Source organism: Glycine soja, chromosome 15 (assembly GCF_004193775.1).
Source record: "Glycine soja cultivar W05 chromosome 15, ASM419377v2, whole genome shotgun sequence".
In the NCBI taxonomy this organism is placed as follows: Eukaryota; Viridiplantae; Streptophyta; class Magnoliopsida; order Fabales; family Fabaceae; genus Glycine; species Glycine soja.
The window spans coordinates 8234143-8296097 of record NC_041016.1 but is presented as its reverse complement, the minus strand read 5'-3'; the positions used below and the strand labels follow the sequence as shown (position 1 = coordinate 8296097).

Genomic DNA, 61955 nt, shown 5'->3' with positions numbered 1-61955 from the left:
CATTACCCACTATATGCGTCCTATTGACATGGCTCCTAGACTTATTTCTGAAGGTAACCACATGACCTGGAGTGATTAGCTAAGAAAGATTGTTCTAGAAGTAGCTAGATAGTAATAGTTAGGTGTGCTTTCAATGTTTGAATGACTGTCTTTAGCAGCTTGCAGGAGAAGCCAAGACCAGGCCTCATGGTATTGGTGGCTCATAAGCTTAACTTTAGATTTGGCTGATAGTCAATATTCCACTTCTTGAAAGGAATAATAGGAGGCAAAGTGTTGCTCTTGAGAATAATGTATTCGTTTTACACTACTTGATGGAAATTGAGATATCATGTACTTTTCAACCATATACTTTGGTTAGGTGCATTACCAAATATGGAAATTAGTTACTTAATGTTAATGAACATATATGATCGTATGTTCTTTGACTGAGTATAATTTGAATGGTTTAGACTAGCCTAGTGTACTACAGCAGCATGATGTGTCCATGGATGAGGCATTTGTATCAAAAGTTAACTTTTGAAACAGTTGTTTGCTATGTGACTTGGGTTAAAAGTTTCCAAAAAAGGGGTTTTGTTTTGTGGATTCAACCCAGTAGGTTGATTGACTGCAGATTTTATCAAGGGATGGCATCTGTGTCAACTTGAGGTCCTGGAATGCAGAAAGGTTCCCTGGCCAGCTACTGCTATACAAGACAAGTATTGTATTGAAGACTGTGGGTGGCCTTCTCAAGATTATGCATATGAGTGCAAAATCAACCTTCTTACTGGTAAAACACATCAGGTCTGCCAGCTGTCATTTTATGTTTTCTTTCAACCACTTAAATGTTGGATTCTATTATATGAATGGTGAACCAGCTAGTGGCCATTTGGCAGTGTTTCAAAGGGTATAATTATATTGAACAAGGTTATGTTTGGATAAACTTCTCTTAAGTATTTATAGGAGAAGAGAATAAGAAATAAATTTCTCCCATAAACTAAAATTAGCTTATGAATAAGTTAATTGCAACTTAATGGAGAAACTTATTTCTTTTTTCCTTCTTATTTTCTTCTCTTACAAGGGTTTATAGAGAAACTTATCAAAACAGGGCCTAAATAAAGAAAATCTTGTTATTTCTTTTATTTGATTATCTTTTAGGAAAAAGGAAACTCTGTTTTGTACCTGAATAGTAACTTCAATTTTAATGCAGATTCGAGCTCAATTTGCTGCCTATAAGGCACCATTAATTGGTGATTCTATGTATATGCCAGCTGCAATTGCGAATATGAGTAATCCTGGACTTAATCCGTTTGGAAAATACAAGAAAGATTTCAGTAGTGAGAGTGAAAAAGAAACAGCGGTTGTAAATTGGATTGCACAACATGGAAAAGAGCCGAGTGTTGCAATTGGCCTTCAAGCATGTCAAATTTCATGGGATGATGATGAACACTTTTACGAAGCTAGTTCACCTTGGTGGAGGTGTTAAAATGCTTGAAATGATGTGTGCTTGGGTTGAGGATATGGATCACCTTTATAGCTATGTTTTCATCTTGCCTCAGTTTTAAGTGAGTATACTATCATTCAAATTGAAAACATCCTGATTCAGTTGTGCGGCTGATTTGTTTGCCTGAAAAACAAAGAAATGTTTTTGAATGCAGATGCAGATATTCAGAAGGTGGAAGAGTGGTCACGGATCACTGTATGCTGGTTTCTCCTTCTGTGGCATAGGAATGCAATATTTTCTTGCTGTAGAGGGGAGGGCAATGAAAATATTGCTGGTTTGAAAAGAGAAACCCAAATAAATGGAAAAGAAGAGGAGCTTCATATAGGGATTTAAATCGTGCATGCTGTCATATACTGGTGACTGGTGAGCCTTGTACCACCCTTTCTAGCAGAATCAAGTCTGAACAGGTAAACCAGATGTTTGGATCTTCACGGATAAAGAAGTCTTTTTGAAAAGAGAGTTTAATTCATGTATTTTACTAGGAGATTGAAAGAACTAAGAAAATGTTGTAACTTATTGGAAACATCTGATCAGGCTGTGTTATTAATGCCTTAAGCTCGCATCAACCTCAAATTGTTTGTACTGGCATTTCCCATTCTCTGTCGTGTTTTGGCAAGGGAGCCTTGTTTATGCTTGGCAATCAATTGCTTGTACTAACTTGGTAGTGGTTTTGGAATTCTTTTCAAACAGTTTTAATCTTATAGTAATATCTCAGTTGTAATGCCACGCGAGGACCAAGCAAGCAACGCATCCCTTAACATTTTATTCTTTATAATAATTTTGAATTTTAATAAAATATTTTAATTATAGTTTATCTTGAAGTTTAATTCAGATGATTGAATAATGTACATGAGTCGTTGTGAATCCTTCAATACTTAATATAAGATTTTTTTTAAAAAAAACAAAACTTGTCATTCCTTAACATTTAAATTTATCACTTTTAATTAACTTCACCTTCATTAAACTTATTCATTTTTAAAAATTTAAATAATAAAAAGCTTCAAAAACCTAAATTGAAGCCTTTTTTTTTTAACAAATCAAGCTACATCTTTAAATTTAACTTGTTAAATAAATGATTAAAGTTTATTGACATAATTATTTTCGTGTTGCAAAACTTGAGCTTATAAAAGTGTTTGATTTTCTCCACTTGGTTACACCCTTGTGCATCATTTGGAAATTGGAATGAGTGAAAGGAGAAGGAATGAAGGGACAAGGGAGGAAAAATCGTAAGATTTACTACCATTTACTTATTTGGTAGTGTTTTTTAAAAGGAAGGTATGATAAATAGTTTAAGGATGTCTATAATTCGTTAAAAATTATGGTATTAGACAAAATAAATATTTTTGTTTTTATGTTTGATTTGAAAAAAATTAGGAGATAACACAAATCAAATATATGAGGACACAACAAAATCTCTAATTTTTGTTACTTAAAAAATCATGAGACAACTTTTTGTAATCTAATGATAATGAAAATCTTTCGTATTATTTTATATATTATTCTAGAATAGAATTCTATTTCTATTAGAAAGAAAAACGAATATTAAAACAAAAACAAAGAAAAATAACTTTGTTATTTCAATTGTTATTTCAATTTCTTTAATTTTGAATTAATATAGAATAAAATAGAAAAAATATCTTCAACAACCACAAAAAGTATATTTATAGATTTGGCATCTAATTGAATTCTAGAAATATAAAATCTCCTTTATGAATTCTAAGAAACCAATTTACCATATTCCGATTTTAATTGATACTTAGTTTTTAGTCCGAAACTAATAATGTGAAATGTGAAGAACCTTCATTTTATACTATTACTATAAAAATGTACTATCAAAAAATTTTCTATCGGATTTTTGAATACATCGAGACAATCAATGAAGAAAGAAGAAAGAACTTATCTAGTCCTAGATTTCAATTGTGAAATTTCATTGCTCAAGTACAAATTATTAAAAAGACACATATATCTCTTTTCATATTTTTTTAATAACTGAAAAAAGTAGCAACTAACCAACATAATCATTTAAAAAATGAAACACCAAATTTTTTTATTCTCATCTCTTTTTTATTTATATATTTTGGTAAACTCTTTAAATTTGATATCTATTAGGATAATTAATATTAGGTATTTTAGTAAATTTTATATTATTTTATTTGTATTGTTTATTATTTGTCAAACAATACATAAGATAAAAAATTATCTTCTAACTTATGTTTTTGTCTTGACTTATTCTTCTTGTCCTATTCTTTTTATCCAGTTCAATACTATAATTTTAACAAATCAAATAAACTCTAAGTGGGATTCAATTTTTACAATCTTTTCAAAAGAGATGAAAGTTGCTATATATAAAATAACACATTTTAACATACTTTATTTTTTTATTAAAGATATTTATATCATTATACATATATTTTTTCTCTTCTCTTTCATTTTTTTCACAACCAAACTAGGAAAAAGAAATACGGTAATAACTTATATAATCAACTCACTTTCTATTCTTTTTTTTTTCTTTCTATTTTTTCCCTTTCACTTTCTTTCCTAAACTAAACATGCCATTAAAGAAAATGACTGCTTATTTTCTTCCTTGAAAGTAAACTATATATCATTCCATTGTTCGTCACTCTTGAGTATGCTGAGGTCTTGTGCCTGCACGAGGGGCATGAAGAGCAATGAAGTTTTTGTACCAAAATGCAGACATTCTTGGGGTTCTGTTGAGAGTTGCATAGTCCACATGATGAAGTCCAAACCTTATAGAGTATCCATCAGTCCACTCAAAGTTGTCAAGCAAGGACCACACAAAGTACCCTCTCACGTCTGCTCCTTTCCTGTAATTCATGTACAATTGAAGTAACAATTTCTTAACCAAAAGGGGTGATCTTGATCAAGGTATATATGGCTTTCTAATTAGTTATTTGCTAATATTTAAGACAAAAAATATGTGGAAGTTTGGTATGCATGTTTTGCAAACTAAGATGGGTATGACAACAACCTTATTGCTGTTGCCAAGGAATCCAAGTAACCACGCAAGTATTCCACTCTTTCGACATCATTGATGATTTCTTTAGTGGCATGGTTGGAATTCTCCCTCATCCCAATTCCTATATATGCAGGACAATACAATTAAAACCAATGAAGGGAGATTATAGAATAAATTATTATATGGTTTGAGAGCATCAAATTCAAATACATATGATTTTAGTCAATTTCCAGGTGACATGTAAAAGTCTTATTAACTATTTCTATTAAATTTAAAAACTCAACTAATTAAGTATCACATGGAGATTACTAACATGTAATAATAGAGTCGAGAGCTATTTTTACTCACCATTTTCGGTAATGAACATTGGTATGTTGTTGTACCTGTGCTTTAAGTAAGTCAGTATCTTCTCCATGCCTTGTGGGTGGACATACAACCAGTCAAGTGCAGTCTACATGCAATAACTCCCTATAGTTAAAATTATTTTCCAAATTGAACGTGCATGGTCCTCAATAATGAAAAGCTATATAAAGAGTTTCGTACCGGTTCTCCAATGCTGATACCATTCATTTGTGGCGATCTTAGAGTAAAACCTTCAGTCCTTGAAGACCCTCGTCCTTGTTCACACGCAGAGAAGATGCAGTCTTTGGCAAAGGCACTGGTGTAGTGGTTTACTCCAATGAAATCTAACCCGGACTTGAGTTTTTCCACGTCGTATCTTGAAAATGTTGGGAGGTCTTGTCCTAATATTTCATGCATTTCTGCTGGATACTCCCCTATGATAATTGGGTCCAAAAACCTGCATATATGTCACGGTCTTAGAAATTCTTTGAGAGGCCATCAACAACTCATCATCCAATAGCAAGAACTAATTAAAAGACTTAATTTACCAATTCATATAAAATGATTGAGCTCGCTCAGCAGCTAACTTGTCTTTCCAGGAGTTGCTGACAGGTTCAAACCATATAGCATTCATCACAACTCCAATTTTCCCTCCCTGTTTTTTCTGATATTCAAGTATAGTGCATTAATTAATATATAGTAGCACACCTTTCTCATAATATTGCAATTTTATTTTCTGTTTTTACTTTCTATTTACAAAGTTACAGCACTATTCTGAATCTGTTTGTGTTTTCAAAAATATATGTACCGGAAGAAAACCAAAAGAAAAGTTGTTTTCACTGTTTCTATATAAATAAATCTTTAAAAACATCAAATAGATTAAAAAATAATGTGACAACTTTGTAATAAAAAAAGTGGAAATAGAAAATAAAAACACAAATAAACACCTTCTAAACAATTTAAATACTTTATTTTTAAAGACAATTAATGTATTAATAACTAAACAAATTAAGTATACCATGAAACTATCTAACTATCTATTTCTCTCTCCCTCCCTCTATATTAGATATCAATTACTTTCAATTCTCTTATCCCTTGAGTGGTTTCTAAAAATAAAATATCATTCTCTTAACAACTTACATTCATCACATCAAATATAACATCTATATCTTTTTTCTTGATTTTCCTCCACCCTATAACACCAAAATGAGAGCGACCTCTATAATTTTTTCTTTTCAACGGATCAGCATAATGCACATCCTAAGAGCCCACTTGGCTGCAGTCAACTCAACCACGTAGGCTTAACCCCACAAAAAAGGTAAACCCAGCAGCATAGGTCCACTTTACCAAAAATGTGCAACCGCCAACCAACGCTGTCACAATTGATTCTTTTCCGTTTACTATCCATGGATTTTCCTTTCTTTTTTATATTTCTAGTTTTTAGTCTTGTATTTAGTATCAATGTATTTTAAATGTTTACTTTGTATAATAGGTTTATACTGTCTTCTAATAATAAATTATTGTTCGAATTACTTTAAAATAATTATTTTAAAAGTTAATTAATTTATTATATATATGATAAATGTGTAAAATTAAATAAAATTATTTTCAATAATTAAAACGTTCCGAAGGTATGAGAAAATAGTTGTTGGAAAAAATAAATTGATCGTTGGAAATCACTTTAATATACTAATTTATAATTTTCTCGATGTGTTTGTTTAAATTTTTATATAAGAAAAATATCTTTTAATTTATTCTTACATTATAAAAGTAAGACTGTTGCGCTCCTCACTATATTTTAGCTTATTTTGAAGTGTATTTCACACACTATTTTTACAATTAGCAAAACAAATTTCTTTCAATCATCTCAACTAGCCAAAAAAATGATCTGGAAGATTAATAATGATACTCTTATACAATTTTTTTTATATAATACTTAGTTTAAAATTTATATCCAAAATAATTTTGAATTAATTAATTAATTAAGTTACAATTGATCAAAGTATATCGATGTTTAATTAAGTTTGATAACAAAATTCATATCTTACCTGATATTTGGTTCGATATAGGTCAACGGCAACCGCATGGGATAAGAGAAGGTTAGAAGCTGCAATGAAAGGTTCCCTCTCTGAGTCCCCACCATAGCTGCAATTACCAAATGAACCAGAGCAACGAGAAGGTGGCCACATCCCTGTTCTATAACCACGAATAGTTGCAACGTTTGGTTCATTAAAGGTGACCCAGTATTTGACTCTGTCTCCAAAATTCTTGAAGCATATGTTTGCATAATACTTGAAATCCTCCCTAAAGATAAGAAAACTTTACATTTACCAAAATATTTGCGACCTTACTCTTAAATTATTGTATATTGTCATTGATATGGTGTACTTACTGGATTTCAGGACTTAGCCAACCTCCATATCTTTCCTCAAGTTCCAGAGGAATGTCATAATGTGACATTGTGACAAAAGGTTCTATTTCTGAAACCAAATCAGAAAAAAGAAGAAAAAAATGTAAAGTAAAATTATTCACACTAGTCAAGAGCCCGTTTGTTTAAACTAAAAAAAGATAATTATTTTTTAAAAAACATTTTTTTAAGAAACAAATATAGTTTATTACTTAAAAAATAAATTTATTTTTTTATGAAAATAAATTTAAACAAACATATTTAAAAGTGAAGAATTATTTATTTTTTTTAAAGATTTTTTTAATAAATAAGTTTAAGCAATTAAGGAGATGCAAAGCTGGGTTACACAAAATGACCTTTAGAGACAATTGTGTCAACTAGCTGGTTATAATAATCAATGCCAGCCCAGTTCACCTTGCCGAATCTACCCTCTGGATAATAAAATTTAAAACGTAAGAGTTAGACATAATAAAAGTAAATGCACTTTGTTATTTTCAAGGCTTTAATTTCACGATCAGTGTATCAGGTACTCTTTAATTTTGATCTTTTAATTCAATTGGATGAATTAAGTCCTCCACATACTATAATGTGTAATTTTGATCCTCTATTAATTATTGAATATATGATATATTTTTCTAATAAAACACTAAATGTTAATGTGTCAATTCACATAATAATTAATCTAATCTAATGTGACATAATCATATTTTTAATTTTTTTAAATCACAACAATAAAAAATAAAAAAATATAATTAAGTCATATCAATATCTGTTTTTTTATGCGACACTAATATGTGTTAATTAACAACACAATAATTGTTGTGTCATTATCATTACGAAAAAAATTCTATTAAATATTAAATAAAAGACCTATGCTAAAATCAAAATTATATAACCGTAATATTTAAAAGATGCCATTGGAATCAAGAGAGTAAAATTATAATATTGAATATCCAGTAATCAAACCAAATTTTTTAATAAGAAAACTTACTGGGCAAAATTCTGGCCCATGATAAAGAAAAGCGATAACTGTTGACTCCAATGTAATCCATAAGATCCACGTCCTCCTGTTTTTCGATTTGAATATCAATGAAATATAATTAGCTATATGACTAAAATTAAGACTAATCACACATTTAGATACCATTTGAATATCAATTTGAATTGTAAAACCAATAAGCACATATATTTCGACCAGACACGTTTCAAAACAGTTGCGGTTGAGATGTGTGTTCTTTGTCTTTGTCTATGCTGTCTTAATTATTTTTGGTGAATTATTGTCTACCCTGTGTTTATAATTATTATTACTGGTTTTGCAAATTGCAATGAATATTTTTTACGTGTTTATATACGTTTTCATTCATGATAATACGACGTTTCTTAAATTGTTATTTCGGGTCTATTTTATAAAAATTCTTTTGAATACTTTTCTATTTATTTATATAAAAACACTCTTAAGTAAGGATGTATTAATTAATTAAGTGAAAAAAATTAAAAAACTCAATAACTTTAAGAATTATTTTAAAAATATATAAATTATTGACAATTCTAATAGCATAAACTAAATTAACACACACACATATATATATATATATATATATATATATATATATATATATATATATATATATATATATATATATATAAAATTTAGACATTGATAGTTACTGAAAACGATAAAATTCTGGTTTAATTAATTTTTGGTAAGAAAATTTTAAAAAAATATAATTTTTTATCGAATATAATTTTTATCTAATAAAACTTAAAATATTCATAAACATTATGAATTTATATACTTAAACCATTAACAGAATAAGAATTTAATTTAAACATATTAACGATAGAGATATGTTACACGCATTTACTGTAATAATAAATTAATGAAAAAACTGTAGCTGTTGACTCCAAGGTCATCCATACGATCCGCATCTTCCTGTTTTTCAAGCTTAATCAGATGTTAAAAATTGAATCAAATGATTTCAAAACTGTCAAATCAATAAAAAAAATCGAAAATTGCTAAAACTAAAAATTTAAAAAATCATATATTTTTTTTTGGTTTGGTTGGATTTTAAGATGTTATTATAAAAAAAATAAATCAAATTTAATAAATCACATATTATAATTATATTATTTTTATTGTAGTAATTAGTATTAATTTTTATTAAATAATTAATTAATTTTTTTATTTTATAATTAAGATACATATTTTATTTTCATATATTAAAAAAAATATTAATAGTGTTAAATAAAGTGAGGTATAAATTATTGTTACCTTAAAAAAGATTGATAACATCATTTTATATTAATGTTAAATAGAAATAAAAATAATTGTTTTCAATTAAAACATATTAAAAAAATTCATAATTTTTTTAAAAATAATATAATATAATAATTATGTAAATTTAATCGATAAATTTTAAATTATAATAATATATTTAAAAAATAAAAACCATCCAATCGAACAAAATTAAACTATAAAAAAATTGTTTAATTTAATTCAGATAATAATTTAACACAAATCAAATTTTATGACATATTTATTTTATTTTATGTTTGATTTGAATGAATTTTTTTTATCTAAAAATTAAATCAAACTATCCAATAAACATCCTTAAATTTAATATCAATAGCTGTATTGCATCTGTATGACTAAAAGGTAAGACTAATTGAATTGAATTGTATAAATATGATAAAATTGTATTTTTTGTCTTTTTAATTTGTTTTTAATTTTGATTTTGGTCTCATTGATAAATTTTGTCCTCCTATTTTATACAATCATGCAATCTTCTTGCACTAGGAGACCAAGATTGTGTGATTGTAATTGAATTGAATTGTATAAATATGGTAAAATTGTATTTTTTGTTCTTTCAATTTGTTTTTAATTTTGATTTTGGTCTCCTTTTAAAATTATTGACAAATTTTGTCCTCCTATTTTATTAAATCATGCAATCTTGGTCTTCAGGATTAACGTCCAATTTTGCATTACGGGACCAAGATTGTGTGATTGTATAAAATAGGAGGACAAAATTTGTCAATAATTTTAAAAGGGAACCAAAATTAAAATTAAAGACAAATTAAAGGACCAAATTTATAATTTTACCTATATATTATAATCACATTTATTTCATATAATAGAAGTAATGTAAAAAATATTTTTAATGTATTTTATACAATAATTTAGTTTTAAAATATAAATTCTGTGACAGCACAGAAGACAATCATTGCAATCAGAGACAATGTTTCAAGATAGGTGCGAGTGGGGTACTGTTTTATTGGTCTTCATTAAGCTTTAGACGGTTTTCTTTCTGTCTTTTATAATCATTGGTTTTACACCTACTTCTTTCTAAAGTTTTTTTTTTCTTAACCCAACAATTTAAAAGAAATTGTGATTAATTTAAAGTTTAAAAAAAGTGAGTAAAATCTCACAAAAAAATTATTTTTGTCTTGAACTCAAATAATAAAAAAATATTAAACAACATTTTTTTGGTGTATAACATGATGAGTTTTCCTTAAAAAAAAACATTATGAGTTTACAAAGCTGAAATTGTTAATAGAATAAGAATTTGTTATATTTTACAAATTCTTCGACCCTGCCAAGCTATTCCCCAAGAACCCAAACTATTATTCTCACAAATGTACATATTCAAGGACATTAACAATGAAAACCGCTGAGGTTTAAGGGACTTGCAATTATTTTCAACCAGCTACATTGTTTAGCAAGAAAAATATAGACACAAAATATCATATGCATTTGTCTCTTTAATTTATTGGATAGTGCAACTGTTCAGAGTCTTAAGGAAATTTGGAGAAGCCTAATATGTAGGGCCCGAAGCTACTAAAAAAGCCATCTCCTATGTGTGTATGCGTTGTTATTGTTACAAGATAGGAAATATGATTAGAATTTGATATTTATCTTGTAATATATAAAAGACATGAATCTAAAGGCTAAACTAATCTTCTATACTTATCTAATGCAATTATTAGAGTAGAGTTAAGTATATACACATATATATAGCTAGATCACCCTAACTTTAGTAGCTTGTTTAGGTATGGTTCAAATTGAAATAAATTTAACATGCCAACATTGTCAAGTCAACCCGATATACAATAAAAAAGAAGGGGACTTTATTTTCTTAGTCTGTATCTGTCGTACATAACACAAAATTCAACTATGAACCTAGAATAAAAAAGTAAAATCAACTAAAAAATCGAATTTTAATAATTAATTATAAATTTCATAATATTTTCTCCCTTACAAAAAATATTAAATTTCCTAATATAATAAATCTATTAATAAAGTACACAAATAAAAAAGAAATAGAAGTTTGTCGGTTGACACGTAATCGCATGTCAACTTTGTTAATTAATCCGTATGTCATGTGAACTTGGTTGAAAAAAATTCACATTTAAGTAGATTGTGTATTTTAAGGCTTGCGGCTTGAGAAAAATTATGCAAGCAAATATCTGATTGTAAATTCATTAAAATTATATATTATCACAATTACGATGTATGAGTTGTGTGAAAAAAGGTGGGTTGAACTAACTATGCATCTATTTATTTAAATTTAAAATAAAAATTAATTTTACGAAGTTTGTATTACAAAATTATGTTTTAAAATTGTGAAAATATTTTAAAACTATATAATTATTATAAGTTTTTAAACACGTCCTTCCAAATGTGATTGAAAAGTACTATTTTTCTTTAATAAAGCGCTATCTTGATTTCCCTATCGAATCTTTTCCTACAGAAACAAGATGGGCTTGTTTAATTTGGCAGAAATAGAATTCATACCTGATAACGATGGTAATGATCAACAGCTACATCACCGTTAGTTCCATCCATTATAGTGCCTGAAATGTAAACGCACATGGTGAACCATAGCAACGAACTTTTTCTGAGGAAATAACAATCAGTATATTCATATATCAACTTCCTTTCTTTCTTTTTCTATCACGTTGCTTATTACCTTCATCAAATTTTTTTCTTCTATTTTTCTCCTCCCTACTCCTATTCACCACCATTTTTCTTAAGAAAATTATGGAGCACTATAAAGTAACATAGATGAATAAGAATCTGCACCTGGCTTATGAGTGAAAACATCCCAGTTATTTAGTCCCTTACCATCAGTCAAGTAAGCTCCTTCAAACTGCAAAACCATTCATGATTTGGCAAAGTAAGTACTTAATAACGAATATATGACTAGAAAAGAAGAAGAAGAAGAGAGAGAGAGAGAGAGAAATATAATCTTAATTTGATATTTAGTCATTGAAAATATAGTCTCGTATTATAGAGAAAAAGGTGCAAATAAGAACCTGATATGAAGAAGATGCAGTTCCAAAAAGAAAGTTGCTAGGAAATGGAGATGAACTTGAATTCTTTTTCACGGATAGAAAATCATCATCACACGATGCCAAGAAAATTGAGATGCAAAAGCTTAGTGCAAAGAGTGCATGATGTGCTAGGAGTGGAAGCTCCATGTTTTGTTTTGTGTGTGTTTGAGGGAGTCTTGGTAAAGTACTAGTTATATGTAAAAAAATTCATTATAGAAACAAAAATCAATACATTTGATAAGAAATAAATTTATATTTCATAATAATATAAATTTAATTTTAATTGATAATGTAAAAATCTTGTTAGTAAATTAATAATTTGTAAATACTTCTGAAAAACCTTTTAAATTTTGTGGTCTTTCTGAAACTCATCCTGGCCAGCTTTTTGAAATTCGATTCAACTATTTTTTTTTCATAAAAAAAACCATTATTAACAAATAGAAGATGTCCATGCATAGCCATAAAGTGAAATTGACACTTGATACTGACGAGAATCACTGGCCTTTTTAGTTAGGTGCTTTGATTTTATATCAATTAGGAGATGTGTAGACATTCTACTTTTTTTTTTTTTTCCGTAAATACTTTTTTTTTCTCTTATTTTTTTTAATCTATACTACTTTATAATTTAATTTCCAATATATATTATTTGTGATTTTCTCTCTCCTTTTTGTTTTTCTTTAATTTAAAATATTATAAAATATAAATATTATATTATATAATTTTTTAATTGGTTTAAAATTATTTATTTATTAAACTAAATTTTATAATTTTGTTTTTTAATTTTTTAAATAAAATGATATTATTAAATATAATTATTTTTATTTTTTTATTTAATTTACTTAACATATTTTTTAGGTGAATATTTTTATTTAAAATTTGAATTTTTTAATATAATTATTTTTAATATAATTATATTACTAAATATAATTAATTTATTTATGTCATTAGATTTAATTAAAAATGAGAAGACTTTTTATTTAACAACTTACTTATGAAAGAACATTATATATTTATCAATAAAATACAATTACACTTGACTAAGAAGAAAAAATTTAAGATGAAAATATGTTAGGACAATTGTTTGTTATGACCATGTTGTCGGCAAGTTTCACCTTTTGTTCTACTTCACTGTTCATTTTATTCTTCGTCCATGTAAGTAGAAATGCAGGTTAAATTAAATAATAAATAAGTAATTTTAAAATAAATTAAAAAAATTATATAATATAATATTTATATTTTATAATATTTTAAATTAAAAAAATAAAAAGGAGAGAGAAAGTCTCAAATAGTGTATATTAGGAATTAAATTATAAAGTAGTGTAAATTGAGAAAAAATAAGAAAGAGAAGATGTATTTACGAAAAAAACCGACATTCTACCCTTAAATTATTACTTAGTTTCCTTAAAAAAATTATTAATTAGTGGGTTGCTAGTGTTTTATTTTCTCAATAATTTTTAATATTTTTTTGTTTGAAACCAATTAATGAAAATATATGGAGGGATAAATTGATGAAAACCAATATATGAAGGAAAGAAAAAGGTAACTATTTTAATATTTCCATGGTTTACACTATTCCTTCCATTTATATATGTTTTTTTATTAGGGATATTTTATATTTATGTCATTATATATATATATATATATATATATATATATATATATATATATATATATATATATATATGTAAAACTAAAACTAAGATATATTTTATCGTATCTTTTAAATAAAAATAGTATAATATTTCAAAGAGCATAAGACACTGAAACTTAACTTAGGATTGAAATACACTGTCTATTAAAACTTAAAACAACCCTTCAAAATTAGTTTTTGGCCAAGACCAGTGGAACAAGAAAGTTATGATTTTCCGTCAGAAAATATAAAAGACAAGTTATATGAAAACCTCTAATCAAGGACTAATTTTTTAAAAAAGTTTTTTTTTAACTAACGAGAAGACCAATAACATGACAATTTTATTGGTTAAAAACTAACAACATCAAAATCAAAATCCCGTAAAATTTAAAGGTACCGTAGAAACTCTCATTTTATTTTTTCACTTAATGGAAACTAATTTCCATAATATGAAAAAGCTACCTTTCATAAACTGGTTTCGGCAATGTAATTTATATTTTATATAAAAACTAGTTTATTGTAAAAAAAAAAAAAACTAAGCTATGTAAACTAATTTCTGTGAAGGTATTTTTGAAAAAAAATTACAAGTCAGAAAATAGACAATGCAAAAAATAAAGGTGAGTTTGTTTAAACTTTTTCTTTTAAAATAAGTACTTTTTATATAAGTGTTTATTAAGAAACACATAGGATTTTCTTCTTAAAATAAGTAAAAAATATTTTTTAAGTAAAAATAATTTAGACAAATACACTAAAAAAAAAATCTATTTATTTTATTAAAAGAAACGTTTATTTTAATAAATAAATTTAAATAAACTCATCCTAAAAAAGATTGTGAATAGCATCACCTTTAACGAATAGTCAGTTAGTCACGATATTGGTCTAATTGAACATTGACCAAAGTCACCAAACAATGTTGGACTGTCTAATAATCAATATTGAGCTTTCAAGTTAGTCTGCACAATAATAAGTAACAAACCAATAAAATAATAAGTACTGATTTACATGACTTTACAACGATTTTTTTTTTCGAGAATTGATATACCTACATCCTAAAGATCAAGTACGGCTTAGTGCATTCCATTCTTCTAAAGCTAATTTACACAGATCGAAACGTGATTAGAAATGCTCCTGCTATGGCCCAAAAGAAATAAACTTAAATTCCTATTGACAACAAAACTAGCTAATTAATGCCGTAGTCCTCATTAGTGACACTTTGAGCTCCAGCCATGAGTCATTGTTCGCGTGTGTTACTTAACAGCTTCAAAATTATCACCTTACTGTTTAGCCTGTTCACACAATCAATGGAAATTTGTCAGTTGTGTTCTATCTATATATATGATTATGTGTCATGTATTCATGTATCACTAATTGAGTAGTGTTTTAATAATAGAAAACCGTAGAAAAAAAACTAAACATTTATAATACGGCCACTCACACTTTGCAAACCATTAGTTGTGATTTCTGTTGTTCATGGATACAATTTAAAATTTTCTTTGGAATATTCAAGAGAGAAAAACACAATATTACAACTTGTGAGTTTTCTTTGGGTCTGTAAAAATGTAACAATGCCTAATTTATGTGAAGAGGTACATTCAACAAATTGAACTATATTAGGGGCTGTTGCACGCCTTAGTATGACTTATTTGACTTTGTTTGCACTGATTAAATGCTTCAAAATCCAGCACTTTTTAAAGAATAGTGTATATGGAGGTTCTATAATCCTTTCTCTTAATGTACTTGATATAAATATAGATATAGATAGAAAAAGCAAACAAAAAACAATAATTTCTGTGCACAAAGCTTGTTGTCCCTTAGGATTCTCACTTAGGAATCTCGGAGTACAAAAAACAAACTCAATTTAGAAGGAGACGACAATGCACCTGTGAATAGAGGAAGGTGCCAAGAATTGCAATGGCAGCACCAAGAGCATTGATGGGCTGAACAGGCGTGTGAAAGATAAGGATGGAAGAGACAATGACCGAAATCCTCTTCATTGTGTTTCCAATGCTGAATGTTAAGGGAGAAATCTGATCAAGAGACATGTATGAGACTTGATTGTACAAGTGGTAGAAGACACTCTGGGCAGCTACCCACCTGTAAACATCAAAATCCATTAGTTAACAACATTTTATAAAGGGAGACATAAGGTTGGGTGGGTGGTTAAGGAAGAAGGAAAAGAAAAAAAGACTGAATTTACTCCTCCCTGTTAATGAAAATTAACAAAACTAACATCTCACATCTGCCAATAAAAAAAATTCATAAAGAGGATACACGAAGTTAATTTGGCCAGCAACATGAAATAAAAAGTACAAAAATAAGAAATCATGTTGAACTAATTCAAAAACTAACAGCAAAAAATTACAAATACAAATACAAATTGTGCTTACCATACAAAATTGGGACCAATCTGAGACACAGCTGTTTGCCAGCCTGCAATCCAAACCTTGGGGCCCTCAACAGCAATGGCAAAAGGTGTGAGAATTAGTAGTGACATTATGGAAAGACAAGCATAGTAGTTCATTCCACTAACAGACATTCCCTTCATCCCTTTCTTTGAGAATATATTGCGGAAGACGAATGCCAAATTTGATATCATAGCCCCCATAAAGCCTGAAACATCAAGTGTTCTCTCTATTTAGAATATTGAACCACCAAAAATATATATACACAAATGATAAATTCTACATCGTATTAAAAATGTCTACAGTATGAGAAATCTCATCTAAACCTTGTTTTTTTTTTTTTCAGCAAATAGTCTTACCAATCATATTGAAATTGAGCTCAGTCACTGCAGCTAATGCACAACCACCAATAATTGGCAGCAGTGACAGATATACCGGCATTGGGAATGCTTCTCCGAGCAAGAACCTTGACACAAGAACACTGAAAGCTGGCTCTCCACTCTTGATGATGTGAGTGAATGAAACAGCAACCTTGGACATGCTCACAGTTGCAGCAACATGCCCAATTGTGTGTGCCACCGCAACCTGCACAATAAAATTTGAAATTTCTCAAGTGAGTACTACTCAATCAACCTTTCCTTACTTCAAACTCACTCACACCATTTGACCACCATAAATGCATTGCTTTATTGAATTCTCTCAAGTAATTTTCCTATCTCTATTTTCATATAAACCTTTCCAAAATTTATGTATGACGATCAAGGCTTCGAAAAACGGTCTGCAACTACAACATCATGAAGAAATTATTGTATGATTCAAGTCCACCACTTATCTATAGTTCTAACCGATCACCATGTGATACATAGTTGAGTTTTTCAATTTACAAGAAAGAGTTAATAAAACTCGGTTAAGTATCACATGGAGATTTGCGGATCACATTGCGACCAAATCTGCTGCCACATCAGCTGTATTTGTCTTGTTTGCAACTTTTCATAATATCAAGAATTGCAACGAAACTACAATTACAATGATGGCAATTTAAAACCCTGATTCATTCATGACATTAATTAGGAAAACGACAAAAATACAAAAAAAAGAAGAAAGGAATTTCTTACAGGAAACAAGGCCTTCCAGAAGTCCAAGTTAACTTTTGGGACCTCAGCAACCCTGGTGGCCCAGGAGACTAACATCATGAGGGAGCCAGCAGCAAGGGACAAAGTGGAGGTGAGCCATGGGTAAGGAAAAGCATTCAAAACCTTCTTGTTGTAAATGTTGAACACCACATTCAAAGCCCACCATGTAGCAAAATACAGCCCAATCTTGAACCTCTGCGCCGCCTCTTCGCCCGGCAGCTCAATGTTAATCTCCAGAGGCCGTGACCTATCGGCTTCATAGGCCTGGCACTCAGTCTCCCTCCTTCTCTTCACCAATGCCAAGTTCTCAGTGGATGAAAGGTAGAGCGGTTTCTGTGAACACAACTGAGAGAGACCCGTGTTTTGTTCAACGTTGTTAATGGTTGGTAACGTGACAAGTTGTGGCCTTGCAATGGGAATCTTTCTGTTTGAGAAAGCGGAACATGTGAGAGATGAGGCTGTGCACTTCATTGAAGAGATCATGGTGGCTTCTTGGCTTATTATTTGAACGTGTAACAAAATGGAGCTGAATTTGTGGGAGAAAAGAAAGATGGGTGCTATAAATTGAGGTGTGTTTGTGTTGTCTACTTAGAGAATATCAGACTTCACAATGTAGAAGAGATTAACGATTGTTTTGAGGAAGAGAGTGGAGGGTTGGTGGGAAAATGGTAGAGTTGGAAACGGTTTTTCCTAGGTGAGGAAGAGATGCTAGACTTGGACATTATATATAGGACAAGGAGGATATGCTTTGTAACAACTAATTAACCACGTAGATTAGCACACCCAAAAAAAAAAACAACAAAATAACCGCGTAGATTTTAACTGAAGAAAAATCTTATAAGAGTGTTTTTCTTTTTTTGTTGCAAGATTTTTTAGTAGCATATTCTCTACGATAACTAGTTGGTTTTTAACGGCTTTTTTCTCTAAACTAGGTAGGTTTTGAAAATAAATTATAAAGAAGGTAGTTATAAGTATACTTAATGCAAAAATATTTTTTTTTATATTAATTATATATATAGATGATGTAAAAAGTTAAAAAATGACTAAAACTTAGGAGTGTCACTCAAAAGTAATTCGTCGCCATGCTATAAAATAAATGGGCATAACAAACAACCCTACCATGTAAATTGTTCTCACATTAAACCTTTTGGGTAAATTGTTTTTGTTTTACCCATTTTAGCAAAAGAAAGTCATTTTTAATGATGCTGGCATGCAGGACACACTCTATAGTAACCACTAAAGCTATGCTTGGCTTGTTGGTGGGAGAGCTCCAAACTCAATTTGGAGAAAAAAAAAACGAATTTAATATTATGTTTGATTTTTCTATAAAAGTATGTTTGGGGCTAAAGTTTAACCTCAAAACTTAATTTGAGAAAAATAACTATTAAGATACTTTTGTAAACTCTGTTTGCAAACTTTATTTAAGTTTGTAAACTCTAATTACTAATTAATTAACAACTTTAGTTCATTTTTATTCTTCAAATTAATGATTTTTTTACTTAAAATAAATTTGTTCAACATTTTTTTCCTGTCCTCGTATTTGGAGAGGATAGTTACCGTAATGTAATGTAGTAATGTTATTCATTTCTATATTTTTGTCCTTCCATCACACAAATTTAACAACTGTACGGGTGTGTTTAAATAAGTATTTATAAAATTAATTTTGATATGGTGATTTTTGTTTCAACGGTTTTATCATAAATATAAGTTAATAATAAAATTTAGTATAATTATTTTATGAAACACAAAAAGTTACCTAAAGTTAATATAATTCAAAATCAATTTTAAATTTAAAATAGATAAAAAAAAATCCAGTTCAATTGATTGAGTAAGATGCTCAATTCTTACAAATAAAAGATAATAATTCGAAATCAATTTCTTAAGATAAAATTAAATATGTAAACATTTAACTAAAATCATGTTACATGGAATTTCAAAATGATTTTAAATTACCTAAAATAAATCCAACAGACACTAGACAAATAAGATGTTAAAATAAAATAAAATATTCTCATAACATACGGTTATGAGACTAATTCCTTAACGGGTAGAGATTACAAAGTCTCTTCAATAAAGTCATATATGTTTATTTACTAAATATGTTGGACCTTATTGGTAATAAAATAAAGTAGTGTATTGAATCTTCCCAAAATGAATAGAGAAGTAAAGAAGAGAGAAAAATCAAGACAAAACTTTTAAGATTAATAAAAAAAGTTATCTTGTATACATGCCATATAAAATAAAGTATTTTAGATATTTGTGGCATATGCTTTTTTCTTTGTTTTATTTTTAACTAAATAACTTAATAGTTTGTTATTTTTTCAAAGAGTTTAATGTTTCCTTAACAATAAGCTCGTTGTTTTGCTTTTGTTCTTTTTTGTTTTCATTAAATCAAATTCTGAGAGTCAAGTACATAATTTTCTATACAACAAATTTTTTATACGCGAATAGCGTACGCATTTTTTAAAAAAATGTTTTTGAAAAAAATGATTTCTTTTAAATAATTTTAATCTTTAAATAACTTAACATGATTAATTTGATAGCAAAGTTCAAAAGAGAATAATGATAAAGTAATCTGATAAGATGTGTGCACACCAAATATAAATATTTCATTATTATTATTGGTGAATTATAGATGAAGGAACGGTTAGAAAGAAAGAGAAAAAATTGATGATATTTATTTATTTTTCCTTTTGCGTTGGACCCTACAGAAACTGATCTCTGCCTGCATGATTAGAATTGGGACAACAATAATTCTGCTCAACCTTTAGCTCCTACCCATTGTGAACCGCTAATTCCATCGAAATCTGTGCCTAAACGACAAACCTCAAGAATCCATCGATTGAGGGCTGAAAACAAAAATCTTAAAAATCTAAACGAGAAAGACAGATACCCCTGGTGGTGGTGTTTGATCACAACGCATGACATGTGCACAACTTGTCACATGTTTAGCACATGATGACGCTGATTACCAATGTTTTGCTCACGGTAAATATTTTCTCGTGCCATAACTCCAATTTGATTTTTGTTGGGGTGTTCATGATGAGGTTGATTTTTTGTGGGGGGATTTTTTAAGTCATTATTGAGGCTAGACTAGTATTAATTGGAGTGCATACTACGTATGGGTTCGGTCTGATTGAAAGGAACATGGTTTTGTGTCTGTATTGTAATCACAGCTCTTGCATTTTGGAAGTATGCTCGAAGGCCAATTTGAGTTTGTATCAAATTGAATTCTGACCGTTCAGAACCACCCAGAGGCCTTCCCCTTCTGGTTTGGTACCTTAGGCTCCTGTCTAGTGTCTCTCGACATTTTAGAAAGATTACTATTCTAATAATATTTTGTACTAGTTCTAATCAATTTAGACCAGTTCTGAAAAATGTTAAGGTTTAATTATCCTGTAAGTTCTGAACTTTTACCAATTTTTTTAATTAGATCATCTAACTTTTTGTTTTTGAGTCCATTGGTTCTTTAAACTAAACTTGTATTTGTTTTTTTATTAAGTCCATCGAGACCTAATTAAAAAACAAATAGTTGAAGAATCCAAATATTTAAAAATGATAAATAGTTTAGGGGTCTAATTAAAAAATTATCAACATAGGCCGATATTTTCACTTCTGTAAGTTGTGATTATTCTCACTTTTGCTGGTTATTTAAACTCGGTATTCTTAGGTTATTCAACCAATCTAAAACTTGTAAGGATAGAAAATAACAGAGATTCGTGGATTTTTAATTACGTTCCTAAATTATTTGTCATTCGTAAATAAAAATACTTTATAGAACTCCAAAAATTTAGTGGATGAGAAGTAAATAAAGATAAATAGGGGATATAACTACAAAAAATTAATAGTTCTAGGAGATGAACTAGTCACATCTCATAAAATTATATTAAAATTATGCCATTCACATGACTTATAAAATGCTCTATGAATAAATTTTTTCACTCTTTGATTTTTATCCTATATATGTTAGATCCATTATTATAACCGTGACTTCTTATATCGACATATCAGGTTAGCATGAGGACACTACGACTATTTTGGTAAGTCAAGCCATTGTGTTTGGTTTCATATTTTGTCCTCTTTTAATAATATATGCGGGGAGGAAGAATAAATGAATAACTAATTCTCTTATGAAGTGTTAGGGATGGTTATAAACTTATAATGTGCTCCAATTTGATGTTACTACGTTTGCGTGAGACCAAGCGAAAGATGTGTGCATTTGTGTGTTAACTTTTTAAAATTAGTATAAAATATGTTAATAATGTTAAAAAAACTTAACTAACTAAAAAAACTTGGAAGTACCAAAATTGCATCCGTTTAAATTAAAAGAATAAAAAGTGCAATTACGTTTTAATATTATTTTTTTTCGTTTTAATTTTTTACACTATTCAAATGACATTGACCTTATTACCTAAATTATAGGATGCTTTTTTGATAGGCAAAGTTCCAATTCATTTGATAACTCAAAACTTCAGTTTTGCTAGGTTTTTATTTTAAAGACTAATATTAATTGTTAATTTATTAGATTTTATTAGTGGTAGAGATTTAAATTCATAACTTCTCTTTTCAACCATCATGTTAACTACCTTATAACTCTTCAGCTCCACCACTCTACTCTACTCTAGGGCTCCAGATTTTATTTTATTTTTTTATTCTGAAACTCTCGGATGATACAATAGAACATCTTATTTATGTTTGCAAATTGTAACAAATTAAGTTTCAAATTGTTTTCAAAAATTGATAAATGTCGTTTATCGTTGAATTAATTATACGCGCTGACAGTTCACATATGCAAATCAATCAAGGAGCATTTAGGAATTTGCAGAGTGCTTATGTTTTCAGGGGGAAGAGATTGCATCCTGAATGGCTAATTATCTAATTTTAGACAGTTTGAGAGTGCTAAAGGATGTTTTGAGAGCTATGATGAAATACATGACAAGTTTGAGATACATAATTATGTATCAAAACCAATCTAATGCCATACCTTTACAATAATCTGATTAATCTCCCTTACCATAGTATACCAAAGTGTTGAAAATGGACAACTAAAAATTTCCTAGCAGTATTTTGTGCACACATATTTATTGAAACTTCCATTTAAAACGACAAGGTTTAAATATAACAATTGGTTGTTCTTGTGGTGTATTTTCCCTTTTCCATTTCTTTCGTTATCACAGCAATGGCCAAGAAGAATCCTTATGATGGTTGGGGGTTAAGTGTAATCAAATATAGAGTATGCTTTCCTTTTTGTAGGATCCCATAAGTAAAGATATGTTGATTATTCTTTTTGAGAATCACCTCTACCGAATGAACGACCACGTGGATTTTGTTCAAGTAAGATATCCTAGCACTACTTAATCAAACTTTCCTTTCGTCTCTCAATTCGGTTGCCTTCTAAGTATTAACTCAGATACTTTCAAGAGAGAGTTATATCTTGGTTTATCATTTAGTATATAGTATAACTTATTTTAGATGGTTAACCAAGCTTATCAGCAAGCACGTGAATCAACTCGCGAGGAATTGTTCCAGTTTAATTAAATAAGAACATCTACCTACCTTACTATTCTATGACATTAACATTTCCTTGCGTTAAGGCTGTCTCTTGTATAAAAAGAGAGGAATAGCGGATGCAAGAGGAGATGATTCAAAGTTGGATTTGGAGGAAACAGTGAGTGAGATCATGATTCATGAAGGCACTAGGATAGCTCCCGACCCAGTTCGATTTTCTCATGCAAAAGGCTCAGAGCTACCAGAATTACCAAGTTTCTCAGGGAAGAACCCCGAAGGCTGGATCTTCAAGGCAGAGAAATATTTTTCCCCACACCATATTGGACTTCATTTTCTCCTGTTATACCCTTTCCCCACACCAGGCGAATTTCAGCCATCAACTCCTCAACTACAATATATAATTGTTTGTCCTTGTGCAGTAGCATGGGAGCTTAAAACAAAATCAGGCAATCAACTAACAACTGTTCCTAGTTCCTCGATCGAGTCATGTTGCATCAGGTACGTACAATATGTAATGTTTCCAGTAGTAGCAAATTTTCAAATTGGATTCTTGAGACAGGAGCAACAGATCATATACGTCACACCTTATCAGAATTTCAATTCTATAGAAAGATTAATCCTGTCTTGGTTAAACTACTCGATGGTACACAAATCTCCACTCACTTTGCTGGAACCGTCTTGTTCTCTGAATTTTTTTTCCTGAATGATGCCCTTTACACACCCAATTTCAGTTTTAACTTAATCTCAGTATCAAAGTTAGTCAATTCTTTAAATTCTCAACTCATTTTCTCCAAATCTGCATGTCTAGTTAATGCAAGATATAGTGATATTATAGATACCTGATGCATTGATCAATCATTCTGGCATCACTTCCTTTTTAGATAATAAAACAAAACAAGGACTATAGTTATACACATTCTAATGGACACTCTCTAGATCCTTTTACCTTTCTTTACCAAATGAATAAAATGTAGTGTGATGTGGATATTTTGATTTGTAAATTTAATGACAGTAAAAGGCCAGAATCGGTAAGTAAGAACCTAGTACTAATAGATAGCAAACTCAGGTATGATTCGATCTTCTATTTTAGAGCAGTATTTGAGGACCACGTACAATACACACCTACAAATAGATACATAACTTCTTTTATTGGAACTGACTATATTCTCAAACATTTAATCACACACTTTTCACTGAACCTCTATAAAAATTTTACTTAACATTTGAGACAGTCACTGTTGTTTGAGAGGATAATATTGTTGGGAAATGACATCATAATTTCCCTCCTCTGTGAATTAAAAATAGGCACCAATGCGGAAGAGTAAAAATAATAACGTAGTAAATTTTCAGCGTGAAAAACTTTCAGTGTGAGTAATGAAAAAACCACAGGACCTGTAGGCTTCTTAAATTTCTGCTATAATAATAATGGAAATACAAAATACAATAACAATGTATCTTCAATTTGTGGAAACAATTCTCTCACAAATTGGCTCACTAATTTTTTCTCTTAGAAACTCTCTCTAAGGCTCTCTATTTTTCTCTCACAAATGCTCTCTAAAATGTGAGGCTTGCTTCATGCTTTTGATTGTGTGCTTCCAATGCTCTTCACTTCCTCTATTTATAGAGGAGATTCACCTTGATGCAAGTTGCTGCACCGAATGAACTTTGCATTCTTTTTCTTTGCACCGAAATATTTGCAGGTTTCACATTTGAAATTTACTTTCAAGACCACCACCGAATTTGGTTGGTAAATGTTGAACAAATTCAACTGGATGGATCCACAAATATAATATTTACATATCTTGCAAGATTTGTGAAGTCAACTCCTAGGTGGTTTTAGCTCTGAGCACATGAATTTCATAGCGTTAGATAGGAAGAGAAATTGCTGAGATCTACATGAGAATTCAACAATAAAAAGTTACAAGTGAGGAAATGATTTTATGTTTAAGTTAAACTAGTACTAAATTTATGATTGCGTGGACTGCAGGGTATACAGGAGGCAATTAGATATTCACAAGGTTTTTACATCCGTTCTTTTATTACCATTGTGTTGAAAAATGCGGTAATTGAAAATGAACTCAAGAAACGCACGTAACTACGTTTTGGAGTTAGTATACCCGTTTTTGCTTCCCATATTATAAATTCGTATAACAATGGCATCAATGTGCTGGGTAAATGGATACATGAAGATTCAATTAAGAACATACTAATTAACACTACTCAAACTTATAAATCATTATCATTATGAATTACTAATTCCTTTTATAAATAAGAATAGTACTACCAATTTCATTCATTTCTTGAGATCATGAGTATGCATGATTTTTATTTTTTAGTCATTAATGAACAATGCTTATGTCTCATGTAATTGTATTTAATTTTTATATTTTTTTTTTAAAAATTTGGTGATACTTCATTAATAGGCATCTCTAAAATATCCAGAAATATCAATAACATAACGTATCGAATAATTTCCCATTCTACATCACTTTTTCCATTCTACATCACTCAGTGATAAATTCCCATTCTACATCACTTTTTCAAATAATTTCCAAAATACACTTCTTTTATTATTTAGTTGAGAAGTCGGGTGTGGACATCCGGACTTTCAACCGTTTTTTTTTAATTACTTTTTTTCTTTGAAGGTAAGAATTCGGGTTGGGTTAACCCAACTTTTCAACTTGATTTTTTTTTTAAATATTATATTTAAAAAAATATATATTTTAAAAACAATATTTTATTCTTTTTTGGATAAGGACTTCACTCGTCTCCTTTATATTCTTGTCACACATTAATTCGTGTGTTAGTAATCCATCAAATAAAGGTGACACATAGTTCATAAGATCAACATTGACAAATTTATAGACACCTATTATAAGAGAACACTAAAAATGTTTAGTCTAATATCCATCATAATTACAATTTTTGGATTGTAACATGAACCTAAACCTTTCATATGGAAAAAGATATTTTCGTTACACAACACCTTTCAACCTATGATTAGTTTCATCATTTTCATGTTTCAAATTGTTATTGTTGTTAGTACTTTATGTTATTTTTGTTTTATTATGTTTAGTTATTTGAATATTTTAATTTCTTTCTTAGATGTGGTAATTATATATTTACCGTGTGTTTAATCAATATATTTTTTTCAATCACTTTGCCTTCTTTTATTTATTTTAAGAATATTAATAAATTATCAAATAAAAAATATTCTCATTATTTTAAAAAATAATTAATTTTTTTAAAAAAATTATTTTTTTAAAAATGTTAAAAAAAACCGCCCATTGCAAGTCGGATTGATCCAATCCTATTCTTAACTTTGAAAAAATTAAAAAATAGTTGGAAAGTCGGTTAGTCAAATCCGACTTCTCAACTAAATAACAAAACAGGTGTATTTGGGAAATTATTTAAAAAAGTGGTGTAAAATGAAAAATTTTAGGAGAAAATGTGTATATTGGTAAAAAAAAAAAAAAGCCTCAATAACAATTCTAATTTTGTGAATGATATAATGAATAATTTTTCAAGAGAATGATCTAATGAATAATGAATACGTGCATTTGTACAAACAGAAAAAAAAAAGCAGACAATTTCTAAAGTAAAAAAGTTCGTTCCATTGTAACTCGATCTATTTCTATATTTCTATTCCATAGAATAGAGTTCGTAGGTTGACGTTTTCAGCAATGTTCTTATGTTCAAAAGAAATTTCGGTATTTTGGGGAAAAGAATAATCCGAGAAGAAAGAAAAGAAAAGGACAAGTGCTTTTTCTTTATTTTGGTTAAATTAATGTTTAGGGTCTCTAATTTATTTTTAATAGTTAATTGCGTCTTTTAATCATTAAATAATTTAATTGAGTTTTCTAATTATTTAAAATAATTTAATTGAATATTTTTTTATCAATCAAGTATTAATGTTAAGAGTATAATGTGACGTGATAAGTGATATATCATTTTTTAATGGAAGATTTATTTGTTAATAATGTTTATATTTAATTGACAAAAATGATACAATTAAATCTTTTAAATAATTAGAAAATTCAATTAAATTAATTAATAATTAGAGAATTTAATTAAATATTGATAATAAATTAGAGAAGTTAAATAGTAATTTAATCTTCTTTTTGAATAGTACAAAACTTACAAATAGTATCGGCTGGAGGAGGATTGCGAATATTAAGTAAAATATATTCTTAACGCCTATCTATGTAAGCGAAAATATATTTATATAATTTTTTTTTGTATACCATAAAATATAAGATCAAATAAATAATGTGACAAAGAGAAGAGGTATTAAAAAAATTAGTGGCAAACATACACTATTGTATCTGTCTGTTTACCTTTTATATTTTTTAGGTTTTTTTTTCAGTTTCTCTTATTCTCTCTCTATATATCTATTATATGTAATTGTGAAGAATAGAAACACATAATGTAAAAATGTTACAATGAAAGAAAGAAAAATACTGATCAGATGCATGTAAATGTGAGTTCATGGAAAATAACAATGGTATATTGGGAATAATACTAAGGGAGGGAATTGACTTGATGTGAGAAGCTGAAAGTGAGTAGTAGATAATTTAGGGAGTAGTTGAATGAATTGGTCTAATAAAATGCATATATCAAATGGGACATTTCTTTTTATTATTGTTATAAATTATAGATTATATAAATTACTCCAATTTACTCTCTTCCAAAGAGATTTTTGCTCTTTAAAAATAGTTAGGTCTGTATAGTAATTTTTTAGTTGGTGCCTTTGGATAGTCTTAACATATCATTCATATATTTTCTCATGAATTGGTCTAATAAAATGCATATATCAAATGGGTTATGTTTGAATAAAAATTGAGCAATTTTTTTTTTTGTGAATTTTAATACATGAAGAAAAAAAATACTTTTAAATCATTTCGATTAAAATTTAAACATTTGCATAATCTTGTAATTATGTAAGATATATATATATATATATATATATATATATATATATATATATATATATCTTACATAATTACAAGATTATGCAAATGTTTAAATTTTAATCGAAATGATTTAAAAGTATTTTTTTTCTTCATGTATTAAAATTCACAAAAAAAAAATTTGCTCAATTTTTATTCAAACATAACCCATATAATCATGACTCATGGAAAAAGACCATATACATGGGATTAGGAGTTAAGGTTATAAGGTTAAGCAGAAAACATCAAAACACAAAAAGAGAAAAAGAAACCCAAAAGCAAGTTAATTAATTCTCCATTAATAATTATTAAAGACAAAAATCATGAGATAAGCGTAGTGTCATACGTTTGATTTCATCAAAGCGTCTGAATCGGATTTCCCCTACATTTTCTGCTTCCTTCCCTCTTTATCTGCCTTGTACAATTCTTTTCTTTGACCCTTTACACACTCTCTTGGCCATTTCTAGGGTTCTTTTCTTCTTCTCCTTCACCGTAAAACTCTTATCCATCTCACACACACCACTGTGCTGCTAACCATGGCAAATTTCACCTCTTCTTCTTCGTCTCTGACACACATTCCACCCATTTCAGCTCCTTCTTCTGTAGCTTTCGACGATTCTTCTGAAGACTCCTGCAGTATATGCCTAGAGCCCTTCACCTTTTATAACCCATCTGATGTATGTTTTGATCCACCACTGGTTTTTTTGCTTTCTGCATTTGGGTTTCTGAGAAAGTTACTAACTTGAACCACTGATCGCATGCCCACGAACTCGTTGGTTCAGCCCTGTTGAATTTTGATAATGTTTTGGTCAAAATTGAGAAGTTTGTGTGCTTTTTGGGAATTTGATTGTTTTCACTTTTTCTTTTCCTGGCTTGGGATTATGTGGTTTCGCTTGAACTTGATTAGAACTTTACTGTGTTTTGTTTTGCTTTAATTTGAGATATATGTGTGGATCTGCTTCTGTCAGCAACAGTGTTAGCACCTACGGAAAATTCTGGCGTGCAGTTATGTGCATATTCGAAGAAGGCTGTGCTGTTGTTTGTTCTTATTCTTGCACCAATTGATAATTTTTTTTTTGTGTGTGTGGATGTGAGTTAATTTTTTTATTTTCTAGATCTCAAGGTGTGTTCGAGGATTAAGATTGTTGAATCCTGTGAGTGTTACAACATATTTTCAACAATGTGTTACTGTTATCTATCTACTTTGATGTGTTTGATTATGTTTTGCTTGCGGATGAGTTGCGACCTGTAGATAATCATAAGGAAAATTTGTATACTGCAGTCTGCTGATATTACATTTCTAACAGAGTATTAATATGTTTCTTCTTCAATTCCAGGTTACCTGTTGCAAACATGAATACCATCTGCCGTGTATTATTGAATGGTAAGCTGCCTAATTGCTTGATGAATAGGTCATGTTTGGTCTTATATGAGAAGCAATTGTATCATTTTTTTTTTTTGCAAATATGGACAATAGCGAGTTATGATGCCTGCTTCTTACACAACTCTTTTATTCTTTAGGTCAAAAAGAAGCAAAGAGTGCCCAATATGTTGGCAATCACTTGCTCTGAAAGACCCTGACTGGTATATGTTCACTTGCAACACCCCCTCCCCCCCTAAAAAAGTCCAAGTCAACTTTTCCTCCTCCCTTTCAAATACTTGTTACAAGCCTTTATGGGCATGGTTAGCAGTTTTCAATTTTCATCAATTGCTTATCCTTTTGTAGCCAAGAGCTTCTAGCTGCTGTGGAAGCTCAGAAACGTATGATATTAAGAAACTTGGCTAATTCTCGTGCCCCCCTTGGACAGCTTAATGATGGCCATGTAAGATATCTAAGAATTGATCTTTGTTGAACTGTTTTGCTGTGTTAATTTCAATTGGTATTAGTTTCCTAGATACAAGTATCATACTTTCATTCAATGATCAGAGGCAAATTATTTGCAGGATTTTTGCTCAGATGACCCTGATTATGACCAGATTATGAGGCGCCTAGATTCTGCCGTAAAAAGAGTTCGTTATGTTCCGGGACAGGAAAGGAAGAGATCACCTGGTGCTGGTACATCCAAGGTTCTTGGTAACTCTTCCATGCATGTTTCTGGGCTGCAAACAACACTTACAACTTCACCATCTGGGGGTAGTTCACCAGCTTCTGGTGTTCCATCTACTGTTAGCATTCAACCTCCAGCATTAAATACTAATCCTGATAGTGCAAGGAGACCAAACACTTCTGATATGTTTTCCTTCCCCAAGTCCTTCAAATCCAAATTTTCTTCTGCTTCAGCCAGGTAGACATGTTAGCACTTGGATTGTTGTATGCTGCAACTATCATCCATTAATTAATGCTAATATATCTGAAATATTGCAACAGATATAAGGAATCAATTTCAAAAGGTACACGCGACCTTAAAGAAAAGTTACTTGCTCATAATGTCTCAGTAAAAGAGCTGAGTAAAGGTGTTCAGCGCGAGATGAATGCAGGCATTGCTGGAGTTGTGCGGATGATTGAACGCCTTGATCTTAGCTCAAAACGGTCAAGTTCTCCTCTCATTGCTGTCCATAGCGGGGCCACTTCAGACTTCCCTTCTTCAAGGAAGCCTGTTGAAGAGAATGGCATTGGGGGTTCTCCTAGTAAAGAGAGTGGAGGTGCAGTTCATGATGTTAGTTCAGATGTTCTCCCACTTGTTACTAACATGCAATCTTTTCAAACGGAAACTCCTCCATTTGTTCAGGTTACTCCTAATCTATAAAGCCCCTTAGTAATTTGTACTTTGAAAATAAGTTTATTACAATAAGTTACCTAGTAATGTAATTTCTAGGTAACCTTGATTTGCAATTTTTGGAGGGTATTTGTTATCCACAGTGGACAACAGAAAAAAAAGAACATTAAAGTTAATAGCCAATAAACAACACAGGTATAAAATTGAATTTGTGTAGCAGTCATAAATTTGTTATCTTGATGAAACAAAAATTGCACCCCTATTGGTATACTATTTGCTGCTGCTCTAAATAAAGTGTGACAATTTGCATTCTGGTAATGTGAATGTCTATGGTCTAATTTTGAATGATACTACTATTGCTTGAAATTTGACTATTGACTAATACTTTCAATGTGTTTCACTTCTTCATTCAGAGTGGACATGGTAAGCTATGAAGACTTGGCTCGGGGTAATCATCAACTTTACTATGCTGTCTCAATTTTTCCAAGAAGATTGCAAGAGACGCCTATGATAACCAATGTGCTCGTTGGTATGCGTCCTGCATTGTTATCAATTAAGCTTAGGAATTAAAATTATTTATGATCAGCTGATAAGAGCCAGCGGTTTTTTACGTTGGACGACTATTTAATGCATCTCCGATATAGTTTCATGGTTTCTTATCCATGTTTACACCTTTTACATGACAGTACTTGATTCGCATTAATCAAATAAGCTAGAGCATCTTCCGATTTTTCTAATTTGGTGATTGATATGGGCCACTTACAAAGTAAATTACTCATGCTACATATACTTTTCTATACCTACATCTAATGTAGGAAGTATGAATACGGATACGCCACGTAGACATGAAGCTGACAAACATTAAAAAAATTAAAAATTGTAAGGTTTGAGTGCCACGTATAAAGCTAACGCAAGATTAACATAGCATTATAAATCCTTATGATATTAGCCATAGTGATTATTATATTTCCTTTGTGTTTCTTTTGTACCAAACGTGCGCTAAAAGAGAGTGGAAGATTATGATTAAGATCCATCAATGCATAATTGAATATCATACAATTTTGTCATTGTTACCAGTGAATATTTTAGTCCCCCAGATATAATATGGATGATGTTAATTTGACTATCCAATTATTTTTTTATGTTAATTATAAAAAAGTTGTATCATTTTATCTTTATATATATTAAGCATGAAATATCTATGAGGAGATCTTTTAATTTAAGATCAAATCAGTCTCTTTTTTTATAGTTTTATTTTTGTAACTATTCTTAAATTATAAGATCCCTTAAAATTTGACTCAAAATTTGTTGATCCGTTGAATTTATTTCGAAATTCGTGTCATAATATTTTCAACCGAAAAACAAATATGTTCTAAATTTGTAATGTAGCTTATAAAAAGTAGCTTATGCATCAATTGAACTAGTTGACAATTTTTATCGTTGATGTGGTGTGGTAATGTAGTTCCAAACATGCAAAAAGTAAGTCAAGGTCGGCATACAGAACCTACTTGCCTTGTCCTATTTCCATTCAAACTAATTACTTACATAAAACCATCTATTTAATTTGTGTGTGCTACCTACATATATCTCTAGTTTAATTTTTGGCAATCGACCTTTAGTTTAATTTGATGGTCATTTTTCAAAAAAAAAAAAAGGTTAAAAGATGTGACAAGCAGAAACGTCACGGAAGTCTCAAGAAGATCGTAAAAGATAATGAATAACATTAATCAAATAAATACAAAAGCGAAGGATTACCAAACATAAATGTGACGCATGCCAGAATCTTCTTTTCCCGTATAATTTGGTCCAGGTAAAAGGGATTAATTAGTGACATCAGAAAGAAGTCCAAAACTCAAAAACTAAACCAACAGCAACTCTAGAGTTACATTTTATCAGCTACAAACATCGAGTAAGTAATTAATGGTCTCTTTGCGGGTGGTTACAAATTTTTATTTTCAAATTTTCAAATGCAATTTTAAAAAAATGTTTGACAAAAATAGTTTTTAAATAATTTTTAAAATACTTTCACACTAATTTTCAAAACCAAGCAAAAATGTTTTGTAATTGATTTTTAGTTTTTAAAAAATACATTTTCTACATGTTACCACCACCAATATCATTCCTGTCATCGTCACGTCATAACTAGTTTGTCACCGTCACTACATCATCAATGCTAATGGCACTATCATTGTTACCACCTTTATTAGCACCACACAGCTACCACTTAATGCCACCACTAACACTTTCATTGTCATCATTGTAGTCACCAATATCACTAGCATTATTAGTATTGTTATCATCACCACTACTATCACCATTATTGTCACGGTCAGTGTTATTGTTATTATTACCACCACCACTATCGTCATTGTTACGCCACCATTAACGTCGCCACCACCACCACCCACTATTGTTACTATCAACACCATCGTTATCAACACCACTAATATTGCTATTACCACCATTACCATTAACATTGTTACTACCATCACCACCACCACCACTAATACCACCTCCGTCACCACACCACCACTAATTGTCATCATCAACATCGCCACCATTACTTTGTCATCATTGTCATCATCATTGACATCGCCACTACTACAAATATCACTTCCACTATCACCGTCATTGTCATAACAGTATCTTTACCGCCGTCATTGCTAACAACACCACTATTATCATTGTTATCACTACCACATAAAAATACTTTAAAATTAATTTTAATACGATATGAAACTCTTAAAATAAATTTATTTGAAACTAATTATATTTTAAAAGTTGATTTAAAATTATTTTCAAATTAAAACAAAGAATTGATTGTTTTTTAAAAAAAAATTTAAAATTCAAAACTAAAAATAAAAAATAAACCAACCTGCTAAATCTCAATCGATCAAATTCAATTTTACTGAATTATAAACCAACCTAATACTATAATGTAAACTTTTTTCATACATGTAAACAGAAACCTCAAATCTGTTCCAAAATAGTCTGTGCAGCAGAAACCGTGACAACAGACGGATCTTCTTCAACATTAAGAGCTGTAATCACTCCATCTACCACACATGCTGACCATCTACAAGCAAACAATAGGTAATCTTTTCAGAATTGGCATCTTAAATCTGTAGTCAAAGATAGAATATAATAGATTCGTCTTATGTAGAAAGCAATCTTCTAAGGACTACACGTCCAGGAATCAGGTTGTTACCATTTTTTCTAATTTCTAACTTCTGAATCAAATGTCTATGTCTATTTCCTCTTTAAAAGTATACATTCTTGAGCATGAAAATAGTTTGACATTGTTAAACATATTTACTTTGTTATGATACCATTAATTGTTTGGTAATTTCTTTGCCACTTACATCCATCTTTTGTTTTCTTTTTTAAACAAGAACCTGTGACCTCACCATTTCAGTGTTCGGGTTCAGTTTCAAAATATTAGAAGAAAGCAAGTCCTCTAAAATAACAAAGCAAAATAAATGTTCATTTGAAAGACAGAATGTATCAAGTCTTAATTCAAGGAGGGTATATATATATATATACCTTTCAGATCGAGTTCCAAGCAAAACATTAGAGAGATCTGCAACTAATTTCAAGCTTTTGTGAAAGCTCCCATCAAAGTCGATCCCCATAAAACTCAATCTAGAAGTCCAATTTTAAAAAAGTAAAATAGAGAGTTGCACTCATAACATTAGGCTAAAGATTAAAGCAGTAAAAAAAATACACCAAAAAGGTAAAATAAAAATAAAAATACCCCAAAAGAAAAAAAAAATCGACAGAAGTGAATGTAATACAACATTAGGATAAAAAGGTAACTTGGGAAATAATAATTACCATTTTATTGATTATATCATTAGAGAGAGAAAGGGAAATAATAAATGATAAAAAATTAGTTGATAAATAAAAATGTAGTATAATATAAAATCATATAACAATCTTGATACAAATGTGAATATTAATTATATTTCTTAATTTTTATTTACTAATATCAAGCAACAGTAGTTAAAAAGAATGGAGAAAGTAACTAGTAAGGCAAGAAGACATGTATAAAACTTACAGCATCTTTGCCTTGAAGCTTCTCTGCCCACTCATTCATAGTAAATGGATCATTAATCGAGACACGAATAACGGCATGGATTCCCTTAGCCTTAAACTTATCAATATTATCCATGTAAGTTGGAACATGTTCTTCTGAACAAACCCCTGTGAATGCATCCTGAGAGATAGCCAAAGCATCACAACAAATATTTTGGAAAAAACAACATGAAAATAGTGCCCATTAATTTGTTTCAAGCAATTTTTTTCCTCAGAACACATGAAGTATCCATTCTGTCACACAAAATATCACAGAAATTTTATAAAATAAGTACTACAGTACAACACAACCTAAAATGCATAATGTGGTTTTAAATTGCAATTGCGATTACGGTGAGCCAGAAAATCTTTACATTGGAAACAATTGCAGAAAAATGCGGCTGATATGACCGCATTGTGGTCGTGATACGATTGCGGAGTGTGAAAGTACCTTGACGTTATGCACCACAATTTAAAACCTGGCATCAACTGATAAGAAAAGTATGAAGATATATAACTCACCGGGATTCCAAATATGACCACTTTCTTGTACTGAAACATCGTGGGGAGAGGACATTAGTTATAGTAACTGAGCCAAAAGGATAAAAATGGTTTGAAAATGAGAATGGCATAGAAGCAACGCCTTCGTCCCACGTGAGAGCTTTCTGAAGAGAAACATTATGTGCAATCGAGAGAAGGTCAGTTCCAGTTGTAACCTTGGCGACAGAGGAAGAAGATCTGAACCCAAGAGTTGCAGACAATGACTTGGTGAGTCGCTTCACCAAACCGGGTGTCATGGCTTCGTGGCTGGGATTCCTTAAGTTTAGTTGGAAAATGCCAATGAAACATACGAACAAAACATGCACTCCAACATGTACGAGGCTTATTTTTGCCTTTACATGCATGACTCCATAGCGCAACCTATCATTCTTGTCTTGTCCTTTAATCCACCTTTTTGGCTCCTGTCTTCAGCACTCCTCTCTCTCTCTCTCTCTCTAGGCTCCTTCTTCACTCTAAAGGTAATCCCCGCCACATAAATATTTTGGTCGACCAAAAGAAATTGGGTTACTACTAAATTTAGAGGTCCTTCACTTTGTAGTCTCTAATTTTGCTAATTAATTTTATGATTAATAATCTCAGTCACTTCCTAAATATACATCTTTAATATCAAATTAAATGCATGCGGTGTCCAGAATTTTTTTTCTGCATATGATTAAAAAGGAGTATCCCGATTAGTGATTGGGATTCTTAAATTCCTTTAGTAAAAACTAACTTGTCAAAGAATTGCTGGAGTTGAGAGGATTAACCTTTCTCATTCTAACATTATTGGCTCAACAAGGCATTACAGACAGATGTTAGTAATGTAAACCAACTCACTAACAGTGCCAAAGGACACAGATGAATTCCATAACATTTTAGAAAGTCAAGGGCTAAATGCAATGTTTTTATAATTGGATCGGAGATTAAATCAATGAAGAGATTGATTAATTGTTGAATGGTTTAATCATAATTGAATCAATTGTATACTTTTTAATATTATATGATATTTTAAGTAATAAAATAATATAAGATTATAAAAAATTAAGATTTAAAAAATTATAAATTAATATATGACTAAATTATTTGTTTTATAAAATAAAATTAATAATAATTAATAAAATGATTAATATTTATATGAAATATTTAATATATATTTTTATTTATTTTAATTTTTTTAAAATGAAAATAAAAATAAAAAAGATCAATTCAAATCGGTTTAATATCGATTTTGGACCGGATACCAGTTCTAAAATGCTTCGGGTTTTTTGGAGTATCTGAATTTGTTATCAAACCGATTTTGATTTTGAAAACAATGGCCAAAAGTATGAATTTTAAAATGGAGGAATTAAGAAAAATTTGATCAAAAGACTTCAAACACATTTTATCCAAAAGTAATGTTCTGGAATGTGTAGATTAGAGCATTATGGAAAATGCTAAATGTTACAAAAATTTCATTGTACAGAGCCACACGAATATTGCTAAATATTAATTGACAACAATATAGCTAAATCAGGGTTTAATTAAGTGATAGTGCATTTCGTTCTTTATATTTTTCGTACAATATAGCCGTGCTCGTAGATTATAATTTACAACGGTATCTACATTTTTCCAAGATTTAAGTTTAAAATAAAGTACTTTGTTTATAAAAGAGTTTCTATGGTGTCCCACTAATTTGAAGAGTTTTAATACCGTTAATTTTTAACCAATCAAATTATAAGTCATGCTTTTATTAATTATTTTTTTGTTTTTTTAAATTAGTGCTTGATTATTATTTTTTAAAATTTTAAAATTATAAACTTTTTTAAATTAAAAATAAATTCTAGAAGTCTGAACCCTAAAATATTTTTAATTAATAACTTTCAATACATTTATAAAAACTATGCTTAAGAAACAATAATAAGAAATTTTTAAACCTTAAACCCCAAAATATTTTTTTTATAAAAAGTGTTAAAGTAACTAAAAAGATTTCAGGGTTTAAACTTAAAGTTATCTTTAATCATATTTTTTAATTTAAAAATGCTGTAATTATAAAATTTTAAAAAATAATAATCAATAACTAATTTAAAATTAAAAATTAATTAATGACAAAATCACATATAATTTGATTGGTTAAAAAAAACTGTTTAGACATGATTTGGATTCTCAATCACTTTTTGTTTGAAATCTCTACATTTCAATACAACGAATATTTGAAAGAAGTTATATCTGAGTCTAATTAAAATTAAGTACAGTCATTTAAAGAGAATTTTTTCTTACATCTTGATTGCCTGTTAATCGAATAACCATGCATCCAGGGAATGAAGAAGGGAGTAGTTACAACAAAAAGGACAAAATCTCTCGAGTCAAAACATTGGATCAGCTGGAAGTATCATGTACATTTTATTGAAAACCTATTACTACGTACATACAAACCAACAGAGATTTCAAATCTGTCCCAAAATGGTATCTGCGCCAGAAACCTTAACATCAGATGGAGCTTCTTCAACATTAAGAGCCTTAACCTTTCCATCTACCACGTATGCTGACCATCTACAACGAAACAACAGCTACTTTTCTGAGAATTGAAATCTATAATCTATAATGCAAAACAGAACAGACATGTCTTGTGTAGAAAACAATGTTCTAAGGATTAGCCGTCCAAATCAATTGGTCTGGTTTCTGGTCAAAACCCGTATTTGGTCAAAAAACAGCAAGTGGTAGCAAACCAAGTTGAATCAGAAGTTCTAAAGTTTGACATTGTTAATATATTTACTTTGCGATGTTGTCATTACTTGGTAAATCCTTCAGTACTTTACGTCCATTGTTAATTTTTTAAACAATGAACTTGTCGCAACACTTTGGTGTATGGTCTAGTTTTAAAATATCAGAATAAACAAGTTTTCTAGAACATCAAAACCAAACAAATGTTCAAGGAGGGTATATGATATACCTTTCTGATCGAGTTCCAAGCAATGCACCAGAGAGATCAGTAACTAATTCCAAACTTTTGTGAAAGCTCCCGTCAAAGTCCCCATAAAACTCAATCTGGAGACAAATGTTATATAATAAGAAAAGACAATGCTCATAACCAATTCCCAAAAAGGAGGAAATGAGAATACCATAAGGCAGCAAATAGAAAAAAATTCTAATTCAAAACGTTGATTGATGCATGATAATCAACATAGAAATCTCCATATTTATTGAACATATTATGTTCACTGAAGAGCTTAATTTAAAATTACTACAATTTCATATATTTCATTTAACCAAATTGCTGCACTGTTGATGCATTATCTTCAAACTAGTGATTAGTACTAACAAGATGACAATGCACAGCACAACATCCCAAACTCAATTAGAAACGAGTTTACAGATTCAATGATCCTTTAGTTGTGACACAAGAAATTGGTAACAAAAATTCAACAGCGCAAATAAAGAAATACCAACTGTTTTTCAAGGCAAAAAGTAAAAACTAATCACCAGCGCACACGCAACATTGTAGGTAGAAAAACTCAGCACATGAAGCTTTTTTTTAATAGTAATGCAAGGAAAACAGGGTAGCTTACAGCATCTTTGGCTTGAAGCTTCTCAGCCCACGCATTCATAGTATATGGATCATTAATAGCCACACAAATAACAGAATCTATCCCCTTAGCCTTAAACTTATCAATATTCTCCTTGTAAGGAGGAACATGTTTGTTTGAACAAACTCCTGTGTATGCACCCTGAGAGAAAGCCAAAGCAAAAAATACATTACTATGGAATAAGTCTATAACAAAAAAAAAGTAACACATTTCTTTCAAACAATTCCATTTCCTAGACCATAGGAAGCATTCATTCAACCACATAAAATAGTACCAAATTTTACAAAACAAGACCAACAAACACCAAAGAGACACCCCAAAACATATCAACATATCAGAAAAAATTGCAAGTTAAACTTACTGGGAGCCCAAAGATGACAACTTTCTTGTCCTGAAACATGAAGGAAAAAAGGGGCATTAGCAATTGAGGAAAAAAGAGAAAAGGGGGTTTGAAAAATAGAAAAAGAGGGACCTTGAAGATGTCTTTGAGAGGAGTGGTGGAGAACTTGGAAGCAAGACCCTCGTCCCAGGTACGAGCTTTCTGGAGAGAAGCATTGGGTGCGGCAGAGACTATGTCAGTCCCAGTTGCAACCTTTGCGAAAAACCTCGTACCAAGAGCTGCAGACACTGACTTGATGATCCTGGAACCACCTCGATTCACCATAACCGATGCCATCACAAATTTCTACAAAGGCTCAGCACTGAATTCTATGGAAAGAAAAAGAAACAACATTCCAATTTTATGGGCCCTTACCGGGCCATTTCTTAAAGTAGGCCCAGTCCAATTAGTCTAGCCCAATTCAATCTGACCCGCAAACAATGGGTTGAGTCATTATTCATTTGAAATTTCGTCCTAAATCTGGAGTGTCGAAGGTTATTACTACCTTCGTGTTTCTAATTGTCGAATTTTTTGTAAGTTTTTGCTTTTATTTATTTTTTGTTTTCAAAGTTTAAAGAACATTAATTGCTCTTTTGTTAATTATATTTTTATTCTTATCCCATCTTTAGTTAATTTACACAAATGTATTTACTGTGGAGTAGAAATGAAAGTAAGAGATAATAATCTATAAACATATTTCTCTTCTTAATCGGCCGAGATGTTTTTAAACAAGGATAAAACTACGATGACCACTAACCACCACAATGAATAATAATACTTTGGATGAGATGATTTTAATTTTTTTATTTATTATGGGGGAGATCAGATGACTCTAATGATGCATGAGATTTGAGAGAAAGATAAACTTTTTTATATATCTTCTATCTAGCCAATTCTTAAATGTAAGATGAACGAAAAATTCCGTAAATATCTTTAAAATCTAAGAAGCATCCCTGCCACTTCCTTGGCTGTTATGCTGATCCTGTCAATGTGTCCCTCAATTATTATAGCGAAGAAAATGAAGGTCATTAACGTGTTTTTGTTTGCAACATGCTGGCTTTAATGAACCTGAAAGCAAAATGGGGATTGATATTTTCATAAGACAAGTGTTTTAAGTGAGTGATTGATGTGATGCAGCATATTTGATAATTTTTCTATTTTTTATTTCTAATTTTTATGTTTCTGATTTTTAAATTAAACAATTTGAAAACTTATTAAAAAAAATTATTCATTTTCTTTTCTATCATGCTTCTTTTACTTTTTTTTTTTTTACTTAATACAGTCCTAAAGTTATGCACATAAACTTATACTTGAGTGGTAGTAGTATTTGGTGTCGATTAAACTTTTGGGCCAAAAAGAAAAGGCGTTGATAAAAAATTCATTTTTCTTGAGGGTGTCGGCTAGAAGGAAAATTTCTTGGAAGAATCATATACTATATTTTTCTTTTGACAGAGGAAGAATCATATTTTTAAAAATAATAATAAAGGGAAATTTCTTTGTAACCACGACAACCGCAATAGGACATTCTTAAACAGCAGATCTTGCCAGGAAGGCCAAGAATAATTGATTGACAATTTCATTATAGGCAAACCCCAAAACTTATGCTTGCAATCATATACAACACTTTACTTTTCCAATGGTGCTAATAAGATTTTTTGTTGGTTCAGAAATCATATTAATATCTTTGATTGAAGGAAATCTTACATACAAATATAATCGAATATAAATTTTTTTATTAAATAAATTATTTTTCCATATGTAAACATAATAAAACTTTACGTTGCTATGCCAATCTTATTAGTTAATATATGATCTAGAAAATGATAAAGTGAAAATTATTTTAATTTTTAGTGACTTTTCCTTTCTTGTTGTCTTCAAGGAAAGCAATGGTTCGAAGCTTTTCCTTTACTATTCACTATCAAAAAGTCTTCACTGGAGCATAATGGTCCTCTCCGGTCCACATGAGGATCTAGAAATCCATATTCAAATTGCAGCCTTTATCTTACTCGAGGAATTATACACTAAGTTAGTTCCAATAATTTTATTAAATAATAATAATAATAATATAACAATTTAAAATTCTCTTTTAAATTAAAATTAATTTATACGCCTCAATTTTTTCATGAAAACTACTTCAATTTTTTTCATGAATTTGTTTATTTATCTTTTAAAATATAATCATTATTATTTAATTAAAAATTTATACCTAAATTGATCTCAATAGTAAATTTTATATTAAAATGTATATCACGATGGAAACATACTTTTATTATTTTTCCAACCGTATCCAAATTAGCTCTATTTTTTCCACAAAGAACATGCTTTGGAATTTCATTTTGAAACTTGAAAGATTCTTGATATGGAAGATGTGAAGAAAAAGACTACACGATATTAGCACGGACCAATTGCATATGCCGGTTGGGGAGATTGTGAGTTTGATCCTTAAATAAATTTAAGTATTTTAAAGAATTAGTATGCAACTCTTGGCTAAGAAATACGGTAGATTAAGAAAAAAAAAACCATATGTTTCGATCACGGATATTTTGAGCTCTCCAAACACATTTATTTCATAAACGCAATTTTGCATAATAAAAATAGTGTGATTGATTATAAAAAAATAAGTTTATTGTGAAAATACATTTAATTAGAAGTGAAAAATATAAGTGTTTTAAGAATTTTATATTAAATTTGACTAAAACCTTAAATATAAATTATTTCTCTTAAATTTCAACTGGTTAAATTAAAATTAATTTTACAAAATTAATATCTATGTTTTTTTATTTGATATGGAATCAATTTACACCCCGCCCCCCTCCCTTTTGATTTTTTTCCCCTTTATTTCTTTTTCTTTTTCTTTTTCATTTCCAATCTTACTTAACACCTTAAAGAATATGAACCAGAGATATTAAGTTGATTGATATGTACAAAATAAAAAACAAAGGATAACTTGCAGTTATATAATGAGTAGAAAGGAAAACTATGAAGAAAATAGTCACACTAGTATCTTTGAAATCATGACAAAACTTACCACATCAAACCAGATAACAACGAAAATCTTGTCTGCAGAGGAAGGTAACAAAACCTTGGGTGAACCTTCCTACATCATGCCTAATATTTAGGTATATATGGTTTTCCCATGTAAATTTAGCTATACATAAACAATACAAAATAAATAACCATATAATTATTGCCTAAAGGCTAAAAAGAATTAGATCCACAAATTATTAAACTTAGCAAACAAATTAATCAGTAGAATCTGTAAGATTATGCTGGCTTTTCACAAGGATCTATATAATCTAATATAATATAATATTCTCAGCCATTTCTGGATTTGAAAGAATTCTTGTTAGGAACTTGAGAAACCATTCTTGTATCTTGAGACTGCTTTTGATGTTTTGCATATGAATTATTAGCCCTTCCTTTCCTCTGCTTCCTTCTTGGCTGTGTTGCCTGAGGGATAAATACACCTGTCCCTTTGCTTTCTCTTCTCAAAGCATGCTCAAAGATGAAAGCAAACTGTGGAGGAGGATGAATTGCCCCAGAAAAAGCCTGAAAATTCGTTTGACCATGTTAATATTATTGTAATAGACAAAATCTCTTCTCAAAGTGCCATAATTGGAAGAAGAATAAGGAAAAAAAAAAGTATGTGTGGTGGCATGTGTTGGAAGAAATGAAAGTAGTAAAGTACCTGAAGAGAGTCAGGAGGACAAGAAGCAAGTGGATCTTCATCTTCATCCATAATTAGTAGAGCAATTTCCTTGCTCAAATCAGCAAAAAATAGATCATCTTCCAGTTCCATGGCAACCTCCATATCTTTGTGATCTAATTGACAACCAAAAGAGTCCCTAATTTGGCATAAAACCAAGTACAAGAGTTTCTAATTTTCACTTTCTCTTTTTTCTCTCTCTCTCTCTCTTCCCTTCTGTTTTCCAAAACTTATGGATATACAAGTTTATATAGGGGAAAAAAAAGGTAAGGATATGGTTGTGGATGGGCCTTATTCTCTCTCCGTCTCTTCTCATCTCATCAAAAACAGTAAGTTATGGCTCTAATTATTTCATATGCATATAGGCGAAAAATGAATATTTGTCCCAAAGATTCTTATCCCTTCCCATCTCATGTGGTTGTTCATGGTTAAGATTAAACCAACCGGACAAATATTACTTGCATGGGTCGGTGGATCTACTTGTTTAACTACTTGCTATGAGGGTCCAGTAGAATCAACAACATTAATTTGGAACCTTTTTATGTGTAACACCGATGCCCCTAGTTCCTAGTGAATTTTTTTAATTATTCCTAAAATACTGCACTCGGTTTGCTTAAAGCATAGCATGTGAGCACCGCAAACAATACACACTCTATAATTAAACTTAAAATGTTGCATGTAGAAAGTAAAATGAAATTTTGATATATCCTAGTCGAGAGAAGAAGTAATTCTTTTAAGGTATTGAGGTTTGATTATTCTTTAGCCGAAAATTAGATTAATTTTACAAAGTACTAAAATCTGACGGACTTTCTAGCAGACGGGTAGAACCAGGATATTTTATTTGGGAGGGGGGGGGGGGGGGATTTAACATATAATAAACAAAATCAATAATGATTTGTAACTAAAATTAACTTATTTTTATATACAAATTAATTTATCTGCCAAATTAAAAGCAATAATGATGAGCAATTAAAAGAAATTATAGTGATTAACTTATATTTGTCCGTTTCTCTCTTGATTTTGTGATTTGTTGATATCTTCTTAAATCAAAGAGAATGGACTCGAACATGACATCAAATTAAAGCAATTAACTTATATTTTACTTAAATGTATAAAGTTATTGTTAATTATAAATAAAATCTATACAAGAAAAGAAAAGAAAAATTGAGATGTGGTATTTGAAAGTAGAAGAAGACACTTTGCTGGTAGTTCTTACTGTCTTTGAAGATAGATAATGTTGCAATATTTGAAAAACAAGACACTAAGGATTGCAAGAAAGCAAAGAAAGAACAAGGTACAATTCAAGAGGACCGCTGTGAGAGATGATTGGCTTCTTATATAATTCCTATACAATAGCGAGTAACAAGATTAAAAATTAGAAAGGGCCGGGCAAATATTTAATGTTGAAGTAGATGTCAGGGAACGTTTTTTATTTGGGGGGGGTATCCTTTTTCATTTAACCTAATTCTACTTCTGCTAACAGATATGTTTCATACATATAAATTTAAAAATTAAAGTCCTTAAATCATATTTAAAATGAATTCAAAGGAACATTAAGGTTATCAACTTAGAAGTAAGCAACGGTGGTATAGTTTAGAATTTTTTTCATTGTCATGACTCATGAGTGGCTAATGAGTGTCCAAATTCTCAACTTGCTTAGCTGTAGTGTGTGTCGGTGTTGTCACGTGAGCTGAACCGCGTGAGCTTTAGAAACTTAAGATTTGTACTTGTAGACCCAAGTCCACACTACTGTGACTCTGATTTGATTAATATTGATGCTTTATTTTTTTTTTCTTTTTAGTTTTTATAGTCCATGTATTGCATGTCAACTGATTTTCAGATAAGGTACCTAACTTGTAACTTGTGACTTTAGTCGTCAATTTATTTAAAGGGACGCGTATAACTATCTATAGAAATGCAAACGTAGCTCTAGAATTAAGATTTATTTTATGTTAAATTAAAATAATAAAACTATTTTAAAGTAATTTTGAAGTGAAAGTTTGATCTCGCTATACAAATGTACAATTATCTTTCCTAATCAAACTTTTTTTGGGAAATAAAACAAAAACAGAGTAAATAGTGTATATGTATTCACCATCTAAATAATTTTTGTTATCATTTGATTACAAAAAGTTGTGCATTTTGTTGAGTTTTATCCCATATGTCAATGTCTATGGCCAAGTTAAAGGGAGAAACCTTCCTGGAAGAGCAGGTTAATAACAGTGTTCAAATTTAGAAACCAGCATTTCATTTAATTTTGAATTCAGTATTATCCCATTTTTCATCATAACTATGTTAATTATTATTGACATGTGTAGCTGTGCAGGTTTGAAACGTTGGGGCAAAAGTTTTAGTAATTTATACGATCACAATAGTAATGACCGAAAATTTCACAAATAGCAGATGGTCCCTAATATAATACTGACATCCATGCACATAAATCACGGAGATAACATATCTTTCGTAACTAATCAATTAATTAAGTAGAAATAAAGATGATATTTTGTCTATATATAGGCACCAAAGACAAAATATGCAATTGGCAGGGAAAAAAGAATTACATGGCAAAACGGAAATGGATTCTCTTATATTTAAGCTCATGTGAAAATTGTTTGTGATAGACACAATTTTCACATCATATGATCATGTGAAAATTCAAAATTCCCGTAACAAAACATATTAACTCAAAATTTGTTTGACTAGGAGAAATGAAGTTTTAGAATGATATAACTGATATGTGCTATTATGAATCAGCCTCGATGCACATTGAAATGGTCTTCAGGTTGTAGTAATTCAGGTTGATTACACAAAATAAACAATAAAAGAAGCATGAAATAGCTCGAAAGCTATCGGGTGACCTTCAATCGTGAGACTAAAGGCTAAAGAAGGATAGATAAGTAATATGATAAATATAATGAAAAAAATATAATACAATCCCATACTTTCCAAATTAAAACGGAGGAAAAATAGATGTTTTGTGGATGAATTATATGGAACCTATTTCATCTTTTTTAATTCCATTCCATTATATATTAAGCGATCGGAAAGCGAAATTGATTGAAATTCCATTTTATTTCACATTTTCTATCAATTCAAATAAAGCAGATGGTGAATCTTATGCAGATTAAAGTTGTAGACTTAACAATAGTTTCAGAAACCGATTTTAACCTGTCCAATAGTCTTTCTTGTGATAACAATGCTTCATTTCACATGCCCTTTTTTTATGTGGTTTGAAATTTGCTAGTAATTCAGGAATCATTGCCAATAGTACAGTACATAGGCCCTTTCTTCATCAGACTTCTCATTTCTCTGTTCAGCTTTTGCTACTAATATATATTATCTTGTGGTAACCACAAGAAATTATTAGCTTTACTCATATCACTCATTAATTTCTCTATATTGTTTTTATTTTGATAATTATATATAACTATCACCTAGTGCTTTAACTGAAAATTGGCTATCAACTCTGACGTTCAAGATTAGTAAGTTCATTAGTTCAAGGTAAGTTTCATATGACACACTGGTTTGGAAACTTTTTTGTGAAGCTTTATGAAGCACATATATGATACAAGTATCAGATACCATACATGGATATAGCTGACTCCCAAGCCTACAAGGTACAAATTTAAATGTTCCTTTAGGACCATTTTTAGTCTATGTAGGATCAAATGCATGCACAACTTATTCCACTCCTTACATGGTGCTTTAACAGCACACTAGTAATAGTCTGCAAAAGTAGTTTTCAAGGAGATATCCTTGTTATGTGAATGTGATAATACACTCATGTACAAACTTTTCTAGCACAAATTAAATTAACCATCCATCAAGATCAAGATATTTTCATTTGAAGTGAATTTCAACATTATCGCAATGAAAGCAGTGAGAAACGGATAATCAACTTGATTGATTCCGCTGTAGCCTAAAAGAATGTGACAAAATAAAATAGCCAAAAATATGGCCCTGTGAGTGACAAAACAAAACCATGGCATCAATTTGTATTGACTAGCCTAGCCATCTATGAATAAGTTTTTACAGGGTAGGAACGATTAACCTTATCTAATCAATATGTGCAATTTTCTGTGATCTCAAACACCGATCAATAATGCTAGTGGAACCTTGAAAATTCCAGCAGTGAAGTATATTTGGATGTCCTAAAATTATTTCCTCCAGCTGTATCCATGTCAGTAACCCCACCAACTTTTGAAAACAAGGCTTAAATCTCTGAGACAGGAGAATCCTTTTGTGGTCCTTGCAGGTTGTATGCTTTACATGGACAGCATCCTCGGACAGTTTACCCTGAACAATAATAAACCAAATTATGTACTTTCACTGATACATTGTTGAGATGCTAACTGTTTATGAGAGAATATTTTTACTTTTCTAACACTATTGCGTTAAATAAACCAGAGAGAGCTGCCAGCAACAAAGTTAAGTATGGATTTTAATTATAAATAGCCAGCACCAAAATCTTTGAAGCACAGACACATTAAAGGAAGGTCATGTACACATACACTTGATCAAATCCTAGTCGGACACTTCAGATTTTGCCGTGTGTTGTGTCCTTCTTGTATATGCTGTGTCTCATGCACGTTAGTGCTTTTTAGACAAAAGTTCAAAGCTAAATAACAATTACCATTTCAAACACTTGAGTTAGTACTTCTTAGTCCTTCTTGTATGTGTTGTCTCATGCCAGTCAGTGTCACATGTCAGACACGTACACTTGAGTCAGACATGACACTTGGAATCCTAGTGGGACACTTCAGATTTTGCTGTGTGTTGTGTTGTGTCCATGTATATGTAGTATCTCATGCCAGTTAGTGCTTCTTAGACAAAAGCCCAAAGCTAAATAAAAATTACCATTTCAATATTGTCTTTATCAACGAAGGCTTGACCCCTGCAAAGAGGAGAGAAAGGACAAAGAACTTGAAACAAAGAAATTTACTGCATTGCTAACTAAGAGAAAGGACAAAATTGCTTGATTATGAACAAGAAAAATATACTCAGACTATCACAATTAACAAGGGAAAACAATAAATGACATAAATATCAAACGATCGATTCAATATCTTATACATCAAGCAAAAATGTAAACTTTTGGTAGGAAGAACTAAGATCTCAAATCATCTAGATACCTGGGTAAGTGAATAAGTAACACCAGGAATGCCAAAAAGCTAAGCCCTCTTGAAAGCCTATATAAATATAATAAAACATTGAAGCTTATAACTAATGGGCATAAAATGTACACTGAATGGTCAAGAAACTAACTGCAAAACAATGGCTACAAGTCTACAACATTGTAGATTCATTTTCAAATAGGTAAAAATTAAATTTATTAGAAGACATATTATAAGATATAGCAAAGAAATAAGGGAAAGTAATAAATTAAATCATGAGAGAAATGCTTGAACGCATTCACTGTACGTTATTTTTCAGACAGAATATTGATAGAGACGTTTGACAGTAGCACAAGGTGTGCCCATCCTCCAAACATGCTAGATTTACAAAACAGAAACAAAAGAACGCCCCTTGTCCTGAACAAAAAGAAAACCCCCATCAAGTAGAAGTCACCCTATCAAGTTTATCCCGTAATAAAGAACCCCGGAGCATAATTGGAAGTCAAGGCAAATTACCACTCCAAACATGCGTCACGCTTCCATCTTTCACGTTCATCATTCGTTTCAGATAAGTACTTGTATGATAATAACATGCATGGAGCTATCTAAAATAAAGGACGTAAAAGACAAAAGTTTCTTTCAAAGACTTTTTAATTTTGTTTTTTATTTTTTTAACAATCTGGAATTAACTTGATACCGTCATATGCTTTAAGGGAAAAATTGACTGTTCTGCCTTCTTTTTCATAACTAAATGACATTCACATAATCTTATTTCGGAGAGTCACATTATTATTTAGTAAAAAATCACTTTGAATTTTGCCTAATAAGAACAAGTATATAGAAAATAATACGAGAGAATCTCACTAATACTCACTCATTCCTCTTTATGAGGGCCACCTAATAATCTCTCCTGTTACCCCCTTCTACTCAATAAGTGAGCATATTTAATACGAGCTATGGATGTAAGAGAAATTGTATGGTTTAAAATTATGTATTCGGACCATTTTTATGTGATATATTATTACTTTTTTTTCATAAATGAAAAAATGTAATTATTTATCACGTGAAGATGGACTGAGATCACATGATCTTATGTAATAATTTGGATTAATAATAATATGCATCTCTATATATCAAAAACTCTGTCAACACATTATTTTTTTTAATCTTTAGCGTCTTATCACTTGATTTAATTATACCTACAATTTCTTCTGAGTTTGGTGTCTACAAATCATTTTCCAATAATTGTAGGGGTTCTGCCAGTGCCAGTGTGCACAATAGAAGCTTCACAGGTCAGTATCGTCTGTTTTTCATAATGGATCTGAATAAGAATTTGAAACGTAGTATACTACTATACCCTATTCCTATCTCCGGTGCAATAGACTTACACTGATTGTTAGCTTAACAAATTACACTACATAGTTAAATGGCCAAATAGTCACCACCAAAGATCTTCGGCAACATCTAAGTAAATTCTATTTGATACAAAAGCTTATAAGAGGAAAATGATATCTTTGATGTAAAGATCACAATTTTGTGCCTTCCAAAACATACAGAGGAAGAGGACGATACCTTTACTCATGCTTCACAGGGTAATCGATTAATACAACTACAACAATGAAATCAAAACAGAAAACACTGTACTCTTTAAAGAACCAGGAAGCAAATCCTTTCTACTATCAGAAAACAATTATAAGGTCAACTTGATACAGTTAAAACTAGGACTGCGGAAAATGAGTAGTTCAAAATATAGGATACAAAGTAGCTAATCATACATTTGCCTAACAAAAATGTGATTAAAAACGAGATATGCCATATTTTCATTGTTCAGTCTCTATCAAGTACTAAGGATGAAAATCAGAAACAAGACACTAGAACTACTTGATGTTTATCGAGTTCTCATTTCTTAACGAGTATTTGAATTTCCCTATATCAATCACATTGTAGAACAGGGTGGAAGAAAGCCGCAACCCAATATCTGCATATAACTCTCCTAAAAGAAGGGCACAGAACTCAGTGTTTCAGCTCCTTCGGGATGAACCTGTTAGAAGTATAAATCATCAATTTCACAAGCTTTACCTAGGGTAATTCATTTGAAATAGCATTAACCTTTTACAGGGTACAAACGATTCTTTAAGAGGCTCCTGCCAGAGACAAGTAACATACAATTAACCTTTTACAATGTTCTAATTGCATTTGAATTAAAAACATTATATTATACTTCTCTTCAAAGGTGCCGCTAAGGAGCTCTGTAATTATAACATTCAACCAATCTAGACAGTCTTTGTTAATTTGATAAACAGGAGTGGTAAAATAAGCTGCAAACAATCTCCAGGACATTGAAATTTTGCTAAATAAAGACAAGGTTTAAAACAAAAATAAATAAATAAATAAGAATACAAATAATCAATTCTTCATTTTAATCTGTAACTGAACCATTTTTAAATTGTAACCGGAATAAAAACAATTATAAAATTACTCTTCTAAATTAATTGGAAAGACTGCCTTTGTATAACATTATGACTTCTACAGCCCAGGAACATAAATGGGTATGGTTCATGGAAATTGCTAAATAAATTGTTAATGACTGATATCCAATGCAAACTCTTCGTAACCACTTTGAAGCTTGTTAATGGTTTTATACTTAAAATATTTTGTTGGTCCCTAGTTTAACCAAATTTTAAATTAGTTCCTGTTGCTTAAAAGTTTCTAAATGGATCCACGGAATTGCTAAACTTTGGTCCCATGCCAATACCTTTAACAACTGTTAGGCATCCATTAGTTAGTGCTATGGTAGCATATGGTGAGTTGATGTGGCAATGATTTTGCTAGCATATATCATTAGGTAACCAAATCAACCAATTTCATGTGCCCAACACCGTCATGTGATTTGATTTTCACTTTCCCGAGAGAAAAATGGGTTAATTTAGCCACCTCTGTAGTCCAAGCGAGCAAAATTGATTGCCACAACCTCACACCATTTCCCATGTCGGCTATAATAAACAGATGCCGTACATTTGGTGACAACTGGGAGCCAATCAGAAACATTTGGTAATTTTATGGGTCTAATGTGAAACTTCTAAATTCTAGAGACTAATTTGGAAACTGGGTAAAGTATAGGAACCAACAAATAGAATAAGTAAAACTTTTTTGTTAATCTTAACAAGTTATTGGACAAATGAGCATTAAATTAAGACAAAATGAGAGATGATTTCCTTATCCCTGCATAGATATATCATTTTGTGCAACACTTACCCTTCCTTTGGCTGTGATATTTCTCTATGCTTCCATACCAAGTCCACTGCATACCTAGTGCAACAATCCGTAGGATTCCAGCAGCAACAACCTCAAGAAATGCCATTAAGAAAGATCTCTGAGGGGATAAACCTGCAGTTGCTAGAGATAGTGCAATTCCCTCGAAATTGCAAGAAACAATAAAATTGCCACATTTTATACCATCCAAAGCTTTCTGAGCAACTTCATCAGCTTTCATAGAACCAGAGGAGGCTGCAATGATTTTGGTGAGCTCTGGTTTTCTCTTGTTTTCTGAAAAAGTAACCTTTCAGCTAGTACTTCCACTTGGATAACAGGAAACATAAACTTCACACAAGATATGCTATAAACAGACATTTAACATGCTGAAAGCATAAATTTTATCTTTTACAAACCCATGAAGGCATAAATTCTAAATGAATATTTAATAATCATGGATGAACTTATCATGTTAAGCAATAACTTCCATTCTCTAATCTCCGTATGTTTTTAATTAGGATTGATCCTGATAGGAATCCATCTAAGGTTCAGCCCTTTAAGTTTTATTACTCCCGTAGGCCCAAAAGGGCAATTGTTAGTTAGAGGTGAGAGAATGTGTGTGAGGTCCTGTTATAGGGGGAGGGTGCTGATTCTGATGGGTATGGATAATTTTGAAATGGAATTGGGAGTCTCGAGAATCATCTCTAACTTGGGGGAGTATTCTGCTCTCATTTATTTCTGTGCTTTCTCTGTTTGTTTTCCTAATTTCCAGCATCTCTCAGATACAATACGCATCAGATCCATTAGCATCCCACATGACAACAGTCAAATGTAGATCACATACAGAAAGTAAAGGCATTCTGATAATAAGAGAGATGGAGTAATTAAATTGGCAATTGGTGCAGAATTCTGTGTAACAAACTTACTGCCCTCATGATTCCCTTTTCATGTTTTGGTTTTAAAAACAGTTTTCTAAAACAATTTCACGCTACTCAACAATCAATTTCTCATCCAAAATCTAAAGTTATGAAAATTGTTTTCAAAACTAAAAAATAGAAACAACTAGAAGATGTTTTTCATCTCCTTTTGTTTTCATCTTGTTCAACATCTTCCTCTATCCCACACTCTCTCCACCTTACAAAACCCTCTACCAGCTGTAGCAACCTTATTTAGTTACATTTTTCGAAAATAGAAATCAAACACACTCTATGCAATTTCAAGCAATTATGGATTCAAGCACTTCACATCGATGGTGAGAACTTTACATAAAATATCAAGTTATTTACAATCTGTATGAAGAAATAAGCTCAAACATCCAACATAAAACCTACCTTCTGCTAATCCAGGAGTATCCGTATCTGGAGGGAAAATCAGAGAAACATGAATATTATCTGCTATAACCTCTTGTTGCAATGCTTCTGCTAAACCACGAAGGCCAAATTTACTTGCCGAATAAGCTACATAACCATAAATTCCCACCTGAACATAAACATAAATTCCAGATCAAAATAATAATAATAATAATAAGGTTTAATTATTCATTAGGCTCTATACCTACACAATCTTTTATGTAGGGTTTGTTTGGTTAAGTTTATCCAAAGACACTTCTAAGAGAAGAAAATAAGAAGAAAAAAATGAAATGAGCTTCTCCACAAGCTCAAATTAACTTATGCACAGACTAATTTGTAGACAGTCTCTCATCTTTTAGAGAGTTTATACAAATTAACTTGTGCATATACAAAGTTTATAGAAAAACTCATTTCATTTTTTCTTCTTATTTTCTTCTCCTAGAATTGCTTCTGGATAAACTTACCCAAATAGACCCTTAGTCCATGCACCTAAAAACAACTCATTTTAGTATCTACACGTACATTTTAAACTTCTAGTCCTACAGTTGTGGACGGCCGAGACTAAAATGGATTAAAAAATGTATGCATAGGGATTAAAACAACTATGTACGAACTAAAACATAAAAATTGTGCATGTATAGAGAACAAATGAGTAATTAACAATAAATAACAGAAGGGCACAAAGAGGTGTACGGTGTACCTGACCGGCCTGCGAGGAAACAAGAGCAATGGAAGCGGGCAGCGGATCGTTGCGGTTCTTCATTGCGGGCAGCGCGGCCTTGATGAGATTCAACGTTCCCATGAGATTGACGTCCATGGTGAACTTGACGTCACTCAATTCCATCTTCTCCAGCTCCAGCGCCACGAACACGCCGTGGTTCAGGAGCAGCACGTCGATGGGGCCAGCATCGTCCACCGCGCGCTTCACCGCATCGAAGTCCCGCACGTCCGCCGCGAACGCAGCCACCTCGATCCCCGTGGCGAGGCGGATCGCGTTGCGAGCCTCCTCCAGCTTCTCCGGCGACCGCGCGAGAATGGAGACGCGCGCGCCCTCCGCCGCGGCGCGGTGCGCCAGTGCCAGCCCGATGCCGCTCGATCCGCCGGTGATGAACACGTGCCGGTTCTTGATGGGGATCTTCACTGGACGCGGACGAACGAGGAAGTAGAGTAGCGCCAGAAGAAACGCGGGAAGGAGAAAGAGAAGGAAGAAGGCGAAGTTGGCGTCCCCCATTGGTGATGATGCACCTTCAAAACTGTACCAAGTGAACTAAAATGTATTCTTACCGAATGGTGCTTTCTTAACTTACCTTAGTTTGACGTGGCAGCATCCAATTTGTTCATCTCGACTACTCTTTTGGTTGCCCAATGATCGATACATCACTCTTCTCCTCTTTCTCTGCAGTGTATGAATCCTAATCATTAAAAATAATTTTTATAGATTAAATTATACTGTATTTATAATCTTCTATAATAAAACAAATACTCTCATTTTATACGCATTTCACTAAATTATTTTATTATTTTTTAATTTTTATTATTTCTCTCCTAATAATTATCTATTGTTCTCATTTTATTAGTTTTTTAAACTTCTAATATTTTTTTCTTTTTATTTTTAACTAAAATAGGTAAAAAGACACAGCTCTCCCTCCACTAGTTATATATAAAAAGAATAAAATATTTTTATGTCCACATTTTTATGTTCATTTTATTCCTATAATTATATTTATAAGTTATTATTTTATTTTTATCATTACTTTCTATAATTGTATTTATTCCTATAATTATATTTTGATCATTTTGTTCCTATAATTATATTTATTAGTTTTTTTTGTTAACTTCTAATATCATTTTACTTTTTATTTTTTTAAAAAAAATACAGTTAAGCAAGACACTGGGATGTATAAGTGGAAGCAAGAGAATGATAAAGAGAAAAGAAGAAGGGCGAAACTAATAAATATAATTGACGAGAAGATAAAAATGAAGAAAAAGATAAAAAAAAAAGATTAAATGAAAATGAGATGAAAGAAAAGTTAGATGTAGGAGAATAATATTTTTTTAAAAAATTGTAGGAGATTTGGGAGAAATTATTCTTATCATACATCTAATAATAATTTGAGATTACCATTATACATAGCCCTCAACTAATCTTTACATGCCATAAATTTAAAATTTTTAATTCAGAAAAAAGAATTAATATTATTCTATAATGTGTTATGCGGACATTAATTCAAACCAAACTGTATAATAATTTTTCTTTGGAGTTGAAATTGTTACCACTTTTTAAAAAATTTATTCAAAGTTGATTATTAGTTGTCGTATTGTAGTCTGTGTTTAAAGAGTTAAAATTGGAATAGTTTGCTAATTTTCTTTTAAGAAATGACCCATTTGGAAGAGAAAGGAAATGAAATGTATTGTGATTTCTGAGATTTGAATTGATGAATGCCCCCTCACGCTAGATATGTCCCATGGTTCTACCAAATGAAAGTGAAAACTATTTCTATTACTATATCACTAATTATAATTTGTTCAACTATATTCACAATTCATCTAACAACAAAAATTACACTATATATCATTGATGTTTCCCTTGTCTAATCTATAATCTATCTAATCACAATATATAAGCAAAAAATTAAGAAATTGGGTATCTACCCGCAGCATTGCATTCCAAGGTTGAAGTCTTCGATTAGTTAAGATAAGAAATTCTCACCAGTCACTGCTTAAATAAAAGGATAAAATCTGAGGTCTTAGTTCTTGTTGCAAATCATGCATTGTTGTTCTTTGTGATACTTGTAGCAAAGAATTGGTAATTTGGTGTATTCATTTTCCTTTGCGTAATGTTCCATGAATTCAAGGAGAACAAATAAAATGCTCTCTGTGGATCATGTGCATAATAATGTTCCTTGACATTGAGTATTACTAGTTCCATGTATGAGAAGTTTCATGTTTTAGGAGCAATGCGTAAAGTAGCTCATTCCAAGTATCTGGTACACCAGGGAGACACCAGTGGCTGCAATCTTGGCGATGGGGAGGTGCAGGGCCCGCATTAGGACCGAGATAATAGATGGATGAATGACCATCTTTTCTCTGAGATGTCATCTGAGTTACATTCAATATCTTGAATTTCAAAACTTCACTGGTGTTTGTGTGTGCTAATAGCACAGAATTGGCTATTTTGAATTGTGACCAGTTATCATTAGGCACCAATGAGGAACCAAGCTCTGGCAGTGTTTCCAAATTACAGTTTCCGCCTTTTCTCCAATCTCCACCTCTGCATGATACACATCAGAGATATTTAGTTTCTAATAACTTATGCATATTCAAATATGTTAATTCTTTTCAACCAAAGAAAGAGGTTTACAGAGTTATGCAAATCTTGAATAGTCAGAGTACACCAGGACTAACAGAAATGGATTGGTTTAAATATTCAATAGTTAAGAGTTCCAAACAGACTAAAGTCGTCCCAGTGGTAGATGATTTGGGTAGTTTGCACCACTTAATGAGTCCTAACCTTGTTGTCTCATTGTATATATAAAAAAAATAGTTATAGTTCCAGGAATATATACAATCCACACTTTCACAACTTACTCAGGAGAACAATGCAAGTTATACTATTAGTAGAGTAAAGGGAAATATATGTAATTTGGAAAGTGAAACAAATTATATACCTGAAATGGACAGGGGCGTAAGTACGAAAGAAAACTTGATTCTTAGGATTTACTGAATTTTGTATCCAATTCAATACTGTCTTTATGGACCTCTTATATGCTTCTTCTACCATCATTTCCAACTTAACTTCCGCACCTTCTTGGAAATAACAACCCCTGAACAATTAGAGAAAAAAATTCAATCCTTTCTCCAGGTGAAAAATACACATAAATGTCATACACTGATCATATCAAAACAATAAAAATCAGGGAGGATTGAGTTACCCTCTTATGGTTTTCTCATAATTCCACCAGTGTCCCGTGTTAAGAACTAGGACATCTGCATCTCTCCATTTCAAAGAGTACCAATCCATTTGATCCAATTTCAGGGTTGTCCTAATCTTTCTATCAGTTCTAGGAGGAGGCCTGCTTTGCAATACAAGAAATGGAGCTCTGTAGTATTCCACTGTACAGTTATAATCCTTGAATCTGAATACCAAGAACCCCTTGTGCTTTGTAATTGGGCTACCATTCACTTCATAGATTGATTCCTTGTTTGGAACTCCAGAAGAGAGCATGCATAATAGTGACTCCCATTGGTTTCTACCAATTGAGTCCCCAGCAAACACTAGGCGTTTGTTCCGCAGCGTTTCCAACATTATTGTTGCATTGAATCTGTGCTTATTGAGAAGTTCAATTTTAGGTTTACTTCGACTTTTCCATCAAATCAATCAGAGAAAGAATATGCTACAAGCTAAAATAAATGAAACAAGTGATCTCACCCATATGAACATAAACAAAGTTAGTCTTTGATTCATTAAAATACCTAATGTTTGTACTTTGTACTAACATGTTATTAGTCCGACTCAAATTAGGTTTGGATTCTTTAAAAAGGTTTTGGACTCAAGTTTTGTCAACTTCAAAAAACGTGGTTGGAAAAGTAATATAATTGATGATATTTAGTACTAATATCATGATCACAAAGAAGATACAGCATTTTATTGAGTACAAATAAAATTGTGGAAAAATTGCAAAAAAAAATAATCTAGGGTGTGTAAATTGACTAACAGTAATTTTTATAAATGCCAAGTTTTTCATAAAAAGAAAGATTAAGAAACGAAAAAAAAAGAAAAAACTCCTGGACACTACACCAAAATTAATCAAATATAGTTCCAGGACATTGACTAAAAGGCCATGAATGCAACTAATATAGGAAGGATCGGAGGGTTTAATCCATGGATGTTTAATCCAAAAAAAAAAAAAAAAGAGCGATAGTGCACATGTAATCATGATTTTATTTGATATAAAAGAGGATAATTATTGATTTTTATAATAATTATTTTTGAAATAATTTATAATTAATTGAGAGTATAATTAAACTCAAAATATGAATGGCATGAAATAATATTCTTAGGTCATTAATCGACAATTCCCCATCTCTATCAATGTGGCCATCCCAAAAGGATTCTAGTTCTGCACGAAAATTATATATCATAAATATTTTAGTGTGTTTTATCCTCATTAGACCACATAAAAATTTCTCAATAAATCATCTATGCCTATTGGGCTATTGGCCAAGTCAAGCAACTTCAGGCAAATTTTGTCATTTTCTCAAAGTTCCCACATTATCTAAAGAGTTTATAATTTTGTATACAAAGAATTATCAATAGCCACCAGCAATCGAGTCACTCTCAAAAGATGCCGGATAAGAATAGAGTAAGACATGATCAAAGTCAATATTCAATAAATCGTGCACTAACACTATAACGTTACCAAAATAGAAAAGTCATACACTAACATGATTATATATATATATATATATATATATATATATATATATATACTATTCCGAGTTTCTCTAACACAGGCACATGCCGATTTTGTCACTTAAAAATTAAATTGAAATTATTAAACAACAATTGAGTATACCACTTCCTTTCTTAATTTCTCAGCAGCCAAACGTTGCTGAAAACAATGACCAATTTTTTGTTTTAGTTCGTGATTGGTGTTTTATCCTTAGTTTGGTTGTATTCAAATTGAAAAGAAGTAAGAGTAAAATTTTTAAAATTTGTATGAATTTCATACTTTATTATATCATTTTTACATGCAAAAGTGCCAAAGATGACGACAAAAAAAAAAAAAAAGCATCATAACATAAGTGTACCTGGGCAAGTTGCAAGCTTTGGGTTGCCACCTCCACTTTGTGTAGAACAAATCAGGTCTTCCATTCTCAGAACACCGAAATCCTCCATCAAGGAAGCTGCAATCTTTTGACTGATACAAAGGGTAACTTTCATCCCAAACCCAGTTACCTTCAAACAAATCACACCCACCACCACCACCTCCCTTTTCTCCAAGAAATTCAACTCTATGCACACGTTTCTCTACTGAACCTCTTTTCTCATGCGACCAAGTAAACCTCTCTGATTGACCCGAGAACCCGAATTTCCCTGCGAGTTCACTGTAGTCCAAGTAGAAAAAGCTGCATATAACAAAGGTAGATACTAGAATAAATCCAGCAACGCCAACGGACGGTTCAAACAACCTTAAACGCTTCACTCTCCTTAAAGTCTCCAACACTGGCATAGCTTCCACGTATTGCTGCGGGGACCTCTTAGAAGAGATTAAACTGAATTTAGAGAGAGAGAGAGAGAGGAAATTAATTCAAATTCGAGAATCTGGGTAAGTGAAGTTGTGAGGAGTGAAGAGAAAAAAGACAGAGAAATTAAGATGATGACAATAAGTTCGTGAACCGTAAACGCAGAAGGGTGGCATGCAAGCAATGTTCATTGGCCCCTTTGCTAAGCCTTGCTTGATGGATCAGTTTCGGAAATATCGTGCGTCAATCAGAAGCCAAAACAGAAAAGTATTATGGGTGATGAAGAAGCAAGGAAGCTAGCATTCATGGCTTCATATTTACTAATTCTCTCTATTTATTTAATTTGGTTTGTTTGATTAAAACCTCTCAAAAAACAATTTGACCAACTATTATTTTAAGGACCGTGAGTTTTAATTGTTTTCTTAGGAATTGATTATTGGTTATTGGTCATTACTATATATCAGTGGGGAGGATTTGTTTCCAAATGGCAAAATCTGAAAGGTTATTTGAATTAAAAAGAAAATCCGAAGAGTTATTGGAATTTAGAAAATGGGTACATGGAGGGACTGAGTAACTGTAGACGGAGACGTGCACCACGTTGTTTTGAAGAAAGTGAGGGAAATTGGGCTTCTTGATTGGAACGTGGTTTCATGCGCCAAATGATGGAGCGTGGGTCAGTGGCATCGTTTTAACAATTATCTGGACACCGCCACCCCAGCATACGTTACCAAGCAAATTGTTTTTAAAAAATATAAGATTTATTAATCTTTAATGCATTTTAAATAGTCAGTAATTTTATATTAAATTATTTTAAGTATCTTTATTTTTTATAAATCTAATTTTAAATTTTGACTAAATCTTGGAGAACTAAAGATTCAATTTTTTGTAAGTTGTTACAACATTACCTATTATCATTAGAACATCTCCTATATATATTTGTTAAGTAATAGTTCTTATTTTTATATTTTTTTATTTTTACTTAATTATGATTTAATCATGGTATTATTATGTTTTAGATAAATATTATTTTTTATTAAATTTTTTATTGTTAGGGTTAGATATAACCAAACCAACTCTAATGTATTTCTTCTTAGATATTCATTCATCTTTATGCTATTGCTTAGTGTTTTACTTATTTACTTAACTTTCTTGTGAGCTGATCTTTCATAGCTTGATTATGATTGAAAAAAGACTTTCTAAACCTTGAATTGAAGTAAAACACTTAACAAACCTTGAATATAGGAATGATACTTGGCTTATTAGTCATTTTTTACCTTTAATTTTAATGTAACTTACTTAGTTAAGCTATTCAAAAGATTGGAGTTTAACCAAGGGACTTGGGCTCTAATCATATAAGAGATTAAGGTTTGAATACTCTTAAAGGTTGATGTTAATATTTGGAGTGTAAAGTGAATGAATATGGTCACAATCCATGGTCAGGGAATGCATATGCCAATATAATTGATAAAATTATCCGAAGTTTTTTGAAGTCTAAATTCCAACATTTTCATTATATTTGTTAAACTATTTTCTGCTCACCAACTATTTGATAAAATTCCAGAGACTTAACTAGTGTTTTCTTAAAATTCTTGCATTCATTTGTGTTTTTAAGTCAAGTTTTATTCCGATTGTTTGAATGGTAATCTGTGTGTCAAGTGTTATGTATTATGCAAATCTCTATGGGAACAATACTTTACTCATTATTTAACTATTGCGCGATTTGGTATGTTGATATAAAACAGATAAATGCTTTTACTTCTAAACCAAGTTCAATCAAAGTCCATGGTCCTAGAATGCATATGGCTAATGTTATCGATGGCGGAAGACAAAAATTCCAGTATATGGACACACCATTGCGACTTAAGGCGTCGCCATAGCGGGTCTCCCTTCACAAATAGCATCCATAGTGCCGCCATTTGACAACACTGGCATATGCCAATCTCCTTTGTCCAATTTCACTTCCACTTCTCTTCTGATTTTAATTTCTCCATTTGCAGTTGCAAAAACAACTTTTTGGGTTTTAAGATCGCAAGATAAGCTTGACCTGTTATTAAAGATGTGTTCTTCAAAGTCCTCAGGCAGACATAAGTTGTAGTAACATCTCCAGGGATGTTCTTGTGCTTCTTGTGAGTAACTGCCCTTCTAGTATAAGTACCATAATCAATAGAAGAAGTCAGAGAAGGTTTAGAGAAAGCATAACCTTTGGGCAGCGGATTATGTGGGAAAGAGAATAATAGAGTGAAGTAAGAAAAGAAAACAAAAATGAGGAAGGATAATTGGAGACGAGGGAGAGAAAAAGGAAAAAGCGAGAAGAAAAATACGAGATAGCGTGGTCTATTAGCTAGAAGATGGAGACGTGCTGTGATTCTCTGAGCCATTACAAGGGCCTGGGTGGGAATGGAGATTCAGATGATTGAGAGGGATGATAAGGTTTTGTAACAATTTCTCACATCCATAGTCCAGACAGTCACACAGAGGATTGCTAATGCGCTACACTATCATAGATCAAACAACTAAAAATATAAATCCTACATTAATCTTACAGAACTTATCCAATATTGTCATTTTCCCTTTGATACATTAACTTGTGCTATTTTCTTGGATTAATATGTGCTGAATTTCCTGAGGAAAAAGACAGAAAACACTGGAGCAATACAGCCTAAATACAACTGTAACCTGCTGTAACTCAAAATGTTACAAAACTATTCATGCAATTGACGGATTCTCTATGATTGAGCAATAGCTAAATCTCAATCTTGCAAGCAGATTGACAAACTTGTCACGAATCCCTCTTCAGTTTAAAGTGAACTGAGAAGTGTCAGTTTGTGTCTTTGGGGGTTTGTTAACCTTCAATTA

The 61955-nt window shown here is 30.9% G+C and overlaps 7 protein-coding genes, 1 long non-coding RNA gene and 1 pseudogene across 11 annotated transcripts in view; 3 read left to right on the top strand and 6 right to left on the bottom strand.

Annotated features, from left to right (window-relative positions):
* Positions 1-2181, top strand: part of LOC114388704 (RNA pseudouridine synthase 6, chloroplastic-like) — a 4209-nt gene extending 2028 nt beyond the window's left edge. The window contains exons 7-10 of one of the 2 annotated variants that reach the window (XM_028349348.1): positions 1-53; positions 611-780; positions 1187-1541; positions 1635-2181. The exon at positions 1-53 is cut by the window's left edge and continues 59 nt beyond it. In XM_028349348.1, the coding sequence (XP_028205149.1) occupies positions 1-53; positions 611-780; positions 1187-1462 (499 nt within the window). In that variant the 3' untranslated portion in view covers positions 1463-1541; positions 1635-2181. Of the gene's footprint in view, positions 54-610; positions 781-1186; positions 1542-1634 lie in introns of those variants that run through there. The other variant, XM_028349349.1, reaches the window with a different exon arrangement.
* A 1651-nt stretch (positions 2182-3832) lies between these two features.
* On the bottom strand, positions 3833-18420 carry LOC114388138 (beta-glucosidase 46-like). The gene is made up of 17 exons (XM_028348467.1): positions 17685-18420; positions 16929-17154; positions 16555-16777; positions 16048-16261; positions 15446-15453; positions 12520-12724; positions 12287-12353; positions 11999-12057; positions 8198-8273; positions 7563-7637; positions 7192-7279; positions 6848-7103; positions 5348-5463; positions 5001-5256; positions 4806-4908; positions 4470-4578; positions 3833-4305 (listed from the first exon to the last, which is right to left on the bottom strand). Exons 1-17 carry the CDS (start codon positions 18183-18185, stop codon positions 4098-4100), a joined length of 2790 nt encoding a protein of 929 aa, XP_028204268.1. The 5' UTR covers positions 18186-18420; the 3' UTR covers positions 3833-4097.
* A 4414-nt stretch (positions 18421-22834) lies between these two features.
* On the top strand, positions 22835-25158 carry LOC114387640. The gene is made up of 2 exons (XR_003661362.1): positions 22835-23708; positions 24911-25158. It is a non-coding gene; the product is annotated as an uncharacterized LOC114387640 (long non-coding RNA).
* Positions 25159-28502: 3344 nt separating this feature from the next.
* Positions 28503-31613, top strand: LOC114385689 (E3 ubiquitin-protein ligase RHF1A-like). The gene is made up of 7 exons (XM_028345713.1): positions 28503-28836; positions 29497-29543; positions 29681-29743; positions 29886-29982; positions 30104-30444; positions 30528-30888; positions 31290-31613. The coding sequence occupies exons 1-7, from the start codon at positions 28696-28698 to the stop codon at positions 31308-31310; spliced, it is 1071 nt and encodes a 356-aa protein (XP_028201514.1). The 5' UTR covers positions 28503-28695; the 3' UTR covers positions 31311-31613.
* A 2233-nt stretch (positions 31614-33846) lies between these two features.
* LOC114388136 lies at positions 33847-35747 on the bottom strand (annotated as a pseudogene).
* A 1949-nt stretch (positions 35748-37696) lies between these two features.
* On the bottom strand, positions 37697-39760 carry LOC114386876 (peroxiredoxin-2F, mitochondrial-like). The gene is made up of 5 exons (XM_028346940.1): positions 39526-39760; positions 39415-39444; positions 39036-39194; positions 38420-38514; positions 37697-38019 (listed from the first exon to the last, which is right to left on the bottom strand). Exons 1-5 carry the CDS (start codon positions 39727-39729, stop codon positions 37914-37916), a joined length of 594 nt encoding a protein of 197 aa, XP_028202741.1. The 5' UTR covers positions 39730-39760; the 3' UTR covers positions 37697-37913.
* Positions 39761-42410: 2650 nt separating this feature from the next.
* On the bottom strand, positions 42411-43646 carry LOC114386669. Its single transcript, XM_028346698.1, has 2 exons — positions 43121-43646; positions 42411-42981 (listed from the first exon to the last, which is right to left on the bottom strand). Exons 1-2 carry the CDS (start codon positions 43241-43243, stop codon positions 42748-42750), a joined length of 357 nt encoding a protein of 118 aa, XP_028202499.1. The 5' UTR covers positions 43244-43646; the 3' UTR covers positions 42411-42747.
* A 6252-nt stretch (positions 43647-49898) lies between these two features.
* Positions 49899-54207, bottom strand: LOC114388522 (3-dehydrosphinganine reductase TSC10A-like). Of its 2 annotated transcripts, none has more exons than XM_028349046.1 (4): positions 53554-54201; positions 52836-52983; positions 51508-51798; positions 49899-50293 (listed from the first exon to the last, which is right to left on the bottom strand). In XM_028349046.1, exons 1-4 carry the CDS (start codon positions 54082-54084, stop codon positions 50274-50276), a joined length of 990 nt encoding a protein of 329 aa, XP_028204847.1. In that variant the 5' UTR covers positions 54085-54201; the 3' UTR covers positions 49899-50273. The 2 variants fall into 2 exon arrangements, with proteins under 2 accessions (XP_028204847.1, XP_028204848.1); XM_028349047.1 differs by lacking the exon at positions 49899-50293 and adding an exon at positions 50371-50396 and having other exon boundaries at positions 53554-54207.
* A 1120-nt stretch (positions 54208-55327) lies between these two features.
* On the bottom strand, positions 55328-59499 carry LOC114388735 (protein trichome birefringence-like 10). Of its 2 annotated transcripts, none has more exons than XM_028349382.1 (5): positions 59239-59499; positions 58665-59129; positions 56786-57175; positions 56522-56677; positions 55328-56124 (listed from the first exon to the last, which is right to left on the bottom strand). In XM_028349382.1, exons 2-5 carry the CDS (start codon positions 59084-59086, stop codon positions 55773-55775), a joined length of 1320 nt encoding a protein of 439 aa, XP_028205183.1. In that variant the 5' UTR covers positions 59087-59129; positions 59239-59499; the 3' UTR covers positions 55328-55772. The 2 variants fall into 2 exon arrangements, with proteins under 2 accessions (XP_028205183.1, XP_028205184.1); XM_028349383.1 differs by having other exon boundaries at positions 59254-59499.
* Between the last annotated feature and the right edge of the window lie 2456 nt (positions 59500-61955).

Bases quoted from the DNA above. Each gene is read 5' to 3' on its own strand.
- LOC114386876 (XM_028346940.1), bottom strand. From the start codon at position 39,729: ATGGCATCGGTTATGGTGAATCGAGGTGGTTCCAGGATCATCAAGTCA. The intron at 39,195-39,414 runs GTAAGTTTAACT...GCTTTCTCTCAG, and splicing joins TTGTCATCTTTGGGCTCCCA to GGTGCATACACAGGAGTTTG. The intron at 38,515-39,035 runs GTAAGCTACCCT...ATTTGTCTCCAG, and splicing joins AGCTTCAAGCCAAAGATGCT to ATTGAGTTTTATGGGGACTT.
- LOC114388522 (XM_028349046.1), bottom strand. From the start codon at position 54,084: ATGGGGGACGCCAACTTCGCCTTCTTCCTTCTCTTTCTCCTTCCCGCG. The intron at 52,984-53,553 runs GTACACCGTACA...GTTTATGTTCAG, and splicing joins TTTCCTCGCAGGCCGGTCAG to GTGGGAATTTATGGTTATGT. The intron at 50,294-51,507 runs GTAAGTGTTGCA...TACTTCTAACAG, and splicing joins ATATCACAGCCAAAGGAAGG to GTTCATCCCGAAGGAGCTGA.
- LOC114388138 (XM_028348467.1), bottom strand. From the start codon at position 18,185: ATGATCTCTTCAATGAAGTGCACAGCCTCATCTCTCACATGTTCCGCT. The intron at 17,155-17,684 runs GTAAGAAATTCC...TTTATTGTGCAG, and splicing joins TCTGGAAGGCCTTGTTTCCT to GTTGCGGTGGCACACACAAT. The intron at 12,354-12,519 runs GTTCTTATTTGC...ATGGTTTTGCAG, and splicing joins CTGCATCTTCTTCATATCAG to TTTGAAGGAGCTTACTTGAC.
- LOC114388735 (XM_028349382.1), bottom strand. From the start codon at position 59,086: ATGCCAGTGTTGGAGACTTTAAGGAGAGTGAAGCGTTTAAGGTTGTTT. The intron at 57,176-58,664 runs GTACACTTATGT...CAATAAGCACAG, and splicing joins AAAGCTTGCAACTTGCCCAG to ATTCAATGCAACAATAATGT. The intron at 56,678-56,785 runs GTAACTCAATCC...CTAATTGTTCAG, and splicing joins TATGAGAAAACCATAAGAGG to GGGTTGTTATTTCCAAGAAG.
- LOC114386669 (XM_028346698.1), bottom strand. From the start codon at position 43,243: ATGGAGGTTGCCATGGAACTGGAAGATGATCTATTTTTTGCTGATTTG. The intron at 42,982-43,120 runs GTACTTTACTAC...ACGAATTTTCAG, and splicing joins GTCCTCCTGACTCTCTTCAG to GCTTTTTCTGGGGCAATTCA.
- LOC114385689 (XM_028345713.1), top strand. From the start codon at position 28,696: ATGGCAAATTTCACCTCTTCTTCTTCGTCTCTGACACACATTCCACCC. The intron at 29,744-29,885 runs GTATATGTTCAC...ATCCTTTTGTAG, and splicing joins GCTCTGAAAGACCCTGACTG to CCAAGAGCTTCTAGCTGCTG. The intron at 30,445-30,527 runs GTAGACATGTTA...ATATTGCAACAG, and splicing joins TTTTCTTCTGCTTCAGCCAG to ATATAAGGAATCAATTTCAA.